The 65,881-nt window shown below is 45.9% G+C and overlaps 4 protein-coding genes across 9 annotated transcripts; 2 read left to right on the top strand and 2 right to left on the bottom strand.

The window, feature by feature from the left end:
• Positions 1-5,221: 5,221 nt before the first annotated feature.
• Positions 5,222-33,731, bottom strand: cwc27 (CWC27 spliceosome associated cyclophilin). Its single transcript, XM_070989692.1, has 14 exons — positions 33,519-33,731; positions 33,084-33,180; positions 32,197-32,309; positions 31,960-32,103; positions 31,479-31,577; positions 31,281-31,384; positions 30,213-30,282; positions 29,534-29,613; positions 29,402-29,435; positions 29,152-29,318; positions 19,012-19,115; positions 10,766-10,875; positions 10,586-10,689; positions 5,222-5,762 (listed from the first exon to the last, which is right to left on the bottom strand). Exons 1-14 carry the CDS (start codon positions 33,558-33,560, stop codon positions 5,600-5,602), a joined length of 1,431 nt encoding a protein of 476 aa, XP_070845793.1. The 5' UTR covers positions 33,561-33,731; the 3' UTR covers positions 5,222-5,599.
• A 619-nt stretch (positions 33,732-34,350) lies between these two features.
• On the top strand, positions 34,351-37,920 carry ppwd1 (peptidylprolyl isomerase domain and WD repeat containing 1). Its single transcript, XM_070988635.1, has 11 exons — positions 34,351-34,506; positions 34,631-34,733; positions 34,850-34,953; positions 35,127-35,247; positions 35,361-35,808; positions 35,889-36,079; positions 36,170-36,359; positions 36,441-36,622; positions 36,710-36,791; positions 36,879-37,061; positions 37,682-37,920. Exons 1-11 carry the CDS (start codon positions 34,374-34,376, stop codon positions 37,823-37,825), a joined length of 1,881 nt encoding a protein of 626 aa, XP_070844736.1. The 5' UTR covers positions 34,351-34,373; the 3' UTR covers positions 37,826-37,920.
• Positions 37,921-37,972: 52 nt separating this feature from the next.
• Positions 37,973-43,244, bottom strand: trim23 (tripartite motif containing 23). 2 transcript variants are annotated; one of them, XM_070988636.1, is made up of 11 exons: positions 42,907-43,244; positions 42,169-42,331; positions 41,847-41,968; positions 41,486-41,764; positions 41,218-41,400; positions 40,919-41,134; positions 40,692-40,826; positions 40,481-40,610; positions 40,274-40,384; positions 39,599-39,723; positions 37,973-39,497 (listed from the first exon to the last, which is right to left on the bottom strand). In XM_070988636.1, exons 1-11 carry the CDS (start codon positions 43,003-43,005, stop codon positions 39,318-39,320), a joined length of 1,743 nt encoding a protein of 580 aa, XP_070844737.1. In that variant the 5' UTR covers positions 43,006-43,244; the 3' UTR covers positions 37,973-39,317. The 2 variants fall into 2 exon arrangements, with proteins under 2 accessions (XP_070844737.1, XP_070844738.1); XM_070988637.1 differs by lacking the exon at positions 41,847-41,968 and having other exon boundaries at positions 41,486-41,674; positions 42,182-42,331; positions 42,907-43,015.
• Positions 43,245-43,704: 460 nt separating this feature from the next.
• mzt2b (mitotic spindle organizing protein 2B) lies at positions 43,705-48,881 on the top strand. Of its 5 annotated transcripts, XM_070988945.1 has the most exons (5): positions 43,705-43,786; positions 44,017-44,205; positions 45,008-45,171; positions 46,601-46,738; positions 47,961-48,881. In XM_070988945.1, the coding sequence occupies exons 2-5, from the start codon at positions 44,030-44,032 to the stop codon at positions 48,104-48,106; spliced, it is 624 nt and encodes a 207-aa protein (XP_070845046.1). In that variant the 5' UTR covers positions 43,705-43,786; positions 44,017-44,029; the 3' UTR covers positions 48,107-48,881. The 5 variants fall into 5 exon arrangements, with proteins under 5 accessions (XP_070845046.1, XP_070845048.1, XP_070845047.1 ...); XM_070988947.1 differs by lacking the exon at positions 46,601-46,738 and having other exon boundaries at positions 43,712-43,786; XM_070988946.1 differs by lacking the exon at positions 43,705-43,786 and having other exon boundaries at positions 44,030-44,205; positions 46,604-46,738.
• The last annotated feature ends 17,000 nt before the right edge of the window (positions 48,882-65,881 follow it).

Here is a 65,881-nt window from a genome sequence, read left to right as displayed (position 1 = left end):
TCGTGGCTCTCTGTACCGTGACTACAGCCCCATTATCATTTGTCCTCATTAGCTCGCTGTCATTTATTAGTTGTGGGCAGTTGGAGCAGAGGAGGCTAAATCACGACATAATTCATTCCTGATGGATTTCATAATGTCCTCGAGAGAGAGAGAGAGAGCGAGCGAGCATGTCTTTAAGCATGCTGTACGTAGAGCCTGCTGTTCAAGAGCATCGTCCACCCAAATGATGACACTCACTCGCATACACACACAACATTATTCTGTCTCATCCACAACCAAGCAAAAGCTCTTGGCTTTACTCCATTGGCCTAAGTGATTGGCTATTGATTCTTTATACACTTAATCCATTTACCTTTCCTGCTGACAGAGGACAGTATAGGAACAAAGCAGGCGCATCCCTTAAAGGTGACCCAGCTACCTGCTGAACCACAACACATGCAGCACCTGAAGGGTTAAAGCCTCTGTATGTTTGAGAAGGACGTAAAAGTCTGAAACAGAATGTGATCAGCTGATCGTTTATACATAAACTCACCTGAAAACAGCACAAAGTCAGTATATTTAATGTTCTTCATCATCAGCGTCATTGACTTTTTTAAATATCTGCTTATTGTGAATCTCGTTTCAAAGACTGGGAAAGTTGTGGAACGCTCCAGAAACACCTGTTTGGATCATTCCACATGTAAACAGGCTCATTGGTGACAGGTGAGAGGACAATGATTGGGGACACATTGAACACGTGATTGGATAAAGGAGATTAACACATGGACAGTTCGATTGCAAATGATTGTGTTCAGTTTGTGTCAGAAAAAGGATTCGTCCTCTGGGAACAATGAAGGACCATCTCATGACTGGAAACATCATTGATCAAATCACGATGATCCTACCTGCATCAGTTCAACTGACCTAAAACTCAAACCTGAAATCATAATTAATACACTGCACGTCCAGCACACTACGGATGGTATTAGCGCATCACGTTTAAGCCAAACCACATTATGGCCCCCACCCGCCTCTCACCAACATTCAATATCATACTTACCTCTTTCTCCAATAATCTCTCACAATATGGAATAAATTCACTCTGACCTAAAATGGAAATATTTCATAAAGTCCAACTAGGAGGTTAGATAACGACTGCCTTCCATGTAACTCAATGCTACGTATTCCTTCAGTTTGAGGTAAAGTATGTCTGAGGTTTGCTTTTTTGAGTTTAACCTTGGTCTCAGTTGTAGTCCTGGGCTTAATTTATTGTTTACACTAGTCTCCCTCTGTGTGTTCAGTTTCGGAGAAATAGCGCTCATTCCTGATCAGTCCTGTGCAATTGCTGTGGTATTGGAAATGTCCTGGGCAGGCCTTGCTCGGACCTCACATTTGGCAAGATGTGGGGGAATGAATATGTTATTGTTAATGCTCCCTGCATCACACAGCTCTGCCATCGTTTTCTCTCCGGCTGCTGACATGCACCTCTGCACCGACATGTCGTTTTTAAGGAGTCGCCTTAACGAGTATCCTCAAACATAAGAGGAGCAAAGCAGCACTTCCAGACAAAGACGGCTTTGTATTAGCTCATCAGCTGAAGAGGTTCGAACAAGTTTGCATGCGAATTTGGCTCTGGTTTAATACAATGAGCACTGTTTGAGAGTATATGGAGGAAAAAAAGGAGTGATGTAATGGGGAGATACAGACTTGTCCATACTGGCTGTGAGGAGATCTCTACCTGACATGATATCAGTGTGAAATTGTGCGTAGACTGACTTTAATGAAAAAATGCAGGATGCTAATACAGAGAGTTATGGCATAAAACACAGTGTCGTCAGCAAAACAGTTGATCCAAACTAAACTCGACTCATGAATGCAACAAAAGGAGCTGCTGTGCTCAAAGAAAGTGGAAGCCTAAACTCCTGGACGGCTGCTCTGAGATGTGTTTATTTCTTCTGTTTACGTCTCCATCGATGCCTCAAAAGATAAAATAACTTTTACAGAATCACTCGATCCCGTCTCATATGATTAGAAAGCAACTGATAAACCTTTGAACTCATTGATATGTTACCCAAACTGGAGCAGATTTGAGGCCTCACTGGTTCCTGAAACAACAAACACTCAGGACTTATTTTAATCTGAGGGCTGAGCAATGAAGGACAAATGGACAGTCCTCATTCTGTCTAAAAATGCATTAAAGTACTTTAACACTTTGTAATACAGCAACTTTCAGTGTCATATTTGCATGAATCAAGTACTAATAAAAATCTCTCATTCATTGATTATTCGTGTTTTTATTGGATCTTTTACTCTATTTCTAATGAAGTTATTTATTTGTGTGTTTTCTCTTAACGCCACACTGTAAAGCTGCGTTTTATGTATGAAAGGTGCTTTATAAATAAAGTTATTCTCCTTTTTATTATAAAAAGTGGGCTATCATAACAGAAATGCATTTTAGCATGATTAATTGATACAGTGCATCCTGCATTTTGGATCAGTATTATCAAATTTTGTTTTCAAACCTTTAACACTTCAGACAAAAAGCTGGTGGACACTGAGGACACCTGCAGCAGAGACAAACGATCACCCTGCCGTCCTTGGACGTCTGCGAGTGACCAAGCGTTAACCATGAAAACCTGCCACGCCTGTCCAAACCATCTTCCCTTTGATCTTGCAAACTCATCAATATCCCTCCTGTGAGCGCACGCTAACTCACCGCGCTGCCTTCTCCTGCACTTCCTGTCCATCACACCCCGGGGAGCGAGGACTCATGGCCTCGGTTCAGAGGTCAGGCACGTGGACCATCTCTGCTGCTCACACCGACACATGAGCGACGGCAACAGGAGCGCTGAACCCTGCAGCCTGCAAAGCCAGAGCCAGAAGTTAAAGGATTTCATGTCCGGGAGGAAATCTGGAAAGACGAGAGCAGAAAATAAGAAGCGTTGGTTGAATTTCTAAGAGATGAGGAGGATAATCTGGCTACATTTAGCCCTCGCCCACAAGGGCAGAGGGAGATAGTGGTTGAAGAATAGCGTGATAATGCTATTACCTTTCCATCTCATCCCTGGAAGTCACATGACCAGCAGCAAAAAGTGGTATTTCCTGCTCCGAGCCGGGCACAGGGACGCCGGGGAGCGCCGAGCGTTCTCCTGGTGGTGCTGCAGAGGAATGACGCCATCCTTTCATTTCTCTGGTCGTCGCTTTAAACATAAATGACTGACTTATGTGCATGATAAGAAATATTCTGACTTTTTCAGTGTTTCTCTCAGTAACACATCAGTGGCACAACCCGACCTGGACTCAGGAGCACATACAGTCAGTTCGATCACCTGTTTTAGATTTGTGGCAGCTCGGGCCGAGCCGGGCTCGCGGTGTAACATTAACTCTGCTTCCTGTTCCATATGAAAATTTAAGCATAATCCCAGAAGTGCAGTAAAAAATAGTGCGCTGGCCAAATGCAGCTCCTGGTCACACACATGGCAGTGGCAGATCATTTACCCCAAAAGCACCACAGTGAGGTAAAGTCTTTGGTTTAAATGGTTCCTTTTTACAAGCTCTGAATGCTCCAGCGGCGACCTGAGCAGGATGAGCTGCCAGAGGCTGAAAATATCAGGCCGTCACCGGTTTCCACCTCAGCATTCAAGAAATAGTTCAAACTTTTGATAGATGCACTGAAGACTTAGATGAGGAGACTGATACCGCTCTCATGTCTGTATAAGTATGAAACCACAGGTAGTTAGCTTAGCTTAGCATGAAGACGTTAAACAGCACAAAAAGGCAGCTGAGATCTGCCTGCTGCCACCTCTGAAGCTCACGAACAAACAGTTTCAGTTTTTGTGTGGATTAAACAAACAAGACGTGACGTGTTTTTATTTTTAGCTGCTTCCTCCCGCTTCCAGTCTTTATGCTAAGCTAAGCTAAGCACCTCCTGGCATATTCAACACAGAAACCTCAAGAGAGAACAAGCATGTTTCCCACAACTGCTGCTTTAATCTGGTAAAAACTGCTATTGTGGAGTGAGGCTTCATCCCATCTTTCATGATGTTGAATCAGAGATGAGGGGATGAAGCAGGCTATTCATTAACCTCCTGTTGTCTATAATTAGTTTAATGCCACTTTGATGTTAATGCTGCGGTGATGAAGGTGCCCAGTATTAACAGTACTGAGGGCGTATAGAGGCAGTGACAGGATAGGAAAGCTCAATACAGCAGATGTCTGTCTCTGAGATCAACCCCCGGTTACCTCCCAACGCTCTTTATGTACTTTCCGACTTTTTAGCTGAGCGTCCAAATTCAAGGTTTTAGAGAGACGGGCAGGAAATGCAGGAGGAAAGACGAAGGTATGACTTCAAATGAAAGCCAGAATCAAGCTGAGGACTTTGCTTTTGTATGTGCTGCATCCTAACCTCGAGGCCACTGGACATGCAGATTTGAAGTGTAAAATTCCAGCACTGTGGAGGTCCTCAAACGCCCCACGGTGGAACAGGAAGTGCGTCCACAGCATGTACAGAATATTACCTCCTCGTGATGTGTGTCACTTCACCTAAATAACTGGAACATTTAGCATGAACATCCCACGATCATTGAGGAGGAATCTTCATTCTGTGCTTCTGAAAACAGGTCACAGTGTCTGAAGGATAACGCTGGATCTGCTCCTGATGTGTGAGGGAAGAAGACATGTTGATGTTTGGTACAAACCTGAATTCTGGGCATATTTTCTCATAAAAAACAACCTCAGTGCAGAGCCTCACAGTGAATTTATTCAAAGAAGTGGGACCGTGCAGAGCTGCGTTCAGGTACGCTACAGTACGTTTAGCAGATTAAAGAATCCACCTGCAGAAGACTCTTTACAAGCTGCTCACTGTGTGACCATTTAAAGGCCAAACTGGTTGCAGGAGTGTAAAAACTTGGTGTTTTAGGACGGGAACCTCTTTAATGGTGGAGTTAATGGGTAAAAGTTCTTTAATTGACAAAGGTCTTTGCAATCTAATCTCATTAAGGAGTCAGGTTCTTGCCTACACTGCAGCTGAAGTTGTATCTGAACGAGACAGTTCGTAACACATTTATGGCCAAAAAGTGATGATGAGGATTCATAATCAGTCAATATACTAAACATAGAAGCAGCACACACCTGTACAGTCTAATGCAATCCAACAGATGTTGTCCTGGATTGTGTTAGATGACACAGGTACACCTGATAAAGTGCCGTCTTCAGTTAATTAAAGCCAAACAGAATCATTACAGACTGTTTCCAAACGTACTTTATTTCTCTGGCAAAGTCACATTTAAGCTCCGGACGACAGAAACAGAAAAGGAACGGCATAGAAAAGTTAGCAACAGCACACGTGGTCGAGTCAGGACCCCGATCTTTACCATGAGCACAGTTTTAATCCAGATGAGCGACTGAGCGAAGTCCAGGAGCAGCTGGTCTGAGCGGAGACGCCTCCCCATCACAGATTACAGGGATCAGGTCAGCGTGCTCAATCCAGATGTTCCAGCCAGGAGACTCTTCAAAGTTTGAGGCGGGTTTGAAGTGGAGGAAACGTGGACAGGCCGGGTGCTGGATGTCCACTTTCTCAGTCACGTGGCTCGGGCAGGACCCGACCTTCGACCCGCTGACCTCACCTCTTGGCCTTCTTCTCCTTCATGATCTTCTTGCTCTCCTCTCTCCTCCGTTTATTGACGGGGTTTCGTGGGTCGTAGATCTCGAACGTGTCCTCGTCGTGCATGTTGGCATCCTTGACTTTTCTGGTTTGCTCATCAAACTGCAGAACGTGGGCCATCCTAAATCAGACGGAGAGAGGCGGAGAGAGATCAAAGAACGGCGGTGCAGGATCCACTAAATCACAGCTCTGCACAACTGTAGGCGAGAGGCTCGTTTCTGCTCGCTGTGGCCGGCTTCACTTCAACATTACAACCAAAAAATGAGAAAAGCTAGAACACGAGAAACAACTTCTATTATTCTGATCGCTGTTTGTTTTTCAGCTGCTAATAATAAACTTCATTCATACTTTCAAAGCAGGCAGACAACAGTGAATAAACAGATAAACAAACTTACACTGAATGTTTTCAGACGGGTCTGTCGTGGTGGTGCAGGATGGTAAACGGGCTAATTGCTATACTTGAAATTAAAATCTATTATGCAAACTCAAGCAGTGACGTCTTTGTATATTTCCATGAATTCTTTCTTGCTCGATATCAAAGCTGCTTGCAGAATGACTTAAACCACTAATTAGTATTAAATTAGTTGTGGTTTTGCGTCGTGTTAATAAAGAGAAATAACGCACGCTAATGTCAGATCTAAAGGTGCATTAAGTGATTTTTATGGCCAATGGAAACAGGTTGTAAACTCAACATCTGACATGTTATCAGAATCTGAATCAGCTTCATTTATGTGTGCACATACAAGGAACAGCACCCAGTGTGTAGAAATAAACAACATATACATTTACAACGTGCAGGATGAGCATGAACGGCTGTTTTTGTGTCTGGTTGTTTTGGCGCTCAGTGATCTCTGGCGCCCACCAGAGGACAGAAGTTGGAACAGGTTGTGTCCAAAGATGTTAGCAAAACATGTGCACAGAGCGACATTAGCGTTAGCATCAGGCCACCAGGTGAATTTAAGTCCGCCATCAGCTCTGTTTTGTTCTCCACCACCTCCTGAGGGAAATACCTGCCGATTTAGCTGCTAAACGCTCCACCAGCTAGTTGCTAACTCTGTCTGTCTGCTGTTTGGTGCTGAGCAGGTAGCTAACAGCGGGTTTATCAGAGCTTTTTCACTGAAAACAGCTCGGATGCAGAGCGGCGAAATTGAACAAGTTGTGTATGAACGATGAACCGAAAGAGGCTAAAAAAAGAAACAGCGTCTGACAGCTGAACTTTGCCATTTCAACTAAAGCCCAAACATGTCCAATATATTCTGTAATGCTGCCTGTGGGAAGTTAATATGAAGACATGCTAAGCTCAGGACACACAAGGTGTTTAAAGATGGATTTTAAGCCTTGTTGGAATATAAAGATGCAGCCACACAAAACGGTTAAAACAGGATTGGACCACGTCTTTGTCCAAGCCACAGATCAGGGATCTAATGGTAAAAAGTGAGAGATTAGAAGCAGCAAAGGTGCAGCGTTGGGCTCCTTTTTGAGATCTTAGCAGGTCAAAAATCCTGAACGAAAGCCTGCTCTCCAGAGAACAGACGCTCATGTGTCTTTCATTTCCCCCGTCAGTTTCTCTTCCCCCAAAGACAGATTAAAGAATCAGGACATTCCTCACCGGAGATATCAGTGTCAGGCAATTCACAGGTTTCTCCAGCTGCTCTGTGAAGGTTATCGGTAAATCTCAACAACAAAGCAGGAGTGACGGATCAATTACAAGCATCCATTTTTAGCCACACCAGAGGCTCAAAAGCTGTTATCAAGCAGCTACATCCTCCTGCGTCCATGTGCGGGTGGAGAATCGAGTATCAGAAACACCTGAAGGATGGAGGAAACGTTAGTCATGCTAGCAGCGTAGCTCTAGTGGTCCACCGCTAACATGTGACTGACAGATCCCAACAAACATCGGACGCCATGAAATTTGTTTTATGACCAAATATCAGCATCCACATCAGTCATTTAGCGCTAATTAGCTAAATTAGCATGCTAACACCTTAAACTAAGATGGTGAACATGGGAAACATTATACCTGCTCAACATCAGCATGTTAGCATGCAGATGTTAGCAGCTAGCTCAGTGTCTTAGCACAGCCGTTAGCATGGATGTAGACTGTTAAACCGGAAGTAAACTCCATCAGAAGTGCTTCGCGGGTGTTCAGATAACTTCAGAACCCCCTCAAACCTTTCTGATGTCTGTGTCCAACAATTTTTGTAACTGTCCAACTGCTCCATCCTCTATGAGTGACTGATTCATACCCAATCATGACGCTCTCACCTGTTACCAATGAGCCTGTTTACCTGTGGAACGATCCAAACAGGTGTTTTTGGAGGAAAAAACTTTCCCGGATCCCATTTGTGACGTCTTTGGACAAAACTGCTTCTTTTCTAGCCTAACCCGACCCTGGTCTTGTTTGAATACATTCATTTCAAAGACATATCAAGCTGCTTTTTAAGTATTTTTTGGTTTTATTAGATAGAAGACAGGAGCTACAGGACATGAGGGGACAGTCCAGCCTGGACTCAAACCGTGGACGCTGTGATTGGTTGCCATCTTAGACGTGGATGACAGTGACCATGTTTGGGCTTCTGTGGTCTCCACTGACTGCTGCTCATGTTCGTGAAGCCTCTCGCGTCCCTCCGTCGATGTCCACAGGCTAAGCTAACACGCACATCGGTAAAAATAGCTTCAGTCAAACCGTCTTGTGTCCCAGTCTTCGGTCCGTCCCTTCAAAGCTGATGGTCAGCAGGTCTTTCTTATCGGCCACAGAGAAAATATTTACAGGACTCTGCTGTCTGAGTGTGTACACTGTGCACCAGCGTGGGCTTCGAACCCCGAAATAAAGCCACTGTATATTCTCTGGTGTGTATTTTAAAGTATTTTGTGTTTGATGGCTTGTCTGCTGTGTGCAGCATGTGTTGTGTGTCAGGCCGAGTGTGTGTGTGTGTGTGTGTGTGTGTCTCCAGCGTTCATTTGAAATCGGCAGGAGTTGTGACAGCTCATCTAGAATGTAATGGCTAGACTCTGGCAGACCCTGAGGACTCCTGCAGCGCGAGCGGGCCGCCTCTGATAATTTGTCTAGCAGTCTCGGCGATGACAGCCCGCCGGCCGTTCGGCCTCAGAGTCCCGCAGCTCGGAGACGGGATGTGGAAAGCCGGCGTTCGGGGTCTTATCAAAACCACTCCGTGCTGCCGTGATGCGAGGCTACAGAAGCTTTTCCTCAATTTATTTTTCTAGCTTTCTTTCTTTTTTTTCCTTGCAGCTCGAGCAGGGGGAGTGAGGGAGTCCAGGAGGGACGGCGAGAGCAGCGCTGGACGCTTTGCATGGAGAGTGTGGACTGAGGTTGTGTGTGTTAGCAGAGAGGAGGAGGAGGAGGGAGTCAGAATTTGTAGACACAGACACAGATGGAATAGTTTACCTCCTCTGGCCCAGACTTGACTTCCAATGTCTGACCTGTTGTAACCCACATTCTGTTCACAGAGCTCCTAGAGTGGCACAGACTTCCCACTGGTGTTTTTCTAGGACTGCAATGCTACCGCCGCTGTCCCTCCCCTCTCGCCATACCTGGCGGGGGCGGCACAGTGAGGTGTCTGCAGCCGGGAGAGGCTCCAAAAGGCAGCCAAGGCTTCTCTCAAATTCATTAGCCCCCCCCCCCCCCCCCCTTCCCAACACACACACAGACAGATTACACTTCAAGGGGGCTTCTGGAGACTAATAGCAACTACAGGTTTTGTTATTCTAAATCTCTCGCACACAGACACTTCGCTGAATTCAAACACATGGTATTCATTTCAAACCTCGACTCTGTGCAGTTACACTTTGAGATCTTTGGTGAAAAACAGAATATGAGAGGAAAACACAGCGTCAGGGCTGATTTCCTGATGGCCGATCTGGTGGCTGTGGGTTGAAATCCTGACTTGACGCGCACACATGCGCACAACGTCAACCTTCGCACACATCTGTGAGAACCTGATGCAAGCGTCGGGTCTGACAAAGGTCAGCTTCATCGTCCGTGGAACGAAGAGGGATTTTGTGCAGCATCTGAGCGGTTCAGCGTCTCGTTTGGGCCGCTTTGACTCCGATAATAAATGGTTTCTTTTACAAGCTCCCACAATCCAGCGCTCACCACGCGGGAATCAAGAGGACGAGCACGACGTGAACCCAGCAGAGGCTGATGAAAAAGGCCTCCTCGTGCCAGCTCGTCACGCTCGAGCTCCACCGTCCACAGCATGGAGTGTTTGCCAAACTGCTTCTTGAATGCTCCGGCAGCGCAGTGTCAGCGGTTTAAGGCGCTGCACGACGGCCTCCACGACAGCTATTTCGCTCTGTCTCAGACGGTGTTCCTGCTCCAGAGGCTTTCATACACTCGATGTTTGTCATAAAATACCGACACAAAGGTCCTCCTGACTCTGGCTGGTATGACACTACAATAATTAAAGATAAAGTAACAGATACTCAACTGAAGACAGACGACCGTGGACATACATCGAAGTTTTTCGGCATCTAACATTGAGTTCATTCAGCTTCAGAGTCAAACCTGAGCACCAAACAAATCCCCTTTCTTTATCTGTGATTTCTCTTACTCCATCTATTCGTTCTGTTTTGGTCTCCACCAACTTCTCAGGGAAACATCTGCCTCTCTAGCCGATGACATGTGGTTTTTGGAGCTTTTTTTAAAGTGAAACTGAGGTTGATGTGAGCGATGAGATGACGGACGGAAAAGCTGTGGCTCGTAAAACCAAAACAACGAGCTGAAAGATGCTTTTAAGGCGAGCAGGTGTCAAGAAGGAGTAATGGTGGTGAGTGTGCTGAGCATGGTGATGGTGAGTGTGGACGTTCTGTGAGGACACTCTAAAGACCGAATGTTTTGACTTCACGCTGACGGACGACCACAAAACCAAAGACATAACGAGCTTCAAACACTTCTGTCTGTTTAAGGGTGTCGGGCTCACTGACCATCCTTTGTCGTCGTCTTCTTCCAGCTCCTCGGCGTCCTCCTCCGGAGCGTCAGAGATGGCCGAAGACAACTTGGACTTGAAACTACTGAGGAGGGCCAGCGTCTACAGAGAGATGAGACATAGTTAAAACTGTAAACTGTATTTCACATCCTGACGAGCACACGTTGACATCTTTCACCTGCTCCTCTCTGCCGGAGCCTTTCTTCCGTTTTTGTTTCTTGAGCTCTTCGTACTTCTTTCGACTCTCCAGATACTCGGCCACGGCCTCGCTGGAGGGCGTTTTATCCACTGGAGAGACAAGAAACACGTCAAGACTGATCACTACTCACTCATTACTGACGTTATCATTTCACATCGACACTCACACTGCCTGGAGCTCACATAGTTTGGAGAGGCTTTCACACAATAAACAGATATCAAATACATATAGATGGTGATCATATCGTTTTTAGATGTGCAGTTTTCCCCTTTTTTTCCATTTGATTTCAGATTTCCCAGAAATCAGAAATCCCACACAACTAAAAAGACTTTGCAGCAGCGATCTCTCTGACCTGACTCCCCCAAGCGGTCGACATTTGGGGAGAGAAAACAGCATCTCTTCACTCCGGCATTTGACAAACGAGGAGCCGAAAATGGGCAGAACACGATCAGAGAGAAAAGATAAAAGGAAGTGGAGCTTGTCAAGCCGTGACAGTTGCTGCCGTACCTGATCTGAGAACACGATAATAAAGACGAGGCCGCACGGGGCGGTCCTCTCATCTGAGAGGGACGAGCTCTGCGTGAGTCCACACTGCTGCTGCCGGCCGTCACAGAGACGGAGTGAACCAAAGCCCTGAACTAGTAACCCCTCGCTTTATCTTCCTCAGACGTGACCTACATTCTGCTGCCACCTTATACCCAAACCTTATGTAATTGATCGCCCCGAGGCGAGCAAAGGCCTCTTTAATCCTCAGCAGGGACAGGACACATGAGCATCTGTGGACTTCATTCATCTTTTCATAAATACGTGTCCCATAAGAGCCAGAGCTGCTCGTTTATGAATCACATGAATTCAATTCGTAGATTAAGTTAATCAGCAGCTGTTGGGGCAATTAACTAATCATTCAGTCGTTTCTTCTTAAATGTTTTAGGTTTTTCTGCTTTTTCTGCTTCATGTCGTCCTAATCTGAACATCTTTGGTTTCTGGAGAAAAGATTCACATGTTCCAGCTGCTCATGAGGGAATCTGAATGGTCTCTGATAGTAAACTGAATATCTTTGTGTTTTGTTGAAGAAAACAGGCTCTGTGGAATTAGATACTACATGTAACGGACTGAACGATGAATCCAGAATAAAAATAATCCTTCGGTGCAGCTCCAACGGGAACAAAAGTTCCTGAGATGTAAGACTGGACACTGCAGCAGCTGAAGGCACAGCGCTGACAGCAATGCTGGGAATCATTTTCCACCTCTGCAGCGAGCGTGACGCAGCCTCTCATCGTGAATGAAAGGACAGACCGTCAGCGCCGACGTCGCTGTCTCACGCCGTTAATGTGCTCGTGTAAATCTCCCGGCTCAGACTGTGAAGTCACAGAGTGGCAGACGGTGAGCACAGTCTGCTGGCTGCCCGAGAGCTTTCTTTCCACAACAAAATGTGATGTCAAACACGCGGCGAGCCCCGAGACAGCGCCGCCTCGCCGGACCAGCCGGGCTGGACGCTGTGACACATTCGGCTGCAGCAAACAAATGATGCAACAGAGAAAACACTGAAGCCCGCTGCTGCTCAGTTAGCTGCTGGTGTTCACGTGTAGTTATTTATACAGCTGTTTATCATGAGCATGAGAAGACGAAGTGAGATAAACACTAAATGTAAATCACGGGGGAGAAAAATGAGCCAGTTAGAAAGAGTAACCTGAGGTGACCCCACCACAAAGAGACGTCAAAGGGAGACATTATTAGGGCAAAATCAAAAAAACCCTCAATGTAGTAACTTTGAGCACTGACAAACACAGATTTTATTATGAATACAAAGTCCAATTTCATGCTGCAGTGAAGAATCTGTGGAGTTCAGCCTCAGTCAGTCAGCAGCTCTCACCCAAAAATCTCCTCAAAGGTACGAACACTCATTAAAGGAACAGTCTGACATTTTGGGAAAAACTCTTGCTCTCTTGCAGAGATAAAAGCAAAAACTCGTATTCGTCCACTAAATATGAAGCCAGGCGACAGTTAGCTTAGCTTAGCATAGAGACTGGAAACAGGGGGAAACTGGTAGCCTGGATATATCTGAAGCTAGTAAAATCCTCCCACCGGCACCTCACAGTGAGCCAGGCTAGCAGTTTCCCCCTGTCTCCAGTCTTTATGCTAAGCTAAGCTAAGCTAAGCTAACTGTCTCCTGGCTTCAGAGTTGGTGGACAAATGTGAAAGTTGTTGATGCTTTCGTCTCACTCTCTGGAGTTTTTCCCAAAAAGTCGGACAGCTCCTTTAATGCGCGTTTGTACCTTTTAGGAGATTTTTTGGTAAGAGCTGCTCACAGAGATGCTAGCTGTTTCCCTCTGTTTCCACTCTTTATGCTAAGCTAACTGGCTGCTAGCTGAAATTTTACAGACAGATACAGACACAGAGAGTGGTACCGATCTTCTCATCTAAGAACACTTTTCCCAAAATGTTGAACTATTCCTTTAAATTACTTTCGACTGCACTTTATCTCTGCATCTTAACGTCTGAAGGTGACTTTTTAAGACAGTTTTTCCAAATCAACACATTGGTTATGAGGTCAGAACTCTGCTGTAAAACACTAATTAGAAAAATCTCAAATGATATTATTAATACATCGGTAGTTTTCTCATAAGAATACTGACAGTAGTGTTTCTACAATCTGTACATAATGTACATCTACATATCCTGTATACTACTTCTTTGTAATACTTGGATCAGTAAAGTCTGATCTTATCTTATCTTAAATATTCCATCCAATATCCCTCCCATCCCGCGAGGCGTTCGGGTCGTGTATCATTTAAGAAAAACGTGGGATTATTGTTTTGGGCCTCGAACACTTCGATCGCACGCAGGCCTGGAAATGGAAGCACCGCGCTCATCCCGTCTCCTGCGGAGTCAACGTGGACGTCTGCTCTGCTGCTCGAGGGGCGAACCTCTTTGTCTTGATTTATGAGACCAACAAGTCATCTCCCTCCATCTCCCCCCGTCACCTCTCCTGCTCGGCCTCCCCGCTGCAGCCTGCGACATGCTGGATGCTGACTGATGATGCCCCGAGGTCCTCCACGAGGAGCGCACTTCTCCCTCTCCAGCTGTTGTCGCTAACTACTATCCTTGAGTTTGATGGCCTTTCTAACTACATTCCTCCCCTCTGCTGTCACCTGGGCTCAAACAGCCACAAATCAAGCGCTGATGTTGTAGCAACCGAAGGCCGTTGTGGACGACGAGCTCCTCCGTGGAAGCTTCCCCGTCTGTTCAACAATCAACAGTTTTCAAAGAAAAGTCAAAGCAGCACGGCGCCGAGCTGTGAGGCAACATTTCTGCGGACCATCAATCAAAAGCACATCAGAAATGATTAGCAGTTAGCGCTTCGGGGTCAGCGCCGACGATCCCTCTTCGATTATGCAACAGCAAAGACGGCTTGAGTTTCACGAGGCTGCAGAGAAAACGAGCTGGTCAGAAAAAGCTCGGCGCAGGACAAACATGCTAATCTGGATCACAGGTAATTGGTGCTTCCAATATCACTTTCTTCAACGTCAACAATGCACAACACCACGAGCGCGCAGGCGTAACCGGTATAATATGGAGGTGGGATGAAGACGGTGGGTTTTGAATGGACGGCGGTTTCAGAGTGCCTCTCTTATTTTTGGCGCCGGCAGCCGGCGATCATGCCAGCAGAGAGAAAACCAGACGGCAGGAACACGCCGGAATTCAAGTGATGAAAACTCAAGTGATGACTTTTTTAAAACGTCAAAAAGGTTAAAAAAATGAATTCTGATGAGACCATTTTGGTTTTGACTGCAATTGAGAGTGATGCCCCGCACATGGGGAGGAGGACGGCTTCATGCAGGACTGTGAGAGTCACATGAGAGTCAGTGCGACAGGCAGAAAAACTGGAGCAAAGCAGTGAAAACACTCGGCTGGAGTGAATAAAGACGTTAACATTCATTTTAGCCTGAACGTATTAAACTAGACGTGAGACAAATGAGCCGAATTTTATCTTCAACACGATTTTAGTCTAAAAAATTTCTGTGACAGCGGTGCCTTCATCCCTCCGTTAACGCCCAGAGTTGCTCTCCACCAGGCGCCATGTTGAGTTCACGTCACTGTTTACTGAAACCAGATCGAGCCAGCTCGGATTCTGGTGCACATCTGTTTGTGCTGGTACGGCACCGGTGCTCTGAGCGACCAAAAAGGATGTCAGCAAGCCTTGCTTTATATTTATTTTATCATTATTATGAGACTTTTTTTTAGATTTATATAAAATTTTAAATATATACATAGAATTTATATATATACATATAAATATTATAATATTCTATATTTATATTTGACTTGACTGTTCAGGTCCTGCATCATTAATGTATTGTGTTGATGTTCTTGTGTATTTGTGCGACTTTGACTTTTTATTCTGCTGTTGTTTCCTCAGTTGAATTATATTTAAAGTTAAAGGACTGTTAAAAAGTGTTTTTAAGCTTCAATAAAAGCACATTTCCAAAATCAGTCTTTGTGTTAAATTATCTTGATCTCCATATTGATGAAAATAATTATGTTTTTTCCACTTGTAGCCTGAATAATGTCAAAACAACCAGCGACCACTTCACGCCGACGCCGATTTAACAAATACACAAACATCGTCAAACCTTAATTTAAAGCCACAGACAGAAAAAGAACAAAAACAAAAACATTACAACGACTGAAGAGATATTATTAAAGCGCCATGAAACACAAAATTAGTAGTTTTCACTGTGTCATCAACATCTTTCTAATTCTTTCAGACTTTTTTTGGGCATTTTGCCTGTGAGACAGCTGACGGCATGAGGAGAGACGGGTGTGTCCCTGCTGGGGGACAGACGTTATGAGTCTCAGCCATCGAGTCATTTCAAACTGCACCAGAAACGAGCGATATCACGGATTCTGGAAATGTAGGACTGTAGGACGAATATCCAGCTCAAATATCCACTAAATGATCTTAGAGTGTGTCAGTGTTGCACGAAGCCGCCTCACCGAGTCAGACTCCTCCAGTGTGTACACATACTTGGCCAATAAAGCCGATTCTGATTCTTACCACAAAGAATTAAGACCAATATGAAAGATATCATCAATCCTTTGGTTTGTCTGTTTTTTCTCACTTGGAAGTAAAGCAGGGTATCATCAAACGCTCAGTGATGCGGCTGCCAAGGCACGGCGGGTTGGCACTTCGTTTCTCGATACCACGCAACCATCGAGTAATGTTTGCTCCCACAGACCAAACTCGGCGGATCTGTGGCCAAAAAGAAGCGCCACCTTTGGCTCCGACCGCCGTGATGTGAGCGTGCTGAGTGTCTGCAGCTGTTCAAACCTTCACATGGTGTCCACACGCATCCGTGATGCTCTTTAGTAAAACTTTGTGTTGAAACAACAGTCAGTCGTATGTTCTCCCACTGGGACTTGAAAGATGCGTCATTCACGCTCGTCACCATTAAAAGGAAGCCGTCTTGGGGTCACACTGCTCGCTGCACCTCCACATTCGGTTTAGATGGTGCATTGAGGTTGGATCAGGCCACAGGCGGAGCACAATACTGCTGAGTGTCCACCACTTGATGTATGAGAAGAAGAGCTGTCAAAACTGCTATTGTTTGAACCATTCAAGGATCTATTTTGAGCAATATTGTTCAAACAAGCTAAATAATGTCTGATACTGTGCTGTTTCAGCTTGACCTACATTTAATTAAACCAAAGCCATGCTGTGTGCAGAGTTTCCAGTTGGTGCAGGTCCACGTGTCCTGGAAGTCTTCAATGTCCCAGACAAACAGGAGGAATTCTGGTCACTTATTATCTGATTATGGACCCTATTTTCCCATGTTTTTTGTGTCTGTTACATGGATCGCGCCAAAGCCACCAGACTCCATTCACAAAAACAGTAATTTTATCATCGTAAAACACACAAAAACAAAATAAAACTCACCAAAACCTTCTTGGTTCGTCTTTTCACTGTTCCAGTAATCATCAGTAATTCTGGTTTGGTTGGAATAAACTCTTAATTCACTGAACTGACAGAGGAGCGAGAGAGAGGACCGACATCAGAGAGGCGGCGGGGGAAACATCGCGTGGAGCTGGAATATTTCCACATCTACATTCAAAAATCTGGTTTCTGACTCGTGCTCATCATGAAGAGCGTTCAGTGCAGCTGCCGCGACGCTGCTGCTTTATTTCCACAATCAAATAACTCATTCATTCATTTTCTATACCCGACTATCCCTTTCCGGGGTTGCGGGGGGGCTGGAGCCTATCCCAGCTGTCAACGGGCGAGAGGCGGGGTACACCCTGAACCGGTCGCCAGTCGATTGCAGGGCAACATACAAAGACAGACAACCATTCATGCTCACACTCACAACTAAGGACAATTTTAGAGTCACCAATTAACCTAATGAGCATGTTTTTGGTCTGTGGGAGGAAGCCGCAGTGCCCGGAGAGAACCCACGCATGCACGGGAAGAACATGCAAACTTCACACAGAAAGGCCCTGCCCGACCCGGAGATCTAACCGGCGACCTTCTTGCTGTGAGGCACGTGCACTACCATGCTCATTAGATGCCGCCCAATCAAATAATTTTCACAATTGCAAAAAGCAAGAATCTTTTGAGGTACTTTTTCAAGCCAAAATATCAAATATTCTCTGCTTCCAGCCTCTTAATTGTTAAGATTTGCTCATTTGTGCCAGTAAACTGAATATCTTTGGGTCAAACGACCTACAGCTCTGACACTTCTTTATAAAACGTACTTAAATACGAACAAAGATTGATGAATCAACGTTAGCTGCAGCCTCAAAATCCTTCAGATCACGTGCAGCCCTGCTGAGCCGACACTGACCAGTGTGGGAAGCATGTGAGTGAAATGAGACCAGAGGCTGACCCTCACAGAGGTCAGAGCAGACCCAGCCGAGTGATTTAAGCTTTCGGGGACGGCAGTGTCAGAGCGAGCCTTAAAGTGTGCGCGCCGCTGCTCCGGCGGGACGAGATAAAACGAGCCCTCGCCACAGTGTTCCTCTGTGGCTGAGCTGAGTTTAAGATTTACAGCATTTGAGCAGACATCCGTCTCCCCTGCAGTGGCCATTGGCCCATGACATCTAAGAATTCCATCTAATGGAATTAACTTTTGCTTCCAACACAGAAATGTAATGAGGAACTCTTAAAAGAAACTCCTGCCTCTGGCTAAGCTGCCAGAGACGCACAAAACAAAGGTCCCTGGCAGAGTTTAAATACCTTGTAAGATAATGGAGGAGCTTAGGCTAGCTGCCACTCGGGGTAACAATGCAGCGCTGTTACTGACTCAACACTTGAGTTTATAACTGGATCTATTAAGAGAAGGCCTCTTTCTGCTCCGTGTGTTTGCAGAAACAGCTTAACTCTATGCAGATATCACTAAGAGCAACACATTAAATCAGACTCAGCGACAGAATCTCAGTTAATCCCAGCATTAAAGCACAATGTGACGATTGTATTTTGTGCTCTTTCACCTAAAATCTTGAACCAATCAGCAGCGAGTCAAGAGTGGGCTCAGTGTCTGTGTTTAGAAACAGAAAAACCATCAGTGTTTGTGGAGACAAAAACAATGTTTGAGCAACAAAAGCCCATCATGGTCTTCAGTGCATTCTGGCTGCTGATAATCCCACGGTTAGGTCGGTCCCTGCGGAACCCCCCGCTAACTATTTTGTTTTGTTGCACAAGAAAATACGCACAACCTCAAGCTAACCTCTGCGCCTAGGCGGTTTTTGGTAATTTTCAAAAATGTGTTTCAGCATCAGCAAAAATCCCGAGATTGACGGCATTATGACAGACTGCAGTGTGGTGAGGACCCGAGGAGATTTGGGGGCAGATTTTTTACAGACTCACGTCGGCCAAAGCTGCAAGCTAACAAACACACAAAGGGTTTGATGTGCAGCTATGGCAGCCACTAAACAACATGCGCCCACGCAATTTTCTCTGAGCTTTAACACAAAAATGCAGACCCTTGGGGGGGAAAATAGACGTCTGCAACTAATTGACAAAATCAGAGGGTTGCCTGTCTTAGTGTCCATTAGCAGAGAATGTAGCAGGGACCACCCTCTTAGAGACTGTTCACACTTTCAGAGCTCTGTGGTGAAAGAGTTGCTTTTCCTTAAAAAGCACCTCATTGTGTAACACATCATCAATAAATCCACCGTATAATGGAAAACCGTCCGTGAGCAAATGCAGAGGAGTGAAATCTGCTCACCGTCCTTGACTTCTTCCACAGCAGGTTTTGAACTTTCTTCTTTCCTTTGCTTTATGGCCTGCAGCTCCTTCTTCAGCTGTCGCGCCTCTTTCCGCAATTCATCACTGCGGAGAAGCGAGAAGAATTAAAAGTCAACGTGTATAAACGGCATTAAGGATTACACCTGCAGCGCACGAGGACGATGACAGAGCAGCAGGTTCACAGACAAACATCAGTCACGACGCACTAAGCGAACAGCTTCAGCAGACTCTTGGCTCCCGCTGTGAAATCAGCACATACATCATTAAAAGAAATTACATCAACACCCTCGATGTCACTGCTCTTTACACCCAAACGTCGACTGTTCTGGAACTTTAAATTAAGCACTCGTGGTTAATTATGCAGGTAGAAAAAACACATAAAGTGTCAGAATGAAGCACGTACATTAAAGGCTTGGATGAAGTAATTAGTCTCCCCTGTGGGCTCCTGGAAAAGTTCTAGAAGGGGCGCCGAGGTTGAGCCGACTGGACTGAGAAAAAAGTGTTTCTCTCTTTTGGGATGAGTCATTTTCATTCATTCAGTGAAGCTGCAATTAACTCATCCTGATGATGTCACTTAACAGTGGAAACAAATACAGATTGCTTTGTCTCGTGCCGCAAAATACTGAGAAAATACAAGCGTGTTTGGGAAAAAGCATCTAGAACCATGTTTAAGTTCTTACGTGGGACGTTCTGAGGACCTTAATTTTCATTAGTCCACATGAGAACAGAGGTGGGAAACGTTGTTTTTCAAGTCACAAACAAGTCTATAATGTTGCCAACGATGACGTCCAAAATCAAGGACCAAGTCGAGAAAAACAAGTTCCAAATCAAGAGATGAGTCCCAAGTCAAGATCGAGTCCCATGTCAAGACCAACAAGTCCCAAGTCAAGTTTCAAGTCAAAGTCAGCAAGGTCTCAAGTGAAGTCCCAAATTAAGACAAACAAGTCCCGAATGAAATCAAGATCAACAAGTTCCAAGTCAAGAGGTGAGTCCCAAGTCAAGATTGACGAGTCCTAAGTGAAGTCCTGAGTAATGTCCCAAGTCAAGACCACAAAGTCCCAAATTTAGACAGGCAAGTCTCTAATTAGGACTAACAAGTCCCACAATAAGAGCAACAGGGCCCGGGTCAAGTCCCAAGTCGAGACCTGCATGTTCCAAACAACAGACAAGTCCCAAGTCAAGGTCAACAAGTCCTAAGTGAAGACCAGCAAGTCCCAAGTCAAGACCACTAAGTCTCATGTTAAGACAGGTGAGTCTCTGGTCAAGACTAGCAAGTCCCAAGTTAAGAGCGACAGGGCCTAAGTGAAGTCCCAAGTCAAGACTGACATGTTCCAATCAAGGTACAAGTCCCAAGTGAAATCCCAGGTCAAGTCTTCAGTCAAGACCAACAGGTCCCGAGTTAAATCCTAAGTCTCCAGTAAAAACCAACAAGCAAGTTACAAGTTATGAACCAAGTCAAGTCCAACGTCACATTCCAAGTCAAGACCAACAAGTCCCATTTCAAGTCCACAACACTATGTTTCAAGTCCTAAACAGGTCATGATATTCCCTTCACAAAACTGACTGCTGTAGGTGTTATATGTTTTATGATTGATATGATTATATGATTTTATCAGTTCAAGTCCCGAGTCATCATATTCATTACTCGAGTCTGACTCAAGTCAGACTCCGCAGAAGCTCAAGCACACAGTGAATATGCATTCAAAGCAGAGCACAACACTTTGGCTGAAAGTCGTGTGATATTATTTCACATTGTGTTCAATAAACTACATAAACGCTCTGTGATACATGAAATACACAACTGTCAAATACTGTTTGTGGTACAAGTCATGAAAACTTTATGCTTCCTTTCCTTGAGTGGTAACACATTAAGTATTACGGGCACTACTCATGTCCAGCAACCCTTATAAAAACTTTAACTGGAGGACGGAGGCAGGCCAAGGCACATCCTTGCTTCCTTGACTCAAGGTAGTGTCCGTTTTGGCCGGTGGCCCGAAGCCCAGCTCATGCAAGGCTAAATGCTAGAAGTCTGAACCGGGGCCAGCAATGCCGATTATTGTTCCCCTTCACGATTGAGACTACTGCGAGTTGCAGAGCAGATATGTTATGTTAGGAAATGATAATATTTTTGTACTGCCTGACAGCTCTGTTTTTGTCCCATTCTCTTGCAGAGCCACAAAGCACAGGTAAGCTGCACAGTCTGGGCCCCTGGCCTAGAAACATGTGAGGCATCTCCAGACCAAACAATGGCAGCCTTTGTTTCTTACATCTGCTTCTCTGGACTGACATTCATTTACATCCTTTCCCTTTCTTCCCTTTTATCTGGAACCTTGATTCTTCTGTTTGTAGCTTTCAAACACTCGCGTTACCTTTGCTTAACTCTGATGTTGCCTGTGGCAAAGCAGCGAGGCATCAAACTGAGTGATATTTTAACTGTAAGTGCCCTGACAAATATTAAGCGCTGTGGCTGACTTGATGTCATGTCTCTTCCTCGTTAGCTTCCCCGCTGCTCCCCAGGATAAACATGAGGAATCAGTCAGACGTACGGTCGTTAGTCCTCGCTTTTCATGAAGAAAAAATGTTGCAGCTGACTCCAAACTGAGTTGCCAAGAGCAGAACTGGTTGGCAGAGTCAGACTTGGCCTGTGTGAGGAAGTCGCCTGCTCAGCTCTGTCTCAGAGCAATGACAACAAACCTCTTCGCTGAGGCACACTATTTATATAGAGTGCGGTAATGCTACTCAGATGTGATGAACCAGAGGTGGGCAAAATAATACAATAATTCAAAGACGACAGCTGCCGTTCACAGTTTCGCACAAGAGGTAAAGCCTCGTAAATTTGGTTTAATTGGTGTAATTATTTGGCTAGTACACCTTGATCCAAGACATCCATCAAAAGTAAATACAGCCACTTCATCTGAAAATGTTTAATTACTGAGGGACATGAGCAAAGCAACATGAAAATAAGGTCAAGTCAGAAGATTGTCTACATTTGAAGAGTGTTAGTTTTTGCTAAGGTACTTTAACTCTGTTTAGAACATGCCATCATGAGACTACCTGGTTCGAGGGCAGCTTTGCAGACAAAATTAGTCATTCGGGTGAAAATTAATCAGCTGTGTCACATTTAACAGAGGTTAAAAAAGAGCAAAGTCAAGGCAAAAGAGGCAGAAATATCCTGACTTTTAGCCAAAAGTATGGGTCAAGCTTCAAAAACGCTGGATCCTACAATTCCCATAATGCAATTTTCTGATAAAGATTTGTGGTCTCCAAGCTAATAGTCTCCAGGGTTGTTTTCTCAGACACGACAAAGCTCTTCCACAACCACAAGCGACAACAACCGTTTTCCCAGACTGTAGACTTCACCTCATGACTACTAAACTGATCTTTACATGTATAAATCAGCTGCTTTAAAGCAACAGAAAGCAACACACAGGTGTGCAACGAGGCCAGATGCTGGCTGCCTGGATTACTGAAACGTGCAAATTTATGTAATGTGACAAAAACCACGTTACATATGCTGAAGAGCCTGACAACAAGAGCATCTGCAGGTCAAAGCAGCTGTCTTGACATGACGCAAAGCTCTTGCTGCGGCAGTCCGGTTTCTTCTTCAGGTCTGAGAGGTGAGCTTTAATGCATTGATTCCACAGTGAGGAGCACTTTGGACTGAGCGATCGTTCGCTGCCTGCCGTGACATGCTGCCATTCAGAAAACAAGAGACATATCCAAGGCAACAGCCAAACAATCGGCTCCACAGCTACGGTGCCAATAAAGAGAAAAGAGGCCAGAAAGGACAGGAAAAGCCCCAACAACACCTGTTAAGAAACACCTTGAGGCTCAGCAAATTCCTCTGAAGACCCTCACAGTACAACACTACAAATTATTTGGTTTCTACACACGTTATGTAACGTGAGAGGTCAATAATAATTTTTAAAGCATGAAATAAACATAGGTTTTTGATAAGGACCCATTCGATTTGGTTATTTACGAATTGTGACAGAGAAATGTGCTTAGCGTGATATTCTACAGTTGAAAAATGACCTCGTCAGTGCCCTCTGGTGGACAAACCAATGATGACACCATTTCTAAATGAACCTCCAACATTTTTTGCATTTCTGTACTACAATTTATTTCTAACCGTGGATCAACATACACAGGACGCTGACGTATCTGTAATGAACTAAGATCTGACTCAAACATCCAAGCTAAACGTCGTTAGCGCTCAGACAATTAATTGCTGAAGTATGAAGCATATGCTAACTTGCTACTTACATTAACTTGCTACCATTGTTCAGACTGAAGGGTAAAAGAGGCGAAATCAATATATTGTCGACAAATCTGATATTTGATGGAAATGTTTTAAAATCTAAAATGGACAAAATGATGAACCTAACAGCATTGGTTAGCTTAGCATAACAGGATATTTCCATCTTTTCTCCTTTAAACTTCATGCACAACACCAAGCGGAAAAAATATTTCTGCATAAAGAAATAAAACAAAGTAATGTTGACATTTGCTGAGGATTAGCAGTTAAGTTTGATAAACAGAACGGCTCTTAAAACTTATTTTTGACAATTATGTTACAGCTTGTGATGCTACAGTGACATTTACAGGTTTTCATGGTGCAACCTGGTTTAGAAAATCAAACTTTGGAAGGACTTTTGTAGCTCGGTTTAGTTTAGCAATGGATTTACAAATAGCTGGTGTGATCCAGTCCAGCTGCTGCAGCCATTCAGGTTCGATGAAGACTAAGATTAAGATTTTATTCTGTAAAGGTGAAAAGCAACATCGAAAGGATGGAAGAAGAGGATTTGGAGGAGTTTGTGGAGAGTGCCCTCTTCTCTACAGACACATCCATCCGTCCAACCATCCACTAATCGGACTCTGGCAGTCCCTTAAAAACCCACTCAGATGTTGTCATTAGGTGTCAGATAAACAGACCTAAATGGGCAAAGCTACATTCATTATGGATCCTTTTTGTGAATCTCCACCAGTCCCAGTGGCCCGGGTCTGCCAGGGGGCTGCCAGCTACTGTCATTCTTTCAGAAAATTAAAAAAAAGTGAAACCCAGAGAGCTGTGGATGATTAACTTTTCATAAAGAAAGCATATGAAGTGATTGGCAGGAGACCAAGAACTCTCTCATGATTCAGAACCTTGCATTTAATACTCCAGTGTCTGGCAGGAGTCTGAGGCTGACATAGGAATTCGACAACCTTCAAAATAGTCCAGCGATGACTGTACGGTTCATCAAAAATTCAATGGTTTTCCAAAATGTACGAGCAGACGTCCTTGCCTTTTTTGGTTTTCTCTGTATTTTCATTTTCCGGCCTTCAAGTGACTCTAAGAAATGCAATAAATGATAAAGTTGAGCTGGCTTCAGTTAAAATACAAGCACGGTACGACTGCAGCGAGTCAAACGTGTATTCGACAGTAAAATTTAACACCTAAGTCTCATTTCGTGTAAGTACACCACAAGGATGGCAGCAGCAGCTTCTCCGTGCTACGGTGGACTCAAACCAGTCTAACGACTGAGCAAGTGATGTGGATGAATGTGCTAGAATAACAAGATGGCTGGGTGAACTCCCCTCAGGGGGCACTCCATGGCTTGGTCAAAAGCCAAGGAGAACTGTGAGCTGGAGTGGAGGAATCCAACCTCAACACAGGAATTTGCATGACTTTGCAGAGCGATCTAGACCAACACATTATCCACGCAGTGGACCAAGGTTCCTCTTTTCGAGCGGCTTATCTTCCTTGCAACTGTTGACTGGATCCTTTGGCCTTCTGTTAGTCGTGATGGAATGAATCTAGAATATCAAGAGCTTCTTTTGTTGTTTGTATTAGTGTCGCGTGGCCATGAATTGCTTGAAAAAGGACACTGATCACAGTCCATGTGGTGCTCTGCTGTATTTTTTAATTAATTTTCAGAAAGCCTTAACCCCATCGTCCTCGACCTGCATCGCTGTCTGGAACTGTTTCCAGCGAGCAAGTGCCCCATATGGGGCAGACATGCTACAGTGGGCCAGAGATGTGTAAACCTGGCAGTTCCAAAACATACACAACCCCGCTGCCAAGAACTGGATTATCTCAAGCAGTTTTCTGCACAAAAGCAGCGCTGAATGCTTTCTTGATCTCTGCAACCTTTCGCTGCGAACGCATTGGGTTATGACCGATGACAAGAGACAGGTGCAGCCAATTAATACAGAGTGACGCAGCGTCCGGGGAACGGCCACTCGGGCGGGATAATTAGTGTCTGATGTCCCATTTAAGTTACGCTGTCCACAAGGCTGGAAGGACGCTATCTTCAGGAGCGATGTGGCAGAAGACCAAATCCAGAAAGAACAAGATGAAGACTCAAACTGTAACGGCTGTTCAAGACGACGGACAAGAGGTTTATTTCGATGCTCGATTACTCTTTTTAATCCTTCTGTGAGTGGGTAAGACTCACGTTTGAGTGTCAGAGGGAAACAACAAGGCCTTTGACACGAAGACATTAAGAGATTTTACATGGTTGACCACAGTCACGATTAAATATTCACACAAAGCTTCAGCAATTAACTGAAGTCAATGATATATTCACTGCTTCCACCTTTTCAAATGTGAATTTTTGTGGGTTTTTATGCTATTAAACGGAAGATTTTTAGATTTTTGAGTGTTCAGATCTAAGAATCAGTTTTAAAATGTCAACTGGAGCTTTAGGGAATTTAACTCCACACCAAACGAGAAGTAAAAGGACGTTTTTCCTCATGTTGGGACTAGATAATGAGTACCAGCTCGGAGTGTCCTGAGACAACTTCTGCTGTGGTGCTGTATAAACGGAATTGAATTATGCCCTTATCAATGTCATCATAAAGTTGGTATCACTATCCCTGCGGGGACACTTACCCTTAACCATCACATCTGAACGTCCCTAAAACCAGGTCTTAGCCCTCAAAAGGCAGTCTGGACTCAGGGGACCTCAAACTGGTCCCCCGGGATGACAGGACGTCCCCGCAAACTAATGAGCAGCCAGATTACGGTCCCCACCGGGATATATAAACAGGACCACACACACTCCCACACACACACAGTTATTATTTTAATGACATACTGTAAATGGACGTGATGTGGACGATGTGATGTCTTGATAGCGGCCTCTTTTTGTTGTTCTGTTCACGCCATATATGAGCATGTGATAACAAGCTATATAAATAACAGGAAGTGCGCTTCTGTCATTATCTCCAGCCTGCAGTAACTGAAAAGCGATTAGCAGAGACAGCAGAGGGAGCCAGGCCCTGCTGGCAGAAGCAGCTCACACTGTCCCACAGCCATATGGAAGCGTTTTGCTTCCCCAGTCATGCCCCGTCGGGTTTAACAAAAGTGGCGACTACCACATACACTGCTTTTGGGACTTCATTCAGTAGTGTCTTTTATAAAGCAACCCCCTAAAGAGGCCTACTTCAAACACAGCAAAAACCAGACTTGATCAATAGAAACATAAAAGGAGCGTCAAACTGTGAGCACAAAAGCTTAACCGGCATTACCAACAACATCAAACATCGCGGCAAGCTGAGGCAAACTGAGCAGAAACAGGATCTGTTTTGATCAATCGAGACTCTTTTCTTGGTTCAGGTACGGTGCGCCGTTATCTGGCAACTCGCTCACGAATGTGAACAAGTCCAAGCGTTTTGCAATCATGGAAGAGTGCAGTGGAATATCATCTGGCTGCTGCTGGAGAGCAGCGTAAGATAGTTTTGACCTGATGTAAAAACTATTTTGGTTTCAGGGAGACTCCAAATTTCAAGGTTGTCTCAGCAGCCTCGACTTTGAGGGGAAAAAGACACAATCGGCTTTGTTAGCGCTCCCCCGGCTGAGGCCTGAGCAGACGGCGCGCTGCACACCTCAAAGAGCAAACAACAAAAGTCCTGCATCACTGCCGTCGATCACACAGGACTGAGAAAAGTGGCCTTTTTTCCCAGGTGACCAGATACCAGTCGGTGTTCCTCCTCGCGCTCAGAGCAGCTGAAAGCTCAAAGCAAAGCAACGGTGGGAGAGCAGCGCTCACCCTGCAACAATGCCCCCTTTGTCCCGGACTAACACTGTACCTACCAGCCTGCGCTTTGATTCCCTGCCAAGACAAACCACTGTGTTGGGTTACAGTTCTTGTAGCAAAACAATCTGCGCTTGTGTTTAATATACTACAGTCTGCCTGCATTGGCCTGGCTGTCAGTCAGGGCGCGCACACACACACACACACACACACACACACACACACACACACACACACACACACACACACACACACACACACATAACTGAGCGGGGGCCCACTCCTTATCCCATTAGCGCTAATGAGAGAAGGGTATGTTGATATGTGTGTTGAGGGCTACCTGTTAGGAGGATATGGAGGAGAGATAAGCGGCATCAAAGAGAGATGAAAGATAAATGTCTCCCTCCGTCCTCCTCAGGTCATTTTCAGACTAAAGCTGTCTCACACACCATCACCTTCCACTCTCACCTTCAGCTCACTCGCGCTCTTGGCTCAGGCGGACGCGCTGTTTGCTTCTACTTCAGCACAGTAAGTAATTTGGTTCGAGTGCCAACATTCCTGTTTCAAATAGCAGGTCCACTGATGTTGGTCCAGTGAGCCTCGGCCGAGGTGTGTGCGTGTTTGCCGGCTGCGCGCACTCGCACGTAGAAACAGCGCTGGAAGATATGTGGATGACGAAAACGCCAGGCCTCCGTGGGAGGCGCTACGTTCAAGAGCGCTGCGTTCGTGGAATCGTGCTATCTGGATTCAATGTGCTGCTGTTAATTAGGTCACTGGGTGAGGACTTTAGACACGTGACACTTTTCAGATCCTTCTTTAAACATCGTTCGGTTTACTCGTCACGCCGAGCGCCGGCTGGTTCTCTGCGGCTCCGCAGCAGCTCTGCGAAGTCTGGGAAAATAACCCCCATGGCGTCACAGTGATGTCACCAGGGTCACATCTGCCTGGCCTTTTAAAATTTTTAACACACGGTGCAAAATCTTTAGGCTTCTGATTAAAGATGCACTTTGGTGCATTGTGGGAAATGTAGGATCCAGTGCTCGAGCCATGAGAAGACTAAAGATCTGGATCTCTCTCGGTCTCTGCTGCTTCCCTTCTGACCATTCTTCTTCAAATGCGTCTTCCAGCTTGTATACAGCCTCCCTTTAATACGACAGCACAGATGTTATTGATAACACTGAGGGACTAACGTGTGACTCAGCCGCAGGCAGAGCTGCAATGATTGGCTGAACTGTTCTGATGATTTGTCTTTAAAGCAACGTCTCTGCTTCCAGCTTGTAACATGTGAAGTTTCATTGTCATATGTTTGATAATAAATGGAGTATTTGGGGCTTTTGGCCTGCTCGTATCTGTTGCTTTTAAGCTTGTAAACACAAAGTGTGTCATATCTGAGGGACACACGTGTTTTAATAACACGGTGAAACACACATCAATCAGCACATCAACCAGTGCGTCAGACTGCTTCTGAAATCCGACCGCGACCTGATCAGAGAAGCCACAGGACAAAGTGTTTTGGGGGGATTTGCTGCTGCAGAGGCAGCAATTAATACACGTTAATGATTGTTTTAGGTCGTCTGAGCTTCAGCAGTGTTTAAATAGGACATGAGCCGCTCTCATCTCGTCCGGATCGGCCATGATATTTCAAGGTTAACTACTTTAATAACCGATTAATCCATTTTTAAGGAAGAAATGTCAAATACTTCCTGGTTCTAACTTCTCAATTGTGAGGGCTTCCTACTTTTTCTTGTATTATACAACAGCAGATGGAATATTCAAGGTTTTGAACTGTGATTGAGACAAAGGACACAAAATGAAAAATCAAAGAATCGGGAATATAATCTTCCGATGAATTCATAATCAGCTGTTTGAGTCCAGCTCGTCTCCCCGGGGCTTTAATAAACGCTCTGCTTGTTGGAAAAGTGAAAGTTTGGATGGTTTACTCTCATCTAACTGAAGAGAGAAGCTCAAAGCGGTTTGTCGCTTTGTCTGCAGACAGCAGAACAACAGCTCCCCCATCAGGCCGACATGCTGCATTACAGCGGCAGAGAAACAGGCAGCGCTCTGCACACACTTTCTGTCTGAGACTCCTGCGCTCATACCTGCGGCTGGTCTTCCTCCCTCGCTCCTCCTCTGCTGTTTTCTCTGCTCCTTTTTCTTTCTGTAGCTTCTTTCCGATGAGCTCTCTCATCTTCTCTCTCTTATCGGAGTCGTACTCTTCATCTGCATCCGCGTCGTCTTCAGCATCGCCGTTGACTTCGTCGTCTGTCTGGAAGAACACGCCGGGGTTCAGAAGCAGAGAAAAGCGAGTGTGGGAACTTTGTTTTGATCTGCACAGGATGCCGTACTGACCTCGGCTCCTCCTGATGTCTTCTTCTTTGTTTTCCTGTGAAAGCAGAACGTGGGTTAATGTTGACGGGACGAGCATTGCGAGCGCAGAAGAAGACGTTTATTTTCTGATCATCGATCGATCAGTGTACATACTCATCCACGGCTGGAACAGAGCTCAGTCTGGGGTCGTCCTTCAGGAGGTCGTGGCTGCTTTTGCTTTTTCCCTTCAGAGTCTGAAGAAACACGAAAGAACGATCATCAGCTGACTTTGATTTTATACATTTTGCAGCATTTTTTAAACTTGAACGAGAACTTGATTTGTGTAACTTCTATTTAATTTTAATAGAAAATTACTTAAAATCAGCAACATTGCAGATTTCTTAAACTGACTGAAGCAGTTACATTTTCAAAGACGCGTCAGGCGACAAACTGTCCACTGAAAAAGATTACGGTGCAGCAAATACTGAATAATTTCCCAGCTGGAAGCATCAGATGTAGTCGACAGGAGTATTAACAGACGGGGCGTCTGTTAATACTCCTGTCGATCAGCATCATTTATGATTATCTGAGATTAACCAAATTTAAAATCACGAGACTTTGGTGGAAGTCTGGCTGAAATAATCAAACCTTCACTTCCACACAGAGCCTGTTTGCTCTGCCTGCAATGGTTTGTGCTGTGAGGCCTTCATCACATCCAAAAACACAAAAGACTCAAACAACTTAAATAGATTTCAGATGTTTCAGTAAAAGTGACGTTATGACTCCCTGCAGACGCCCGACTGAAGCTCCCTGGCAGACGTGAAAGACGGAGGCGGGCTTCATATTTCAGTACCTGACTGACTTGATTCACCATCTCCTCTTCCTCTTCAGCTTCCTCTCCGAATGATAACAAACTGAAGTTCCTGCAAAAATCACCATGAAGCATTAATAACAACACATTTATCTGTGCAGCAGCTGACAGTGAGTTTCAGGACGGTAACCCAATGAGGCTCCTGTCATTCAAAGAGAAAGAGAAGAAGAAGACGGGCTGAACCGACTCAGACTTCAGGTTTTCAACTGTTGGTTCTTCTGTTTTTTCTTCAGTTCAGCACCAAACTAAACTTCTACATCAGCCTGCATGAGTCTCATGTTTAACCTGAAAGACTTGAAAGCCTTTCTCGAGTCGATCACAGGCGACAGCCGCAGAGGAGCTCAAACCGCCATTTGGTTCAAAGCCGTTTAATCGACTTCGCTGACAGCGATGATCTGAGAGCGCCGGAGCAGCCGGCGTCACGCTGCCTTCAGCTTCTATCGTTTTCTGTTTTATGGTCATTTTGAGACTCAGTGAAGCTTCCAGCCTGCTGTGCTGCTGTTCCTGCTTACAAAGACACAGCTTAAAGACAAACGTGACTCCAATCATCGACTTTCAGGAGGAGCCCAAAGAACAAGAAGATATGAGGTCCTGAAATCTGTTTCAGGCATCAAAAACAGTCAAAGTGAAGTCAGACAGGAGCTGCTGCTGTCGTCTTGTGACGAGATTAATGATCAATTAATTCTGTTGCGACGTGTTTTAAACTTCACATTGGTCTGGCTCATCAGTTATAATTATTATTAGTTTTATTATCATCATTATAATTATGTTGTCAACCTTTAGGGGGGACAGACACAAAGATATTTAAAATAACTAGAATAAATATTCTATGTGCATACATTCATGCATATTTGTAAAGTTTTTCCATGTCCCTTGTTGTTGCAGCAGATGTGGCCGCTGATGCTCTGATCGAGCAGATGAAGCAGTCGAAGATGAAGAAGCCAGAAAATGAACAAAAGAGGTAAAAAAACCCCCAAAACACATCAAAGTAAACAAAAGAGTCGGAGCACCTGCAGAGCAGAAACCTTCAGACGACGTCTGAACACTCACTTTGTGGCTTTTGACTGCGACTTCTTTCCCTCCTCTTTATCTTTTTCCTTTCTGGCTTTCTTCAATTCACGAGGCACAATGTCATCGAAAGGACAATGAAGCACCTGGATGAGACAAAAGCTTTTTAACGTTGGAGACGTGAGACACTGAAGAACTGTCAGGCGGGTGGAGAAGAGAAGCAGAGGAGGAAGAAAATACCTCGGCGGTTTTTATCTTGTGGGCGTTCAGAGGCCTTTCCTCGTCGTCACATTCAACCTCTGCTAATCTGAGCATGTTGTAAACTGTGTCTCCTGTGACCTGCAAGAGGCACAAACTCATATCAATTCATACATTTAAGAGCATCATAAACAATGTGGTGACGGAGACGTGGTTGTTTTTCTTGAGAGGTTCGCTCCGCTATGTTTTAATAGTTGTTCTTGTTGTTTTATTGTGGAATATTGTATGTTTTTTGTTTGTTTGTTTGTTTGTTTAATATGTTGTATTTGCTACATTTTAATATGTTCTGACTGGCTGCTACCTTGGCCAGGTCTCGCTTATAAAAGAGATTTTGAATCTCAATGGGACTTCCTGGTTAAATAAAGGTAATAATACACACACAGTCCGTGCACACAGGAGACGTTTGACTCGGGCAGTAACGTCCCGGGACAGACGTCCGACCGGGACGGACGTGAACACGCACCTTGCCGAATATGGTGTGTTTGTTGTTGAGCTCGTCGGCGCGTCCCAAGGTGAAGAAGAACTGACTGCCGTTGTCATGCGGCCCAGCGTTCGCCATGGCGACCAAACCTCTCCGATTGAAGCGCAGCCTGGAGTGAAACTCGTCCTGAAAGTTTAAAGAGAAAGACGGCTTCAGTGTTCGCTTCATGCTGCCATACGGGTGAGTTTCTTATTCAAACTCATGAATCATCAGTCTGACCTTGAACGGTCGGCCATACACCGACTCTCCTCCTGCTCCTGTTCCGGTGGGATCGCCCCCCTGAATGATAAAGTCTCGCACCACACGGTGAAATATTGTGCCGTCATAGTAACCTGGAGGAGAGACACACATTAGACAATAAGCCAACGTTATATTTTACAGGCCTGGAACATCTCGAGGTTCCTGGAAATAACTACGTAAATTGAGAGTAATTACAAGGAAAACAGAGACGCTGTTCAACTGGTACATTTCCAGTTATTTAACAGCAATAAACCCGAGAGTTTAAAGACTAAAGAGTCTCGTTCGTCTGCAGGCAAGCATGAAAGTCAACATACCTGGAAAATACCGTGTGTGATAATAAATCAGTGATGAATTACTGCTGAGTTTTAAATTGAGCTTTTATTTCAATAACATGAATCATTTTCCCGATAATTAGCACCAAATTACAGAGTTTGTTCCAGGAAAGTTATGGACCCAGAAAGTAAAGAATTACTCACAATTAATGTAAAAAGTGAAATACTGATGGTGGATTTGAGTTTCGTCCATTTTTAGATTAATGGATGTTTAATCAAACCAGCTACAACCTGAGCCTGCAGCTCAGGGGCCGCCATGGTGGTAAATGCAGATTATGATGTGATTTTAGAAAGCGGTAAAGGAGATATGTTGGTAGAGGGTTCATTTAATTTTGCTCCCAGGAAACCTCCAGGACACCCCAGAAACATTAGGTCCTAACAAACATGACTCACTGTGAACTCAAAGTGCCATTTAAGGCAGATTTTCCAATAAATCTGAGCATCTCACCGTGGATGCATGTGTTTCCTTGCACAGTTTTTGGCATTTATTTCTGAGGTACTACACCGGAAGCACGGCTGGCTTTGGGCTGTTACCTTCCATGCACAGCTGCACGAAGTTCCTGCATGCCTTAGGAGCCTCCTTAGACCACAGCTCGATGTCAATCTCACCGGCTGAGGTCTTCAGCAGGACCTGAGATCACAAAGTGGGAGATTAGAACCACATTTTCATATTTACCTGCTGTCAGAAAAGAAAGTAAAATAATTTCCAACTCAAACGTTTCATCGGGTTTGCTGCAGGTCGTACACTGAAGGCTCAACACAGCAGTGGTGTTAGCACGATTGAATATTAGAGCTACGATCGTTACATTGCGGCATATACTGTCTTCAGCGAAACGTGCAACGAACCAAACCAAACCAAACGTCCCCCTCGTCGTTATAACTCTAAAAACAAAACATACATCGAAGGACTTGTTCGAAATGCACATGAAAACACAAAGCAGGTTTTAAACCGCAAAAAGTGGCGCTCACCTTTCCGTTTGTTGGAGGCTCTTGAATGTAAATATTGCTCATTCTGCCGCTGAGGTTTGTTTGTCGTTAAAGCAAGAAAACTATGTTTTTTCACGCTGTCTGATCCTGAAAACTGAGAAAACACTATGTAACGGTTGTTTCATTAGCTTGCTCTACAAGTGACAAATATCATAACTTCGTCTCTACAGCCATCTTGGCCATAAGCGTGAGCTTATTGTTTACTTCCGAGTCCGTGGGGGGTTCTAAATAAAAGAATTCTGTATTTTTCATTAATTTGGATATTAACATTTGAATTAGTTCACGTGTTTTAATACCAGATTTAGTGGATGATTAATTTACATGGGTATCAACGAGCAAATGTTCTAGTGACAGAACAATCCCAAGAAATGTTATTTACCCCCCTATAGTTGACTTTTGGTTTGACCCAAGTGCTCCTTGAAAATACACCGTCAGAAACAAAACAGTAGTTTTGTTCTCCCGCTGCCAATCTTTTTTAAATACTTCAAATTAAATTATTAAAAACACTGACTGGAAGCACTGATTACATTCTTGCCACCGTGTGTTGACGCTGGTTTATTCTGGAACCGGAAGAAATAATATTTTAAGTGGTGGACGTTGTTGTTCCTGTATCTGTGTCATACCGATAAACAAGCCATTTTTTTTTATCGCTCACTGTACATCCAGCCCAAAATACAATCTGTATAGAAATTAACGTAGCAAAAAATAATCGGTTTTCAGAAAACATAGCATGATATTAGGCAGCTGGTGTCAAAATGGGTGAGAGAGAATTCAGACGTCCAGGCGCTGAACGGAAGTGCCGTAATTCAGAATGGACCACGCGGAAGCTTCGTAGCAATGGCGGCCGCTGAAAACAATGTGGAACTTAAGCGAAAAGCAGAGGATAATCAGGATGGAGATGGGGATGGAGAAGAGGATGAATGGGTCGGACCCATGCCAAGCGAGGCTACAAAGGCCAAGAAAAGGAAAGGTTCGTTTCTGGCGCTTAGATAATTTGACATATTTTGGTTGATCCACGACTCCTGCTAAACAATGCTAATCTTGCTAACCAAACTCCCGCTAACTGCTGGATGGTTTTGTTTTGTTTTTGTCAGTACTTGAATTTGAGCGTGTCTACCTGGAAAACCTTCCTTCAGCTGCGATGTATGAACGGAGCTACATGCACAGAGACGTTATCACACACATAGTTTGTTCCAAGTAAGTGGTTTTGCAGTAAACATCTGACTTTGTCACAGTGTTTTCAAGTGACTGTGGCCTCGCGGGACTGCGTTCCCACTTCATGCTTTCCACATATTACTTATTCATGTTTTCAGGACAGACTTCATTATCACGGCCAGCCAAGATGGCCATGTCAAGTTTTGGAAGAAGAAGGAGGAGGAGGGAATCGAGTTTGTCAAACACTTTCGAAGTCATCTCGGTATGCGGTGAATTTATCGCTTTGCATTCATCATAGTGTTTTTATTTAGTTAGTTATTTATTTATTGATGAGAAGCGATAAAGAGTATGAGCTACCTTTCCTTTCGTGTCTACACATTGTATTGTTCACTCAGATATAAGACGGTGCGCTGAGTCCTGACGTTGTTCTTGCAGGTGTGATCGAAAGCATCGCTGTCAGCGCTGAAGGAGCTCTTTTCTGCTCTGTTGGTGACGATCAGGCCATGAAAGTGTTCGACGTTGTCAACTTTGACATGATCAACATGCTGAGACTGGGGTGAGGCTAAGCTGCAAAGTGACTGTACTTCATGTGAAATGTGCTCAGACAGTGATTACAGGTGAGCTGAGACCTGTTTCGCAGTGTGAATGAGTTTTCCTCTCCCCGTCCAGCTTCCAGCCTGGCCAGTGTGAGTGGATCTACAACCCCAGGGATGCCATTTCCACGGTGGCCTGCTCAGAAAAATCCACAGGGAAGATCTTTGTCTACGACGGAAGGGGAAGCAACCAGCCCCTCCACGTCTTCGACAAGATGCACTCCTCGCCGCTGTCCCAGATCCGCCTGAATCCCGCGTTCAGAGTCGTCGTCTCTGCTGACAAAGCGGGAATGCTGGAATACTGGACCGGCCTCCCGAATGAGTTCAAGTTCCCCAGGCACGTGCACTGGGAGTACAAAACAGACACAGACTTGTATGAGTTTGCCAAACACAAAACGTATCCCACCAGTCTGGTGTTTTCTCCCGATGGGAAGAAAATGGCCACTATCGCCTCTGACAGGAAAGTCAGAATCTTCCGCTTCCTGACGGGAAAACTGATGAGAGTGTTTGACGAATCGTTAACGGTAAGTCCTTGCACGTCGTTCCGCCTGCGTGTCCTCTAATGTGGCTCATTCACGTGCTGATCGCGGCTGCTTCCTGTCAGATGTTCACAGAGCTGCAGCAGATGAGGCAGCAGCTGCCCGACATGGAGTTCGGGAGGCGGATGGCCGTGGAGAGAGAGCTGGAGAAGGTGGACGGCATCCGACTGACAAATATCATCTTTGACGAGACGGGCCACTTCGTGCTCTATGGGACTATGCTGGGCATCAAGGTCATCAATGTGGAGACCAACAGGTGGGTTCACAGGAAGCTCACACCGCCTTGACTCAAAGCACCTGTTTTAGTCAAATGTCAAGTCGGTGTTTTCTGGGTCTCGTTCCTCAGATGTGTGCGGATCCTCGGGAAGCTGGAGAACATCCGTGTGGTCCAGCTGAGTCTGTTCCAGGGGGTAGCAAAGGCCATGCATGTGGCGCCCACCGTGGAGATGAAGGCGTCTGACAACCCCGCCTTAGAGAACGTGGAGTCTGACCCCACCATCTTCTGCACCGCCTTCAAGAAGAACCGCTTCTACATGGTGGGAGAACGAGGAGCTTTAAATGAAATGATCCAGCTTTGGTTTCTCTGTCTAATCTTCACATTTTTTTCCTAACTTAAGTTCTCAAAGAGAGAACCGGAGGACACAAAGAGCGCGGACTCGGACAGAGACATCTTTAACGAGAAGCCCTCGAAGGAAGAGGTGATGGCCGCCACGCAGGCCGAGGGCCCCAAGAGAGTGTCGGACAGCGCCATCATCCACACCACCATGGGAGACATCCACATCAAGCTTTTCCCCGTAGAGTAGGTTCAACAGAACATCACGGCTTTGTCCAGAGGTCTGCTTCACGCTTCGTTGATGTAAACGAGTCTTTGCTCTGTTGTTCTTAGATGCCCCAAAACTGTGGAGAACTTCTGTGTCCACAGCAGAAACGGCTACTACAACGGCCACATTTTCCACAGAGTGATCAAGGTGCGTGTCTTACCTGGTTCGTCAGGCGCATTCAGGCAGGAATCAGTCATGTGACTCCGCTTACATGTCTGTCCTTCTCGTGTGCAGGGCTTTATGATCCAGACAGGAGACCCCACAGGCACCGGCATGGGAGGAGAGAGCATCTGGGGGGGAGAGTTTGAGGACGAGTTCCACGCCACGCTGAGACACGACCGCCCCTACACGCTCAGCATGGCCAACGGCGGCCCCGGCACCAACGGCTCGCAGTTTTTCGTCACTGTTGTCCCGACGGTAAGTTCTCAGACTCGTACGCACAAAGAGGTCGCTCATTTTGGTAAATATGGAGCCAGCAGCCTGTTAGCTTAGCATAAAGACTGGAAACGGGGGGAAACAGCTAGCCTGGCTCTGTCTGAAGGTTAAAACTGATCAGCCTGCTTAACATGTAAAAAATAAAACAGAAACAATGACTTGTGGTTTTACTTTGCTTGAATACAGATGAAACAAATAAGATTTAACATGTTGACCAGCGAGCTTCGTGGGCTGTTAGGATGACTGTTTCTGTTTCCAGTCTATATGCTAAGCTAAGCTAACGGTCTAACAGACAGATGTGAAGAGCGGTCTCAGTCTTTTCATCCAACTCTCCACAAAACGGCCAACAAGGGGCCGCTGGTTGCAAAAAGAAGTCAGATTTTATGAGAAAATGACTCACAGCAGTCATGAATTAAAGCTTCAGAGTTTAAGAATCCATCACTGATGCAGCCTGTCGGTTAACATCTGACTTCCTCCAGTTGTACCGCCGCGTCCTTCTCTAACCGACAGATGACACGTTACAGATTGTCCGCCTGAGGGGCTTCAGACATGTTGTTTGTGCTTTTAACGGTTGGTGCGCTGCCGCCTCTTTCTTCCCGCAGCCTTGGCTCGACAACAAGCACACCGTGTTTGGAAGGTGCACAAAAGGCATGGAGGCCGTCCAGAGGATCTCCAACGTCAAGGTCAACCCCAAGACCGACAAGCCGTACGAGGACATCAGCATCATCAACATCACCATAAAGTGACCGTCGTCTTGTCCTGTACAGCCATGTTTTTTTTTACCAGAATGACTTATTAAAGAACGCTCAGAGGACGAGTGCAGTGACTTATTTCTGCTGGAGACGTTTCAGTTTGTTCGTTCCCTCAAAGAAAAAAAAAAACAGGCAGACAAATCAGGTCAGTCAGTTTATTTTACAGCATCACATTATGAATAATTTACAAAAGCCGTCATTAAGTCCACTGGTAACAAAGGTTCGGCCGCGCTTTGTGCTTCTACGTCTCAAAACAAATGGAAATGCTGTCACGAATTACGTGGAAAGGCTTCTCACACGTGCGTTTTTATTTGCATTTTTATACATAGATACATAAGTAAACATTACATAGCAATGAATAAAGATGAAGTGGAACGATGGCGTCAGTGTTTTAGGCTGAATGCTTCACTACGTTCACAGTACACGTTACTGAAGGCTGCGGATGGCGGGTGCTCCTGCGCCGGACACAAACAGGACGTGTGAGACGTTTAAATAGGAATATTTTCACAAGACATTTTGTTCTGTGGTGAGATTAATATTCTAGAAACAGCAGAAAGTTAATTTGCTTCCAAATGAAAACCAGTTGAGGCAGCAAACAAGTGCATTCCACAAATTCTGCGTGCAAGACACTCCACAAAACAGGAGGCAGAATCGGCGCGCGAAGCCTCGAGTCGGCGTGACGTCGGACGTTCCCGCTCATAAATAAGTTCAGTAAACAGTTTGTCCTGTAACAGAAAACACTGCGAACGAGCCGAGGCCGGCTGTGGCTTTAAATAGGTTCAAACAACACACTCAGAAAACCAAACGTCACTTAAAGACCCCACGACGCCTCAGCTGCTATTGCTGACATCAGATGTCAAGGCAACGTGAGAAACGTCAGAAAGTCCTCTGAGTCAAACCAGAGGGAACGTTTCCAACCCGTCCAAATAGACTGAATTTAACCCGGGTCCTCGTCATTACTTCAGGATTAGGAAAAGGGATGTAAATGACACTATCAGTACAATACAGACGACTCTGCATTTAGTCACTTTAGGTTACTGTCACATATGGTGGTTATGATGGATGACATGAGATAGAAAATACAGAGTCCACTGTGGCACGAGGAGCATTGAACATGTTACTGGTCCTAAAGTCAACTCGCTATGAAGCCAGATAAACAGCGCGTCTCTGGAGGAAGGTTAGAAGAAAGGAAACTGAAGCCAGGTGTCGGGAGGTGGAAGCTGCCTGAGGACTGAAGCAGGATGGGAGTCTGGAGCTCTGCGGCCGGTGGGTGCGACCGGTGGGGCAGACTCAAATGTTCTGTCGTTTCTGAGTTTCAGTGAAGCGAGAGAAAGAATTCACATCTTTGTTTTCTTTGCTCACAGTCGTGCGCAGAGAAGGAAAGATGAGGGCAGGCCGAAAGTCTGCTAAGTTAGTGTTTGGAAGTGATGGACGAGCGGGGCTCAGACACCGGAGGGGGTTCGGTCGACGGGGAGGGCGGCGAGCTTTAGGCCACGTCCAGGACGCCAGCAGCCACCAGCTGTCTGGAAAGCCAGTCCAGCCCCTCGTGGAGACCCATCCCGCTGCGGGCGTCGCAGCCCTGGATGTGCCAGCTCCTCCCGCAGCACAGCTTGTGTAGGCTCAGCAGCTCCGTCATCTCCTCCACCGACACGGCGCCGGGAACATCCTGCAAACACGCAGAGCGGTGAGCGACGGCGAGGTTACTGTCGCCACAAACTCACCGTGAAATGACCCCACAGTGCTGCTAGCGTGTTAGCGGTCCGCTACCTGTTTGTTGGCGAAGATGAGCAGCAGCGCGTCTCGGAGCTCCTTCTCCGTCAGCAGTTTGGCGAGCTCGCTGTGAGCCTCCATGAGCCGGTCCCTGTGGCAGCTGTCAATCACGAACACCACCGCTTCACGAGCACAGAGGAAGAGGAGGAGAGGTTCAGCTTTAGCTTCAGCAGCCACTGTTAGCTATCGTTAGCCCTCAAACATGACGCTGCTGCAAACTCACAGAAAAATAATCCTAGATTTGAAATCAGATCTAAAGGCTCGGCATGCTAAATGTTTTTGATGAGCATCAAACGAACAGAAAACAGCTTCAGGTTTCACTGGACATCTGAGCGTCACTTACACTGACGGAAGATGGAGTTTGAAGGTGAAGCAAAGCTCGAAAAGCAGGATATAAATCATCCTCTGGTGCGTTTAATATTGTATAATTCATGTGCTGCAATAAGTTTTTTTCTATGTGCTCTCATTCTGTGCAACATCAGTGAGCTTTAAAGGTAAAATGTTGCTAAAAATCAGCAAAGGAAAACGTGTTGAGCTCAGGAAAAGTTTCACTAACTCCACCAAAATGTGTTAACAGTCTGCAGGATTTCTTGTCCTTGCACTATAAATGCTGCGGCACGCTGACATTTCGACAAAACCACAGATTCAAAGTGTGCAGAACACAGAGGGTACCTTGAGTGTTCAGGTAGTAGTGTTTCCACAGAGGTCTGAGCTTATGCTTTCCGCCCACGTCCCAGATGGTGAATTTTAAGTTCTTATATTCCACCGTCTCCACGTTAAAACCTTGAAACAGATCGAAAACCAGCTTAGATAAAAGCTAAAGAGAAGCGTGCTGTGCGTCGTCACTGGAGGAGCAAACTGGCTCCAGTGCGATCTTACCGATGGTTGGGATGGGCTGCATGAACTCGTCCTGCTTCAGCTTGAAGAGGATGGTGGTTTTTCCAGCTCCGTCCAGCCCGAGCGTCACCACCCGGATCTCCATCTTTGGACCAATGTGGACCCGGTTGTCCTGAAACAGAGACGTGTTTAAAACAAACCTGAGCTCTTTGGGACTCGTGCGGATGTCCAGGATCAGCTGAGTGGGCGTTACCTTGGTGAAGGTGACGGGGATGCCGGCGTCCAGCTGGATGTGGTCTGCCAGCTCTGTGAACTGATGCTGCTGCTTCTGAAGCGTCTCCAGCAAACAGTTGATCTCCTGCTTCGCCAGCACGACTCTGCAGTCATCCTACAACAGGACAGAGGCGACATGCATCAGGCCCGTCGCCGCCGCGTGCCGGAGGCTTCGTCCAGATCTGGACCGGCCTGAGCGTCTCCTACCTGTTGGAGTGTTTTCTCACAGTGCAGGCAGGCGGTGGAGACCTGAGACAGCAGGATGGTCATGTCCTCCTGCTGCTGCCTCAGCCAGATCAGCCTCTCCCGGACGTGGGCGTCCACCACGCTCAGCGCCATCTCCTCCTGCCGACACAGAGTCTCGTGGAGGTCTGCGAAGTAGGCTCGGACGCAGGAACGAGCACTCTCTGCTGTGCCTGGGACCTGACGAAGACACGGGATTAACGTTAACGCTGGAAGGAAAGCTCAACGATGTGTGTTTCAGCCGAGGACGAGTCCCGTCTTACGTGTTCAGTGTGCGCCATGCCGACCCCGTCCTCCACGATTTGCTCTCCGCCTTCGATCTGCTGCACGATGCCCACCAGCTTCCTCGAGTACTCGGACACTTCGTCTGTGAAGGTGCGGATGCAGTGGGCCATGTCCAGGATGGACGCACGGATCTGATTGGCTTCGGTCTCCAGAACAGCATGCTGGGAAGAAAGTTGACCGCATGAGCACGTCTCTTTGGATGAAGAGATCGAACATGAAATGGTTACTGCAGCTTATCTTGACTACCTTATGTCCCTGGTGCTTGCCGTACTCCTTGCACACACAGCACATGAGGGGCCCGGACTGACAGGCCTCCTCCAGGCAGACGAACTCGATGGCGTGGACCTGATGCTGCGGGCACAGGGTCTTCTCGTGAGGCTTGTCCGCCAGCGGCACCCGGCGGTGTTTGGCCAGCGTGCGGGTGGAGTGGGTGAGCTGGGAGCACTCGGCACACAGGTGGGTGGCACACACGGTGCAGTACATGGAGGCCGTGTGGCTCTCGTCCTCGTCGCACCGAATGATGCACTAGACGAAGAGCAGAACGGTGAACGGAAGGTGCAGCAGGTGCGACGGACACTGCAGAACAGTAAAAGCACAGGTGTCTTACCTCTCCCATGCCTTTCAGGGCGTCCTCCGCCATCCCCGACTGGTTGGTGGCTCCATTCTGGAGTCGCTCCAACAGTTCGAGCAGCGCAAAGTTCTTCTTCAGACCCCAAACTCCAGAGTCCCCTGAACAGGAAGGTGAAGACAAAAAAAGAGTGAGGGAGTCAGCTGGAGCAGTAAATGTGTTGACTGCGGGAATTGAACAGGTTTGTAGCTCTTATTTTGTTCAAAGTGGACGAAGAAGCATAACATGAGCTTTTATCAATATAATAATATTCAAACAACCTCAAAGTTTCCTCTCAAAACGCAGTGCTCCTCTTACTCACCCAGCTCAGTGACCTGTCTGTCGAAGGGGCAGCGAACCGCTCGGCCATGGAGGGGCAGCCGGGTGAGACAGTCATGGCACACCGTGTGTCCACAGAGCAAGAGACGAGGGACCTTGTCTCCTTGGAGGGAGAAGACGTCCTCACACACGCCACACTCGAGCACCTGTGATAAATACACAACCTGGTGAACTTCCAGAAAGACCCTGCGTGCCTGCTGCAGGGAGGGAGCTGCTGTCACCTTGACGCGCAGGATGTCAGATGGTGACCCCCCCGATTCCTGTCTGTGCTCTTTAAATATCTACGCTGATATTTGCTGAACACAGGGGCGGGTTTGAACTTGCACACCGGCGTCCTTTAACACCGATCGCGGTGCTGAGCCGCGCTGCCACACAGAGGAGCTGCAGTCAAGCTAAAGCGCAGCTAACGATGGCAAACCTTCAGCGCTGTTAGCATGTTACAGACACAAACATCAGCCTGGTGCTTTCACATGAAGCTAGTTCACTTGATTGAGACATAAGCATGCAATATTATTATTTCTGTTAAGCTTTCAAACGCAGCTTATCTAGAATCTGGATGACTGTTTGGGGTCCAGTGCCACCGACGCCAACGCAGCAGCGTTCACCCAAAAATCAGAAGCCACGAAAGCTAGCCTGCTGCCGATGCTTCGTGCAAGCTAACCGGACAACGTGATCACTGTGAGCGTAACATGGCCGCGGATTTTAGTAATAATGTCACAACCTTAACGGTGTTTCCAGTCGCTCCCCTCCCGTGTCGGATACACGGCTCCATCGTCGCTACGGGACTCTGCTTGTTTATTCCTGCTGCTGCAGCGGCCATTCTTGGACGACAGCGCAGAGGAGTGAGCAGGCGCGAGAGCACAATCCCGCAAGTACTTCCGGTTTCGCTCTCTTAGTCTTGTTAGCATACAATGTCCTTCTTTCGGCCTTGTGTTTCGTTTTTTTTCCGTCAGGGTGCAATGAACTTAACTGTCGTGTCATAAATTGCAGTTTCTTCTCAGGATACCGGTAGTGTAACAGACATTTTTGCTTCTCACACGTAGCGAGAAACATTGTGATGTCGCCCACTTCCTGCTTTGAAGCGCATGCGCAGTACCACAAAAGTATTATATTTGTCATAATGAACTTTTCTAACCTGCAAAATTGAGCCTGAAAATCTAAATAAAAAATATGTGACATTTCTGAGGAATCATATAGTTTTAATGCGTTTTTGTCCAAGTAATAGGGCCCATAGCTTAAGCTTTTAGAAAGATGGTAAACCCATTTTTGAATTATTCAGTAAAACGGAGGTAACTTACAATACCTGCTTTGGTGAAAATCTGTTTTGTAAGCAACACTATGTTGTAATAATATAAGATATTAAACGATTTTATCCTGCCTAACGGCTCCAAGTAACTGAATGAAAGTTAGCTGGAAAAGTGTTGTGATCTATCAGTATCAATTTTGAGGTTTTGACTGCAACATGGACAAAAACCCCCATGTTGACTACAAGTCCCAGAGGGCGGCGCGGTTTGTCTCATGGTGATGACGTAAATTTGGCGCGCGTCGAACTGTTGTGGTTTACGGTAGTCTAAACGCCGCTCAGCTCAGCTATCTTAACGGTAAGTGTATTTTATCGAATAAAATAGTCGTTTGTGTATTTAATCTGCGTTCTGTTGGTTGTATGTGTAGTTCTATTTGGAGAGGAGCTCGAAACACGTTACTCCATGTTTTCACTCCGGGCGGGTAACGTTAGCTAGCTAACTGCTGGACCGTCACAGCCGTCCTTATGGACATTTGTTTGCCGAGTTCATTTCAAATGTAGTTTATTTAACCTCCTTCATCCTCTCAGGAATCCACCCCTGATGTCTCAACAAGCACAGCAGACGGTGCCCTCCGCCCCAGACTCCCCCGCGCTGGTGGTGACCAGTAACGTGCAGAAATATGCCATCAAGAAGAAGAAAGTCCTCAGCGCTGAAGAGGCGGAGCTGTTTGAGCTGACCCAGGCTGCGGGCATCACTGTGGACCAGGAGGTCTTCAAGTAGGTGACCCACAACCAGTGTGGTGCATGTACTCAAACACTGCACTTAAGTACAGTTAGTGGTACTAATACTTTATTTTTTCCATTCTGTGCTGCTCTGAACTTCTACTCCTGTGCACCTCAGAGGGAGATATTATACTTTTACTGCGCTATATTTATCTAACACAGATTGATCACCAGCGTAATTGATTCATTGTTTAAGTCATCCAGCAAAAGTGTCAAATGTTTGCTGGTTCCAGCTTCATTAAAGTGAGGATTTGCTTCCTTTCTTTGTCATTTATGACAGTAAACGAGGGATCTTTGGGGTTTCATCTGTTGGTTTGACAAAAGAAGCAATTTGAAGACATTTTTTGGGCATTTTAAAGCGATTGTGAAAACAATCAGTAGATTAACCCCTAATAGACATAATCGTTTAATCTGTTAATATTAAATATACATATATATAACAGCCTTAGAAAACACAATAAATCGTTAAAGATGAGAATCGGTGGTTTTCAGCCTCTTTGGGTTTGTGACCATGAGGTGTCAGCAGATCCACCAATCAGATCTTTCCCCACTAAACTTCTCAGGTTTATCTCAAAATGATCAAATATTTCCAAAAGCTGTGAGAAAGATCCAAATGCTTTTCTACTCTCACTAAAGTAGGACTTTGGATTCAGTGCTTTTACTTGTAGTTGAGTACTTTTTGAAGTAGAATATCTCAGTACTTCTTCCACACTTGCAGAAACGTGACTGCGATGCGTATGGAGTGATGAACAGGAGGAAACCCTGATTTCACATTCTTCCTCTTGTTGTCCTCCAGGATCATAGTGGACCTGTTAAAGATGAACGTGGCTCCTCAAGCAGTCTTCCAGACTCTGAAGGCGATGTGTGCAGGCCAGAGGGTCGCAGAGAGCGGCGGCGGCGTGGACTCTTCAACCGCCTCCCACACGACTAGCATCACCACGGCACCCACAGAGGCCAGAGGTCAGTGTCTGCAGGCTGAACAACGGTCAGCAATAGCTGCAAGATCACAGGTGCAAAGCAGGGGCGTCGTGGCGCATGTGCTCATAGAAATGGTGTAAGTTTCTCTGTCGTAACAAGTGCAAGATAACTAACTTGGCTGGGAGGGAGATGGCAGTCAGGCCTGCTCTGTACAGTCCATGACAGCAGTGTAACCGGCAGGTGATGGAGCAGGAAGAGCACAGGTGTTACTCAGAACATTAATGTCTCAGTAAGCTTTGATAGCATGACTGTGAGCCGTTCTGCACAGAACCAGGACTCTGAACCAGAAGCAGCAGAGTGGAACTCAGCCGCCGCTCAGTTTCTTATTCTGTGACAAAGTGAAAAAGGCTTAGCAGGAAAAATAAGAGAGCACTCCTCTGAGGACTGAATGAAGAGCTACGAGCTGTGTTTTGTTTGTAGTAACCCTGCGAACATCCAAAGTCAAGAGGTGGCTAGAAGCACCGTTAATCATCACTAATTATTTTAAAGGTCAGCAGGTTTAAGTGTCATTATTAGAGTGTCTCACCTGCGTGCAGGTGTCACTAATGACAGCACTGACGGCTCAGCTCTGTTGAATTGAATTCATCATTGAATTTAGCCCATGCCTCAGAGGCTGGACACTCAAATAAAATGGCATAAAGCACAAAGGTGAAGTGGAAACTGTGGAGTGAAACCGCCTCAGCGACACCGGCAAAACTGGATGAAATGCAGTCATTTTTAATGTCACCAATTACACCTGCGATACTCCTCAGCTCAGTCAGTGCTAAGCTGTGAAAAGCAGCAGAAATAACACACACACACACACACACGCACGCACGCACACACACACACACACACACACACACACACACACACACACACACACACAGAGAGGCAGACATGAAACACTGTGTGCATTGAAGGTTTGTCTTAACACTTCTATCTGAAACACTGCTGGGTTTTTGTGTATGTGCATGTGTGTGCGTGTGTGCGTGCGTGCGTGTGTGTGCGTGTCCTTTTCGGCAGAGTGGAAGTGTAAAGAGCTCAAGGTCTGCGGAGCACAGACTCCCAGCCTTTCATAACAAAGTGTAGAAAGAGCCGCAGCTCAGAGAATTTTTTCCGACGTTCTTCCCTTTCAGCTCGTCTTGTCATTCTTCCCGCGCTCTTTGATTCTCGCCTCCCCTTTCAAGCATGTGAAATATTCACATTCCTTAAGTACTGTACAGAGCAGAGCTTCTTGTCCTGCACGCTGCACAGCGTAATCCTCACTGACTAAAGTCCCTCTTCACTCCCACCATGCTGAGGTCTTTAAATGAAGACCAAGGATGTGCGCTGGATGTTAGAAAGAATAGAGGCTGGTCTTCACTGTGTGCATGTCTTGGTCCTTTCTAATTTCTTCTCTATCCTGCTTGAATTCTATTTTTCTGCGAAGAAGAGGACTCTTTGGTCTCTGGAAAGAGCCCTAAGCCTCCTGCAGCGGCCCCCTCGGCCTCTGGCCCCAGAGCCACGAGGGTCAACACTAAGATTGTGGTCTACGGCCCCCAAGACGCTAGCTCTCCTCACACTCAAGGTCCCCCCCCCCGGTGCACTGTGTGTCCGCCTCCATCTGTCTGCCTGCTCGCCTCAGACCTCATGCCGTGCTTTCCTCATTTCATGGTTATGCAGAGTGGAAACTGTGTGTGTGTTCATGCATGTCTGTTCTGGGTTTTGATGTTTGAACTTAGTTATAAGGAGCAGGAGGCTTCATTCATGGAGAAAAAAAAATCTTTGATTGACTTCTTTGATTCTGAATCGGTCTGTTGTTTTGCTTCCTCTTCACTAAATGTGCCGAGCGGACAGAACGTAGAGCAGAAATCTGCGGCCTGATCTGCACTGAAAGCAGGACCTTGGGCTCAGTGGGCTTAATAGTAGGTTGCATTATACATCTATGATGCTACCACACACCCATTTCTAATGGGTGAAGCCTTGGCCTTGAGGAGAGGTCACCAGGTGGTCCCCAACCTCCTCTGGGTGTTTCGACCAGAGGAGGTTGGGGACCACCTGAAACTCTGCTGTGGAAAAACGATCTCGACATGAATTAACTGTGAGCTGCACCTTCAGGACCCTGCAGCAGAGAGCAGCACGCTAACATATGAATGATCCTGAGTCACGTTTCTACTCTGCTGCAGGTAAACTAACTGGTCAGAGTCACTGACTGAGTGAAGCTCTGACAAATAAAACAGAGAAAAGAGTCTTTTTGTTCAGAAAAGTGGTCCATGAAACGCTGACAGACTGTGGGGCCAGTAGCAGTTGCAGGATGATATTAAAGGCAGCGAGCAGAGACGAGTCAGAAATCTGAAATCAGCGTCCGTCTGAAGTTTGCTAACATTAGCACCAGAAGCTAGTGGTTGTAGAGGAGCAGGTGAGGCTGCAGAAGCAAAACCACAGAGTGTTAAGAAAAACTGGTTTTACTACGTCTGAATTTTCATTTCTAAGAGGAAGAGTTTCTTAATTCTTCCTTCAGATGTGACCGAGTCTTAAAATCCTCTGGAGGCGCACTGAATGATCACAGCTCACAGGAGAGAAAAGACGTTTCTAGTCTCCTTTTCCTTCTTGGTGTGGCTGTAGCCAAGTGTGCAGTGATATAAGCTGAAACCGTGTGTGTGACATTCAGCCCTTCGTTTGTGCCTTTTCCTCGTCATCATCACTTTCCATTTTTAAGCTTTTTTCATGTCGTTTGGAACATGTGAAGCAACGATCTGCCGTCCGCCCGCTGCTTGAACTCGGCATGTTTTCTGGCTTTGTGTCAGCAGTGCGCAGTAAAGCTGCAGCCGGCCACGGCGAGAAGAGCAGGGAGGCCTCCAGCCAGCGCGTGCAGCGGCAGCCCAGCGCCACCAGGGGGCAGAAGACCAAGAGCTCCGGCAGCAGCAGCTCCTCCTCACAGATCAACTCCACGTAGACTCAGGTCACCATGACAGCATCTGTAAATATGTAGTCTTCTTCACATTTAATTTATCTGTATGCGTTAAAGGGCCGGTTAGCCCAAATGAAACAAGAAAACATGCAACGTTACAAAGTGCTTTGAACCAGGATGAAAACAAATTTGCTGTCAAACAACTTGTTAAGCGTTTGCTTGTTTAGATTTTGACAGTTTGGTGCTGTTTAAAGCGCTGAATTGGCTGTCAGCTGAACCCGTCGACACACAGACGACTGTCACTGGATCACTGAGGAGGACTTCAAAAAGTCGCGTTTGTCAGGAAAGTTCTGGAGTTACAAAGAGGTTTTCTGTGAATCTCAGGCTCATTTCGTTAATCTCGACGTTAATCTGAGAAAGACATTGCAGATGATGAAATCCTCAGAAAGCTTCATGTGTATCGTGCCTGTGTGTTCACATGTGATTGAGTTATTGCTTCTTGTGTGACTCTGAGGCTTTTAAAGAACCTGAAGCCTCGCGCTGCATCTTTGTCTGAAAACCTGCTCTGGATGGCCGACAGACCTCCCTATGAATGTTTTATTTGGTTCAACAAACCAGAATTTAAAAGAAAAGCGTTCACACTGAGTCTGTGGTAGCAAAATGAAATGAAAGCGACCTGAAAGACGAGACAGACGCAGCTCATATCAAGTTAAACTGTGTGTTTTTGTTGGTTTTCTACTGAAAAATGAAAATGTCTGTACTCAATGTGCCACTTTTTATACGACTCATCATCAATAAATCCAATGATGACACATCCACCATATCTGACCCTTTGTGTGTCTCCTGACCCGATTCCCCTTCTCCCATAAACATACTTCGAATAATAACTTGTTGTCTGATGTGTTTGTGCACCGCAGGCTTTTTGAAGAGCTGTAACGTCACCAAATCCTCATCTTAGATGTCTGAACTTCTGTCAAACTCTGCACATTGGTCATTCAGCTGTGCAGGATCTGTAATGTTTCCGCTGCCGTGCTTCTCTTCTTTAAAACGTTTGATTTCCACTCAGAGAATCTTCTTGTTCGTCTGTGAAGGCGCCACAACGGCAAAAGGCGCAGAGTCGGGCTTCTTTCTCTCTCTGCTGGTTGGCAGCGATCCCCCGCACAGATCTCGGCGTAGTGGTGGTCTGTCTTCCGCCTTTGTCTGCCGCTGAAGGAGAACAGCTGTCCTGCCTTTCTCTTGTTGAATGCTTGATAATACAGCCAGAGCCTTGAGGAACGCAGGTTACTGTGTGATGGAGATGAAACACACGTTTGTTAGCGTCGCTTTCATGCTGCTGATCTCACTCTGGCTGCTATGGTCTAATTGATTTTTTTTTTCCCTTTTGTGTCCCGTGTTTGCGGGAGGAGAAGGGGTCGATATCTTAAAAAGTTGAGCTGTTTGATGCCCCCGCTGTCGCTGTGCTGTGAGCACACGGGGGCAGTAGAGACACGCGCTTCCTGTCGTCACCGGTCGAGCCCACGTCCTCCTTTTTCCAGCCTTTTCTGAAACGCTGCTCGCCATCATGAATGAAGTGAAATGAATGCATTTTGTGCGTGTTTGAGACAAAGCGCGCTCTCATTCACAAACAGGCTGGTGGTGCAGTCAAGAGGTGGTGCAGACAGGGTGTGTGGAGGCCTATGAGGCGGGCCGCGGGGCTTTTATGTGGCCGTTTGTCCTGTTTATGTGCTGCCGCCTCTCCTCTGCTCTCCTCTGTGCTCTGCATTGATGGCAGCGCGCCTGTAATTGATGGCACCTTATTGCTGTGGTGTAGCAGGTTTAATGGGGCTTGACAGAGCAAGGGAAAGCAGCATGCAACCATGGAGGGAGCTTAACCCTTTCGCACACAAACCCACCCTCCGCCCGTGTCCCTCCCCGTCCTCCGTCGCCACCCTCGCCTGTTTTTCTGGGCTCTGCGTCCCCCCCCACTCCCCCAACACAAATGAGAGTACAACAGGCCCGAGGTGATTAGCCTGTTTACGGTTCCTCCTGTTATCAGTGGTCGTGGTAATGGCAGTTTGCTTCATGATCAAGAAGCTCAGACACCCCTCTGACTCCACTTCCCAAAATAAACACTCTCCAGCTGTTGGTGCTCTCCGCTGTTCTGCCTGGAGGAAACTGAAGGTGAGCTGCTGGGAGTTTATTCCCTCAACCTCGCTGCCGGGCTGCGGTTCCCGAGGCGACCTCCAGGGGTCAGTGTGGATCCAAGCTCCCGACGCCCGGGTTTCCATAGGCATCCACTCCAGCGTTTTGGATGTGTTTATTTTGTTATGAGGGAATTTCATAGCCGGTGCAGACTCCTCCATCAAACCCAGCGCATCCAGGCATCCTTCACTCGCACACGTGCGCGCATGAGAGTTCGCGCGCGCACCAACGCGCTATATGCACCATTAATCAATAGAGACGATGAAATGATGCTATTGTGCGCGAGGCAAGGCGGGCGGCGCGCTGAATAATGAGCCAGTCAAAGCTGTTGGCAAATCATTAATGCAAGGTGTTGGTCTAAACCTGCTCCTCACACTCTCTCTGTGCAAGCTGCTCCCAGGTGACAGAAACTGGGGAGAGGCACTATTTTAAGAGCTGATATCACACCTCTTTCTGTTTTTTTTCCCTCCCCATCACTTATATTCCCTCCTGAATCTCTTTCTCTGTGAGAGCTCGGGTGAGGTGTGGAGGAATATCATCCCCCCCCCCCCATGTGAACTCTTGGTCCACATTTCTCTCTAAATTTATAGGCCACTTTCCCTCACTTGTTGTCTCTCTACATTCACTCCCTCCTCTAACCCCTTCACTCTCCATCATCACGCCGCCCTCCTCCCCTCTGCGCTCCCCCCGCCGTCACCCTCCTCGCCGGGCTGGCTGCAGATTGGCTATTTCCTGCACGCGCCCAGTAGAGCCCTTATCAGAGGTAGAGTGCTGATTGTTGGTCTGTCTCTCAGGCTGACTGACAGTTGGGGCTGCGCTGCTGAAATGCCTGATTTGGTCAATGTTTGTCTGTGGGGCCTTATCTCCACACCTTATATTAACTGCCTTGACAGTATGTGCAGGCAGTCTCTCTCCATCTTGTTGCACCGCCCCCCCCTCAGCACCGCCACCCTCCATCCTCTGTCTCTATCTCCACTCTCTCTCTCTACACTCTGCTACACACTATAGTCTTTCAGCCACCAGCTAAACACTTTCCGCTGATCCTCCTCTTCCATCATTCTTCCTCTTGTAGCTGGATCAGCATCTTGAACGCCATAGATGCCACTTTATTTCTCATTTGTTATTTCTTTCAAAAGCGGTAATGGAGCTAACATTCTTAAAGGGTCAGTTCATCCAAATTACAAAAAGACAGCCCCCCACCACCCACCCACTTACTGTTAGTGGAATCAAGCCATGCGGAAATTTTTGGTTTTATCTTGCGAGGTTTTGAAATGCTCGTCTCTGAGATTTCTGCTGCTGGTTCGATACAATGGAGGTGAACTGAATCGCATTTTTGCTCAAAGCAAATGACATTTGAAAAATTCCCCAGCAACGATTGTTTCCAGAAATAGTCTCGGTTATTCTGGATAATCTACAGGCTTGGCTGGAAACGGTTGAACTGGGAGAAGTCACAGCTGAAGAAATGTTCTCTAATGTTCACGATGTGCACCTTTAATGCTGCGAGCCGGCCCAAGCCAGCGTTTTAGAAATAAAGGCTGAGTCAAAATCCCCACAAAGAAAGTGTTTTAATGACTTGAATTGCTCATATTTTATCTGTTCAGTGATATTTCCTGCAGCCTTTGTTTAAATCGAGCAGGATTAAACTCCAAATAACTCGTCTAAGCAAACTAACAAGTAGCTTTGTCTCCTTTCTCCTGTAATTAGTGTAATTAGTACATTACATACATCTTACATACATACATACATACATACATACATCTCGGGAAACATACTGGGACTTTCCATAGCTGTAAATGAAGGGGAGGTGCTGAGAGGAGGTTGACTGGAAAGCTGCTGACAGCTCTGAAAGGGTTTAAGTGGATCTGGAGTTGAGATTGTGTTTTCACACATGAAGCGTTCCTGTTTTGTTTCCAAACATACGAAAACTAAACGCTGCCTCAGTGGAAAAGCACTCACTAAAGGGTCTCTAAAGCCCCCAAACTCCCAGAAATACGACAGAGGACGAGGCCTCGGTGTCCTGAGTACCAGCCTCACTCACAAATGATCTGATTGGCTGGAAACCACAGCAGAAACAGCCTTCACCCTTAGCTAGCTATTGTCATTTTAAAGAACTTATTAACGCCTTATTCAGGTGTGTTATTAAGATCATAATTCATGGACAACAACTTCCTCACTATCAAGAAGCAGCAATGAGGAGGGAAAACTCTTATTTAACGGTGTAATAGTTGTAGAATATGGTCATACAGAAGAAGGCATGCAAACAAGCAGCTAGCTGATGCTAAATATGTGAACCTTAATATAAAGTAATACTTACATTTGATCAGCAACAAATCCCGCAAAAAGACCACGACCACGTTTATCTGTTCATGATGGCTCTCCTTCCTGTGTGCCGTCGAGATCCACGTTGTCCAAAAACTATTGAAAACACATCAGTGTGACACACACACACACACACACACACACACACACAAACACTCAGCAGAGCACCAGATGTGGATTCATCCGCTGCTGAAAATAGTCCCCAACAAATGCTCTCTGTCCTCCTGTTTTCAGTGACGTTTGCTAAAAGCTACAGTGTCCAGCTGCTTTAGGAAAATATTCAACCTGTTTTATGAACGAAATAATGTTTTTATGACCTCTTTTTTAATAAATGACGTGGGGGGTGGTTGGATTTGGGGCCGAGGGCCACAGACAGGAAGCCCTGATGGGATTTGTTCAGTGGCACGCTGAAGTCGCAGCACTTTAAATCCCGCTTCTGCTTCGCTCTCTGTGGCTCTACAGGTCGTCGCTGCGGTGTTTTAAATAATCTGACGAGGAATCCAGCAAACAGCTTGACTGTCACAGCGAGTGTAATCACCGAGGTAAACACACAAACACCAACTGCACCGAGCGGAGTTAATCCACGCGCCCACCAGAACCAGGAACGGAAAGCTCTTCCTGCTTTTTGTGAAGTAGCACTTATCGACAGAGCGAGGAAGTAAACACGGCCTCGCGAGCGTTATTTATTTATTCACTTTATTAGCACGAGGCTGTTCATTCCGTCTGTTAATGGCAGCTGTGGGAACGAATAGAGTTCACACTCACTTGGACCCCTATTGTGTGGCAGGCTGTCAGGTTACACACACACGCAGAAAAGGCGAGGCGCCCTGCACAGCTGCTTTCGACTTGTGTCTTCCATTAATTGTTTTCTGAAATCGTTGCCGCGCTTCAGTCGTACTGTAAGGTGCCTCCAGGACGCGTCTCCAGCCGGCTCGCGCTCTCCCGGCGCTGCGAGGCGTGTCACGGCTCTTCAGCTGGCCGACTCCACGTCAGCTGGCAGGTTTTGATTCGTTGAGGTCTGTTCAGCGTGCCCTGATTGGATGCTCGGGGGAGCCTTTTTGTGCCATTCCAGCACCCTTTTTAGGAAGTCATGTGATCTCTTTAATGGTTTTTGCCCACAGTTTGAGAGTTAAAATCAGTGGAACTACTTTCCACCGAACAAATAGTTCCTGCTCTGTTTGGCTGGTTTTTTTCGTCCGGTCCTCGACTTGTGGAGCTTTTTGTGGTTTTGTAGCACAAACTGGTCCAGTAGACAGATCTATGATGTGTTTCGTGACCATAAACCAGGAGGAATTTTAGTGCTATGCAACACCTAAATGATTGGTTAATTGATTGTGGAACTGCCAATCAGCTGTCAAAGCGTGACTTGACAGCAGTTGGTTTATTTGTCAGGCAAACGCAGCTAAAATCAGCTGATTCCAGCGTCTCTTTACGAGAATCTGCTGCTTTTCTCTCTTTTATTGTGGCTGTAAACTGAATATATTTGGGTTTTTGGGGCTGAGAAAACAATGAACGCTGGAAGGCGGGTCAGCAGTTACTCAGGTACTTCTGTGCAGTTTTGAGGTACTTTTCTCAGATTTTTGCTGCTTTAGACTTGAACTTCACTGCGTTTCAGAGGGAAATTTTGCACTTTTTACTCCACTGCACTGATTGACGGATGTGATCAGCAGCTGCTTTAAGACCTTGACAGTAAAACACTCCAATAATATAATGGTACAGCACATATAGGAGGCCCTTTTGCTGCACTGACTAGCAGTAAAACATACGTACTTTTGCTTATTTGATGCAGGATTTTCACGGTGAGCTACTGAAACTTCTACTTAAGTGAAGGCTCCAATGCTTTCTGCAGCCTGGACTCCCAGTGGTTTGTTTTTCACTGTTTTCTGACATTTTTTAACCTAAACAATGCATAAAGTCATTGAAAATGTCATTGTCACATGACCTGTAGGCACAGATCACGTGCTTCATGTTATTATATTGAATTTTAGAAATGAGAGACTTTGTAAACTTCCTCAGGGTGCTGGGGGTTCACTCATGACCTCAGGATTTCTAAAATCTGGCTGTGTGTGCCGCACACTTGACGAAGTCCATTTGAAGGAAGCAACGCTCGCTGTGCTGTGGATTAAGAGCTGCTAATTGTTGACTGAAGCACAAACAGGAGAAAAGAGGACTTTAATCATTTCCCAATTAAGACGCTTCCAAAGGTGTTTTGTGTGCATGTGTCTGTTACTCTGCTCCAAATTCCTCTTAATTACGGCACAGACAGAGGTTACAAGTCCATCTTTGTCTCTGCGTCTATTTCATGAATTTTCTCCTCTGTCTGTTTAATCTGAGAAGATTTTAATTGCATTTAATTATGCATATTTAATTAATACACTTCAGTCTGTAGTTTAGGAGCTTGCGAACCTGTTTGGATCGTTCTTTGTTTTTTCGTTCTGTATTTGTTGGTTTGTGGGATGCAAATCAATAGTTTGAGAAGAACAGAAGTAATTAAGAGCCACGTGTAAGCTTTTAAATATTAGCTCTCTCTGTTTTCACTCAGAGAGAGCTGTGACACTGTGTGTCCGTGTGACGGTGTGTGCTCGCGCTGGTGTTTATGCATGCGTGCAGGTGTGTGCACGCCTGCAGATAAAGCAGTCGTGCAGGTCAGCTTCCCCCTGAGGAATCCTTCATGTGTCAGTGGTGTCATGTCGTGTCACTGCCCCGACTCGCTGACACAATACCAGCCCGAGTATTTTGCATGTGTAAAGGCAGATCATGTACAGTTTCCTGCCTCGTGCGTGAGCGTCTGCATCGAGCGTTGCGCCGTATAGCGTCCTGTGCATGTGTTGGCCTTGCACCCTAACAGACTGCTGTGCTGCTTGCCCATTGTGCCAGCTCCTCGCACACTGGTTCGCTGGAATAATGCCAACATCTACCCCCATTGTACCCAGTCTGAAAAGAAAGAAAGAGCCCCCCCTCAGACGCGCACACACATTCACCTGTCTGTCAATGCACATGGCAAAAGCCGTGCAATCGCCCCGTAACATGATGAATATTTACATACACTGCTGATCCTGCTGAGGTTAATGCCGTTTTCATCCAGCTCCTTTTGTGCCTCACTGATCTGAACGTGTCCATGCTGTTGCACCTGAATTTAGAAGTTTGCAATTAATTTGAGGCCTGACAGTTTATTAATGAAGGCAGGGGCGTCCTGGCGTCTCAGCAGGCTGCAGGATGGACAGTGAACTGCAGCGTTATGGCTGTGAATCAGGCCCGGGACCTTAGATGCGAGTCATCCTCTGGTTCTTCATTAGAACATCAGTTTTCTCTTGTTTTCAGATGCTTGAATTTGAGAGTTCTGCTCCAGCATGATGGAGGTGAAAGGAATTAAACTGGTCCCTGTAAGAAAATGGTTACCAGTGGATGATCTCAACCGGTGTGTCACCGTTTCTGGAAAAATCGTGTTGATTTTTACATTCCTGCGTTTGGTTTGTCGAAGCTGTGAGCGACATCGTGTCAGGATGGAGACAGAAATGAGAAAATGTCCTGTAACAGCCACATTTCTCTGAAACCCGGATGTCTCGTCCTCTCTTTGTCTCCTCCTCTCTCCTCTCTATCTTACAATTTTCGCTTCTCTCCCGTCTCCTCTGACTTTTTCTCTTTTTTTTTTCCTCCTGTCTCTTACAGCCCGCCAGCACCCTCATACTCTGTCTCACTCCCTCTATCTCTGCCCTCCTCCCTCTATACACTAACCCCCCCTCCTCACCCTCCCACTCCCTCTCGCTTTTCCCCTGGCAGGCTGGTGATTGACACTTACAAATTACCCGGCGGCAGTGGCATTGTGTGTGACCCCTCTCTCTCATCTCCAGCCCGCCGCCGTTTTGTCATCTAATTACTGTGAATCCCCGGCCTGCTCCCCACTGCTGCATTTTTAATATGCCTGCCTACCCCCTCCCCTCCCTCTGTCTCTCACACACACACACACACACACACACACACACACACACACACACACACACACACAGTCCCCCTCTTCCACTCACCTGCAGCCTACTTTACCTGCTTCTCTGTCCAATACTTGGAGTGCAACCATCGTTTCTATATCCTCCCGTGCACCCTCCGAGTGTTTTCTTTCCACCGCCTCCATTATCACACCATCACCTCTCCTGCCTCCTCTCTCCGCTCTCCACCTCTCCTTCGAGTGTCACTCCATCCCACGCGTGGACCAATCCGTGTCAATCTCTCTGTTTGCATTTCAGTTTTCAGCAGCATCATTAAGGTGTTTGGTAAACATGTTTTTCGGTTCACCTGATCAATACGTGCTAATGAATGGCCGGAGCTTTCTGAGCTGTGGCGTGTTTGAAGATTTTACCTTCCCGTGTGCAGCTCATAATTATTCCACCTTATTTTTTTCCATTGCATTGAATAGTTTGTGCATATTATTTAGTGAATTGTAGCTCATTATGTGTCTCTACTGTTATGTTTGCTGTCTTTGTAAATGCAACAATAGCAATAAATTAAAAACTTTCATTCTAATTGATTTCAGCACAATGCACAGCTTCTGCTTGGGTATAATTCATGTTCGTTCACAATGCTTACGATTCAACCTTCTTCTCATATAAACATATAATAAAAGGTCTGTTGTATAAAAATGCTCAAAATACCAAGGCGAGCCATTCTTTCACCTCAAGGTGACAGATTTAAGGGCCGCGTGGCATCTCGCTATTGAGAAAAAAATGCGTTAAGTTGTTGAAAAATTGCCGCGTGGAACAAATAATTTCACAAAACACTGCAAATAATTCTGCAACAGTGAATGCTGTGATGTGTTTCCTCCCACGTGCACCAAAAGACACCGACAGATTAAGATTTTTGTGTGTGTACTCAGAAAATGCAAGCAGCATGACAAGGCGCGAATGTCCACAAACACGATTCCTCTCATAGCTCGACCTCACGTAGAGAGTCTACCTGTTCTGTGCGTCTGTGTGTGTGTGTGTGCGCATTACCGTCACATTGTGAGGACTTGCCATCCTTATGGGGACAAAATGTGAGTCCCATAATGTAAATCATTAAATCTGAGGGTGAAGCCTTGGGTTCAGGTTTGTGTAGGCAACTAATAGTTGTGGTTCTGGTCTGCAGGAAATGACTGTAAGTCCATGTAATGTCCCCAAAAGTGATGGAAACACAACCCTGTGTGCGTGCACGTGTGTGTGTGTGTGTGTGTGTGAGTGTGTGTTGTCCACGGCTCAGCTGCCCACAGCCAGGCTGAGCTCCCCTGCCGATCCCCATCTTCCAGCTAGAAATCAGCAGAGCATGGCAGACTGCTGCTCCAGCACAGCTCCAGAGGAAGGAGGGAAGGGAGAGACAGAAGGAGCTGAAGGAGGTGAAGACAAAAAGGAGGAGAGGAGCGGGATGAAGAATTCATTCGGGCTGTTTTTTTTCCTTTCTCCGGTTGCTTAGTCCCGCAGATGAGGAAGTTTGGTTTAGAGTCCGACAGACGCCTCACAGTCCGGCTGAAACAGACGGGCCAGGCGGGGGCCGACCTGCCCCTCCACCTCCCTGTGTTGCTCCAGGGCGTGGTAGGATTTAGCATGGCCTCATTACCTTGTCATGAGTTTGGAGAAATATGGGCCTCCTGAGAGAGGCTCAGGGACGTGGACTGATGAAAAGAGAAAAGGAAGGGGAGCTGACAGCCGACGCATGGAGAACGCAAGGAGAAGAAAAAATGGGAGGGAGGAGGAGGGATGGATGAGAAGAAAGGAGGGAGGAAAAAGAAAGGAGGGTAATTGAGAGAGAAGGGAGGAGAGATGTTGGCAGAGCTGGAGAAATAGAGAGGAGATGGGGAGGGATGGAGTATGGCGGGGAGTGGCGAAACTAATGGTCCTGCCTGGAGAGATAGTAGTCAATCAATCATCTTTAAACAAAAGCAGCAGGCCCAGGAGAATATTTAAGAAGTGCTTATTTAATTAAAAGTCCCTTTGCTCATATTTATGGGCCATCCTTCCTTCAAATATTAACCTTCCAGGTCCTGGGAGGCCTCGGACGGCTCAGCCCTGCACGGGGGGCTGGAAGCCTGGACGGGGCGCCGGAGCTGAGCGCGTACAGGAAGTACAGTACTCACACCAAGACACAGTAACAGTACCTCATTTACTGCCCCAGCTACTGTGCTGTACTGACAGGTATGAGTCATTTAGCACAAAAAACACACGAAAGACCGACTCAGATCCTTAATTAGTGCCATTAAAAGCAGCAGTGCCACAATGTAAAAATACTTCTGGAAGTCCTGCATTTAAAATGTACCTTAAATAAAATACATACAGTAAGTATTATCAGCGATTTATGCCTCCAGTATTAAACTTTAAAACACTCATTTTGCAGAACCCTGACTTTTAAAGTATTACTCTATATTATAGCATTATTTATTAATATTAAATAATAATAGTAGTAGAACTGTCCTGTTGTAGCTGGTTTAGGTGGAGTGAATTTAATTACTTCATGGACAGTTGGGTGGTTAAATCTGTAACACTGCATCATATTTTATTCAAGCATCATATGTTCTATGTATTAAATCTTAAGTAGAGAAATCAGGGCGCACATAAAGGTTGCCGGCTGATCCACTGATGAACTGTTTGGGACATAAGTGTCAGAAAATAGTGATAAACGTCGAACTCCATCCAGTTTTAGACTTTCTGTTACACATCTGAAGTCTCTGAGCTCAAGCTGTGGTAACCCTGATTACATCACTATGACATCATCGGGGGTTATCACCCCGAGACTTTGTAAAGCCCCTTTCAGTTCCAGAGAAAACCCCTAAATAGGCATCCCAGAAGCATACGTCTGCTCAAGACAGGAAGTCAGACAACAGAACAGTGCAGTAAATTTTCAAAATAAAACACCTTGTGCAGACTCCAGATCATACACCATAAAATAAAGGCAATTAAAACAGACAAAAAAGGAAATAAAAAAATTACCAATTTCAAGGAAAAATCAGGCAAAACAACGAGCTGCAGGACGCCATGAACCGACGTCCATGAGTGGAAGTGTTGGAGCGCCTTTAAATTTTCAGCCCATCATTGAAATTCAGCACTTGTGAAGTTCAGTGGAGTAAACTCTCTTTGAAACGGAGCCGAGCAGAAGTACAAAGCTCAACGTGAGTGTTTAAGTGCAGTACTTAAATAAATGTGCCCTCCAGAGACAGACAATGACATCAAGCACAGACTTTTTTTTTATAATTTCTGTGCTGTGTCGATAAGCAAAGCAACTTTTTGCTGTCATATTTTTCTCCCACAACAAGGTCAACAATTACAATATCCTGGATGTCTTCAGCTGATGTGTTTAGACACTTAGCTGCCAGTAAAGACTCTGGCTACTCAAACAATACAAAGATCAATCAGCCGGCTGTGAAGGTGTTAATGCGCTTCATTTCCCCGGCCTTTCGACACCTCCAGCATCCATCGAGCGTCTCCTGTTGTTCTCACCTGTGGCTCCACGGTTCACACGTAGAAAGCAGCGCTCCTCTCGCTCCTGCGTCCTTCGTCTCCTGTCTGTCTTCCTCCAGCCCGTGTTTGGCTGACAGTTAGCGGAGGAACGGGCTTCTTCTCTTCGCCATCGCACACCTTTTCACATGTTCACACACATGCTCAGACTGCGGGGACTATCAACACTTCACAGCGTTCCCGGTTTCTAACGAGCATGAGATCACAGGTAATGTTCACTTCAGACCTTCAAACACTCCACTTTACATGACTGTTTTCTGAGCCGGTGCTCACTTTGTGGAAACGCCTCGCGATGTTCAAGCACCCGCCCGGGGGGTGCTCGTTCATTACATTTAGAGATACTTACACAAGATGCCGACGTCACTTCAGCTCATACCTGCATGTTTGCCATTTTTCTGCCATGAATCTGTTTCCTGCATTCATCAGTAATAGCGGCTTCATTCGTCCTGACGGGGAAATTCATCTGCACACATGCCATTAGTGTGGAGTTTGCACGCAGCACAGCGCCCCGCGTGGTCAGGGGTTAGGTGCCCTGCTCAAGGGAACCTCGGTGGCACCCCAGAGTTGAACTGGGACCTTTCCAGCCAGCGGACCATTTCTGTATGGACTGGTCCATGCCGAGCTTGAACTGGCCACCCTCTGGTCCCCAAGACGAGCCATAATGGAGTGAGATACTGCAGCCAAACCTAGTTTAGTTTGGAGTGAGATGGAGGCTGAAAGTAATGTTTGTTGTGGGAGCATTCGTGTGTGTGAAGGCCTGAACCTTTACAAATACATGAAAGAGCTAAAGGAGTTTGAGCACGTCCTTTAATAATCAATATTTTTAGATTAACAATGGATCACATGACTCGCAGTGATGAATCCACAGATCAGTTTCCTGACGCCGCAGCCCTAAAAACCCCTCTTCACACGACCTGTTCATCAGCAAACAGCAGGCAGACACAGCTGGACACTGGACACAGTGCAGCATTCAGCCGCTGAGGAGCCACAGATTTCCCTCTGGAGCTGGTGGAGACCAAGACAGAGCTACAAGGCCGGCGGCCAGAAACGCGACTACACATCAGTGAAAATGTGTGATGTGTTTAAGTTCAGCCCATCAACCAAAAGAGGAACTCCACACCAGATTTTTGTTTTTACGCCGTGCATATCATCACATAGATTTTTTTTTTTTTTTTTGCATATGATCTCATTAGAGAGGATTTTTCCAACAAAGCACACGTGTAAAAACAGCTTTTCCTGCAAGAATAGCAAAACAGGCAAGATGCATGTCAGCTGAGTATAAATGGCTGAAACGTGCTGATTGTAGCTCCAGTTCATTCCTCTCACACAGCTGCTGGTAGCATTTGCATTAGGAAGCGGTGGCAGCAAATGAAAGTTGCACATGAATGATATTTATTTCTCTGCAGTGGCAGTAAACACGACGCAGAGGCCGGCGAATAACGGCGCCGTGTTCAGAGTTTAACAAGGCGCATCAGACATGCTGGGAGCAGAAGTTTGAGAGTGCAGTTAACCTTTGAAGGGGGTAACACGTCAGTGCTTGTTTCTGCTGCCCCCAAGTGGCCAAAAAAGTCCAATAAAAATAAAAATAAGTGAAATAATAAACTAGAAATTGTTTAACAGATGATCCAGAGAGCCAGAAAACTGAGGCTGCCCAAACAAACCTGTGACACTGAAGAAACGATCTGACTGCAATAAGCCTGCAGCAAATGATTCCCCCATAAATTATGCAGGATTATGATTAAGATCTCATCATATGGGAGATAAAATCACAATTTACTGTAGACGTAATGGGAGAAATGAACTGGCCTTGGTCAGAAAATATACAAAACCTGCACGAAAGCGAACGTGTGAAACTTTTTCACACATCATGGCTCATTCTAGTTTTCCCCCTATGCTCGGCAGCTGGTTTCTAACTGAATCTTGGAAAAAAAGCAGCTGTTTTTGTGGAAAAACACACATTTTTCATGTTAGATGTAGTGATTTTGATCCCAAATAATCAAGCTGTTGATCACTGCAGGTTAGGTTTGGCCACAGGTCGCTCAGCTCTCGCTCAGGTGCAGTTTTATCTACAGTCACAGACGTGTCGAGTCCTCAGTATTGTTCTTGTCACTTTTACCTGATATTTACACCTTATCCACGTGAGTCTGTCATCTTTACATCATCATCATCATTTCATTTAATTTATCATTTATCGTCTCATTTAAATTATGATTACGACAGAACAGTTAACTCATACTAACGCTGTTTCGGCTTCTGGCATGTTTCAGAATTGCTATAAAATTCATTTCAAGGCCGTGTGTCACAGTGTATTCAGTGTATTAAACTCTTAAATCCTCCAAGGCCTCTTTTCCCTCCATGTAATCAAATCAAAAGAAATATGACCATTTAAAGCTATGCTAACATATACCTTCACATTTCTGAACTGTCCATTTATTATATCAGGATAAATGTCCTGCAGGGTTTTTAAGGGAGTCCTCAATCATCTGCTGTTGGTGGAATAAAATAGATTTGTATGCTTCTTTATCTTTGTTGATCGTGCTTGTTTATTTCTTCTTTTTCCAAAACAAGCTGCTCCAGTTTCCTCTCTCACTTTGTTAACTGGTCAAACATGAACGAGGGCACAAAGCGGCGAAGACATCCAAACGTTCAGTGTTTCCTCTCCGCAGTCGGCGCATGACGCTGTTTGTGTTTGCTTTGCATTAAGTATGTGAGAGGAAATTCAAGTGGATGGCACTGAGAAATATATACAAAGGATGGGGGGGGCAGAGAGGAAGGGGAGGCACAATAAGAGAGAGAGGCGGGGGGGTGCATATGGAAGTATTTGTTTGTGAGGGAGGGACAGACCAGAGACAGAGAGGGAGAGAGGGGGGAGGAAAGGAGGGAGGGAGAGAGAGAAGGAGAGGGAGAAGGGGGGAGGAAAGGAGGGAATGAGAGAGAGAGAGAGAGAGAGGTGATTGGTGGAAAGCGTGAAGACAATAATGCAAACTGACACTTTAGAAATGAGATGCCGGTTGCCTTGGCAACAGGCCCTGGGCTAGGGGCGACCGTGAAGGGGTGAGGATGGGTGAGGGTGAGGGTGAGCGAGTGCGGGTGAGAGGGGCTGCAGAGGGGCTGAGATAGTGAGTAAATTACGTTTGATTAGAAGCGCAGTCATCTGAACAGAGCAGGGAGAAGCCGCGGTGACGCGCGCGGCCGTGCGGCGCCGTGCGCGCACATGGCGGGAGCGCGCCGCGGGAGGCGGCTCCGCGTGGACCTCCTCAGGGTTTTCAGAGGTGTGGTTCACCTGAAGAAGCTCTCCAGCTCGTGTCAGGTGACAGGAGACAAACAGCGCGTGGCTGCACTGTGCTCTGCTGCAGGTGAGCTCTCTTTCCTCTACCTGTCTCTCTGCTTCCTGGGTGGGCGGAGCCTCAGAATCACTTTAGGCAGGCTCACCTGTGACAAACCGGCTGGCCTCGTGTTCGCCTCATGCCTCCAGCGCTTTGCTTTAAGTTTAAGTTTGAGTCGAGGTGAAGTTTTGATGAAGTTTGCTCATTCTTAAAGAGAATAAATTCATTTTTGAAATGAAGAATTATGATTAAAATCCGCCGTTATCCTGTCGTCAAGCTTCAAGCTCAGCATTCCTCATAAAGAACACCTGTGCGACGCTGTGATGTGTGCATTCAGGCTTTTAGAAAAATAAGTTTGCTTTACTTTGAAGCTCCATATTTATATTTCTGTGCTGTGTGCAAACATGTCTGAGATTGTTTGTAACACCATAACGTAGGTGTAAACAGCTTTAAGGACATGCTTACTTGTTTATTTCAATATTTGTCAACACCAGTCTCCATTTGCAGGTCACCATAAGTGGAAGTGTTGATAAATCCATTAAGGGAGAAGTTTATTTAAAGAAAATGCTGCCAATATTTATATTTTTCTTATTGTTGCTCAGCTGATTCAGACTGAAGAGTCACAAATTCACCGCCTCAGTTTAAGAAAGGCCTCCCTGAAATGAACCAGGGGTAATTAGTGCTTTTGTTGGGACTGTTTTCAGCCGTGGTATCGACAGCAGAGGGACGTTATGTGTGGGACGGACTGAAGGTAAACTACCACCTTCTTCATGGTGATGAAGGAGCTTGTCAGCCGGTGCAACAGTGCGGCTCACTGATGTGTTTTTAATAGCTTTTGGGCAACAATGGAGCAAGATCTACCAGGATTTGGATCCTTGTTAGCAGGATAAACTCACTCATATGAAATGAAATGGGCCTGTAGATCATCCTCTGATCTCTGCTCCGTCCACAGCTCCGGTTCAGGCCCTCGTTTCTGCACGTCTGCAACCGCTAATGTTATTACACCGCCTTAAATATGTTCATTTTAAACAAGCACGCAATGTGCACGCGTGATGTGAGGCACGGCTGTCGCACATTTTTAATGTGTGACTTCTGAAGCACCACAATGATGCTGGTGTCATCGTTTTTCAGCTTTATGCAACACAAGTCATGTGAAATGAGTCGATTTAGTTCACCAGTCTTTCATAAAGGAAGAATGGAAGCAGCTTAGTGTTCCTCACTGTCCCGTCATGTCGGCTGTCTCGAATGCAAAGCAAGCGTTTGTCTAGACTGTGTGTTATTTTGTAAGATAAAGTTTAGATATCACATGAGGCCATGCAGCAGTAGACAATACAGATATTATACAGCAAAAACTGAAAATCAGGCTCAGAATACAGATGAGCAGACGAGTGTAAACTGCACATGCAGCATGAGTTAAGATGACCAAAGTGTAAGTTTCGACTTACCGCTGCAACCGAAAAACCTGCGAAGCCTCTCTTCAAATGGACCTGCACCTCAAAACCAGCACGACAAAGAGGCAGAGATCAGAAAACAGTGAGGCGTCTCTCTCAGACATTAGCTGATCCATTCATCCGAGCTGAAAAGTCAGAACAGGAATTTATTAGCAGTAAAATCCCGGATGGCAGTGACCTCTGCACCCAGCAGAAACTAAAACCACTGACACCTGAACGCACCCTGCCTTTCACGCTCTCATGGCCCCAGAACCAGCCGTCAGTTTATTATTCCAAACTCACATCTGCGCCTTTTTAATTCAATCCCGACCTCAAAGTTTTCAGGACATCAAATATGTGAGGCTGAATCACTTGATATTGACTTGAATATCTCTTTCTGCTTTACTTGATTTAATAAAGGTTTTCATTTGATTGTGGCGGTTCAGGCCAAAAAAAGTTGAGTACATCAATCAGAATAAAGATCTTAACAGTAGCTATGGTGCATATGCATGCAGAATATGCTTAAAAGCAGCTGAAAGTGTTTTGATTTATGAGCTGAATGCATCAAATAGGCTCCTTCTGAATCGTTCTCATTACGACCAAATGATTTGCCAAACATTAAGAATTTCTTTTCGCTACTCCGTTAACTGCGTCATCTCCTGCATGTTAAACCACGACACAGCCCGGATGATGAATAACAAACGTTTATTGTCGTCTCTGCAGAAAACAAGGTGATTACACACAACGGCGGCAGAGAAGCAAAGCGTTCAGCAGGACCGATGCTCAAAACGAGACTTAGCATCGTTAGCATCTGCTGCTTCAGGGGAAATTTAAAGCAACATTTTAAAATATTTTTAGTGTTTTAGCATCTTTCAGCTCATTGTTATGCTAAAGCATGCTAAAATGCTACATCTGACCTTCATCTCAGCAGTCAGAGTGAGGTTGGCTGTCGTGCTTCTGCTGCTTCGATCCTGCAGAGTTTGGTTTAAAGCCGGATGATTCGCCGGCTACACGTGCACTGCTGCTATTGACACTTCTTAAAATCCTAATCTACAGCTACGGTTGGAACCAACAGCAGTGTGAAATGCG

This window comes from Chaetodon trifascialis, chromosome 20, assembly GCF_039877785.1.
Source record: "Chaetodon trifascialis isolate fChaTrf1 chromosome 20, fChaTrf1.hap1, whole genome shotgun sequence".
Taxonomy (NCBI): Eukaryota; Metazoa; Chordata; class Actinopteri; order Chaetodontiformes; family Chaetodontidae; genus Chaetodon; species Chaetodon trifascialis.
The sequence above is the reverse complement of the archived record's forward strand: the minus strand, read 5'-3'. Positions and strand labels throughout refer to the sequence as shown.

Excerpts from the sequence above, each read along its gene's own strand:
- cwc27 (XM_070989692.1), bottom strand. The coding sequence starts at position 33,560 with ATGAGCAATATTTACATTCAAGAGCCTCCAACAAACGGAAAG. Across the intron at positions 31,578-31,959 it reads AACACACCATATTCGGCAAG|GTCACAGGAGACACAGTTTA; the intron begins GTGCGTGTTCAC and ends TGCCTCTTGCAG. Across the intron at positions 29,436-29,533 it reads TCTGTTCCAGCCGTGGATGA|GAAAACAAAGAAGAAGACAT; the intron begins GTATGTACACTG and ends CTGCTTTCACAG.
- ppwd1 (XM_070988635.1), top strand. The coding sequence starts at position 34,374 with ATGGCGGCCGCTGAAAACAATGTGGAACTTAAGCGAAAAGCAGAGGAT. Across the intron at positions 34,954-35,126 it reads ACACTTTCGAAGTCATCTCG|GTGTGATCGAAAGCATCGCT; the intron begins GTATGCGGTGAA and ends TTGTTCTTGCAG. Across the intron at positions 37,062-37,681 it reads TCGTCACTGTTGTCCCGACG|CCTTGGCTCGACAACAAGCA; the intron begins GTAAGTTCTCAG and ends TTCTTCCCGCAG.
- trim23 (XM_070988636.1), bottom strand. The coding sequence starts at position 43,005 with ATGGCCGCTGCAGCAGCAGGAATAAACAAGCAGAGTCCCGTAGCGACG. Across the intron at positions 41,765-41,846 it reads CCCTGAAAGGCATGGGAGAG|TGCATCATTCGGTGCGACGA; the intron begins GTAAGACACCTG and ends CTCTTCGTCTAG. Across the intron at positions 40,827-40,918 it reads GTGAGAAAACACTCCAACAG|GATGACTGCAGAGTCGTGCT; the intron begins GTAGGAGACGCT and ends GTCCTGTTGTAG.
- mzt2b (XM_070988943.1), top strand. The coding sequence starts at position 44,030 with ATGTCTCAACAAGCACAGCAGACGGTGCCCTCCGCCCCAGACTCCCCC. Across the intron at positions 44,206-45,007 it reads GTGGACCAGGAGGTCTTCAA|GATCATAGTGGACCTGTTAA; the intron begins GTAGGTGACCCA and ends GTTGTCCTCCAG. Across the intron at positions 45,172-46,600 it reads GGCACCCACAGAGGCCAGAG|AAGAGGACTCTTTGGTCTCT; the intron begins GTCAGTGTCTGC and ends TTTTCTGCGAAG.